Genomic DNA, 72,089 nt, shown 5'->3' with positions numbered 1-72,089 from the left:
ACCGTAACCTAACCCTAACCCTAACCCTAAACCTCACCCTAAAACTCACAATAACCCTAACCCTAACTATATTAATATGCCTAACCCTCACCCTACACCTAACCCCAACACTAATCCTCACCCTATCCCTAACCCTAACTCTAACCGTCACCCTAACTTCACCCTCACAGTAACCCTGATGCTACAAATAAACCTCAACCTCACCCTAAACCTTGCCCTTACCCTTACCCTCACCTTAAACCTACAGTCACCCTCACCCTAGCCCTCACCCTAACCCTTACCCTCACACTAACCCTAACCCTCACCCTAACCCTAAACCTAACTCTCAACCTAACCCTCACCCTAACCCTAACCCTTTCCCTAACGCTAACCATAACATTAACCCTCACCCTCATACTAAACAACACTCTAACACTACCCCTCACCCTAACCCTAACCCTAACCCTCACCCTAACCTTACCCCTCAACCTAACCATCACCATCCCCTAATCCTCACCCTAAATCTAACCCTAACCCTTACCTAAACGAAAACCTCACCCTCACCTTCACCCTCAACTTAACCCTCACTATAACCTTTAACCTCACCCTAAACCTAACTCTAAACTTCAACCTAAACCTAACCCTCAACATAACCCTAAACCTACCCCTCACCCTAACTCTCACCCTAACCCTCACCGTCACCCTAACCCTCAGACTTACCCGAAAGCTAAACCTTACCCTAACCCTAAACCTCACCCTAAACATCACCCTAACCCTAACCTTCACCCTCACCCTCACCCTCACAATAAACATCACCCTAACACTACCCCTCAGCCTAACCCTAACACTCTACCTAACCCTAAACCTCACCCTGACCATCACCCTAACCCTTAGCCGAACCCTAATCCTCAACCGAAAACTAACCCTCACCCTAACCCTAACCCTCACACTAACCCTAACCCGAAACCAACCCTCACCCTCACCCTCACAATACCCCTAACCCTAACCCTAATCTTAACACTAACCCTCACCCTCACCCTCACCTTAACCCTAACCCTAAGCCTAAACCACAGCTTCACTCTCACACTTACCCTCACACTCAACCTAAACCTCACCCAACCCCTACCCCTAGCATTCTCCCTAACACTCATCCTAACCCTAACCCCAACCCTAACCCTACCCCTAACCCTCACCCTCACAGTAACCATAAACCTAACGTTAGCCTTCACCCTAACCCTAATCCTCACCCACACCCTAACACTCAACCTCACCTGAACCCTCACCCTCACCCAAAACCTCATCCTCACCCTAACCCTCACAGTCACCCTAACACTCACCCTAACCCTAACCCTCAACCACACCCTATACTTAACTGGAACCTGAACCCGAAACCTCACGTGAACACTCACCCTCACCCTAAACCTCACCTCACAATAAACATCAACCTCACCCTAACTCTCACCCTAACACTAACCCTAAACCTCACCCTAACCCTTAACCTCAACCTAACCCTAACCCTCACCCTGACCCTCACCCTTCCCCTAACCCTAACCCTCACCCTAAAACTACCCTAACACTAAAGCTCACCTTAAACCTAACCCTCACACTAAACCTAACCCTAACACACAACCTCACCCTCAACCTCACCCTTACCCTAATCCTAACCCTAACCCTAATTCTAATGATAAACCTAAACCTCAACATCACACTAACACTAACCCTGACCCGAAATCGAATCCTAACCCTAACCCGAACCCGAACCCGTACCCTCACCCTAATACTCACCCTCACACTAACCCTAAACCTAACCCTCACCCTCACCCTCTCCCTCACCCTAACACTCACCCTAACCCTAACCCCCCACCATAAACCTAAACTTAACCCTCAACCTCACCCTAACCCTAACTCTAACCATAACCCTCACACTAACACTCACACAAATCCTAACCCTCTCTCTCACCCTAATCTTCACCCTAATATTTACCCTCAACTAACCTTAACACTAAACCTCACACTAAACCTAACCCTTTCCCTAACTCTAACCCTAAACCAAACCCTAATCCTAAACCTAACCCTCACACTTATCCTCACCCTAAGCCTCACCCTCACAGTGAACCTCACCCTAAACATAACCCTCAAACTAAACATCAACCTTACCCTAACCCTCAACCTAAACCTAAAACTAACACTCACCCAAAATCATAACCCTCATCCTAGCCCTAACCCTCACCCTCATCTTCACACTAGCCCTCATCCTAACCCTAATCCTAACAATAACCCTAAAGCTAACCCTAAGACTCACCCTAACCCTAAACAAAACTGTAAACCTCACCCTCTTCCTCACCCTCACCCTAACCTTCAACCTCAACCTACCCCTCACCCTAACCCTCACACTAAGCCTAACTCTCAACCTAAACCTAACCCTAACCCTCATACCTAAACCTAATAACCCTCACCCTCACCCAAACCCTCTACCTCAGAATAACCCTAAATTTAAACCTAATCCTAAACCTAACCCTAACCCTAACCCTAACCCTCAATTTAACCCTCACCCTCACCCTCAGCTTAACTCTAAACCTCATCGTCACATTAATCCTCACCCTAACCCTAACCCTTAACCTCATCCTAACCCTAACCCTAACCCTAACCCTAACGCTAACCCTCACTCTCAACCTAACCCTAACTCTAACAATAACCCTAACCCTCACCATATCCCTAACCCTCACCCTCACCCAAACCCTAACCATAACCATAACCCTCAACCTCAACCTCACCCTCAACCTTACCCTCAACCTAACCGTCACCCTAACCCTCACCCTCACCCTAAACATCACCCAAAACCTAATCCTCACCCTAACCCAAGCCCTATCCCTAACCCTAACTCTCACCCTAACCCTCACCCTAACCCCAACGATAGACCTAACACTCACACTCAAACTAACCCTCACCCTAACACTTATCCTAACACTAAACCTAACTCTAAACCTAACCCATAACCTCACACTAACCCTAACCCTCACCCTAACCCTAAAACTAGCGTTCACACTAACCCTCACGCTAACTCTAACCCAAAACCTTTACCTAACGGTAACCCTAATATTAGCCCTCAACCTTATACTAAACATCAAACTAACGCTAACTCTCACCCAAAACCTAAAGCTAACCCTCACCCTAACACTACCCCTCAACCTAACCCTCACCCTCCCCTAATCCTAACCCTAACTCTAACCATAACCCTTACCTATATGAAGCCCTCAATCTCACCCTCAACCTAACCATCACCCTCAACCCAGCCCTTACCCTAATCCTAACCCTACCCTTAACCCTCACCCTAAACCTAACCCTAACACTCACCCTCACCCCAAACCTCACCGTCACCCTAACACTCAACCTAATCCAAACTCTCACCCACACCCTAACCCTCACACTCACCCGAAGCATAAAACTTACCCTAACCCTAAACATCACCCTAACCCTAACCCTCACCCAAAACCTCACCTTCACTCTAACACTCACCCTCACCCTAAACTTCACCCTCAAAATAAACATCACCCTAACCCTACCCCTCAGCCTAACCCTAACCCTCTACCTAAACCTAACCCTCACCCTGACCCTCACCCTATCCCTAACCCTAACCCTACCTCTCACACTCACCCTAACCCTTACCCTAACCCTAACCCTCAACCTAAACCTAACCTAACCCTTACCCTCACCATAACCCTAAAACTAAACCTAACACTAACGCGAACCCCAACCCTCACCTTCACCCTAATCCTCACACTAACCCTTACCCTCAACATAACCCTAACCCTAACCCAACCCTAATCCTCACCGTAAACCTAACCCTCGCCCAAACCTAACTCTCACCATCACCCAAACCCTCATCCTCACCCTAACAATCACACTAACTGTAACCCTAAATCTTATCATAAACTTAACCCTCACCCTCACCGTCATCCTAAGCCTAAACCTAACCCTCAGCCTCACCCTAAACCTAACCCTCACTCTAACGCTCACCCTATCCCTATCGCTAAACCAACAGCTCACCCTCACCCTAACCCTCACCCTATCCCTTATCTTCACCCTAAGCCTCACCCTAACACTAACACTAACCCTCATATTAACCCTAATCCTCACTCTATACCTCACCCTAACCCTAACCTAACCCAAAACTTAACCCTCACCCTCACCCTCAGCCCAACACTCACCCTCACCATAAACATCACCCTAACCCTAACCCTCATCCTAAACCGAACCCGAACCATTACCCTAAAACTAACCTTAACGTCACCCTATCACTAAAACTAACCCTAAACCTCACCCTCACGCTAACCCTCACCATAACCCTTATCCTCACACTAAACCTAACCATAACCCTAACCCTAACCATCACACTAACACTAATCCTCACCCTATTCTTAACCCTAACCCTAACCCTCACCCTATCCCTCACCCTCACCCTAACTATAATGCTAACCCTTACTCTCAAACTCACCCTAACCCTCACCCTAAACCTTACCCTCAACTTCACTCTAAATCTCACCCTAACACTCACACTCACTCTAACCCACAAACTAACCCTAACCCTAAGCCTAATGTTCACCCTAACCCTCACCCTCACCATAACCCTAAACCTAACCCTAACCCTTACCCTAACCGTAACCCTCACCCTCACCCTAACCATCACAATAACCATTACCCTCACACTAACCCTAGCCATAACCCTAACCCTAACCCTAACCCTCACCCTAACTCTCACCCTCACACTAAACATCACCCTAAACCTAAACCTCACACTAAACCTAACCCTAACCTTCACCCTAAACCTAACCCTCACAGTAACCCTAACATTCACACTAACACTAACCTTAAACCTCACCCTCAACCTTACCCTAACTCTAACCCTCATCCTAACACTCACCCTCACCCTCACATTCACCCTCACCCTAAGCCTAACCCTAACCCTCATCCTAACACTCACCCTCACTCTCACCCTCACCATAACCCTAACACTAACCCTAACCCAGACCCTCACCCTAATCCTCAACCTAACCCTAACCCTAAAGCTTACCTATCCAAAAACTTCACCCTCACCCTCTCCCTCACCCTAACCCTTACCCTCACCCTATCCCACACCTAACAATAAACCTCAAACTAACCCTAACACTAAACCTCACCCTCAACCTAATCCTAACCCTAAACTTAACCCTAACACTCATCCTAACCCTAACCGTAAACCTAATTCTAACCCTAAACCTAACCCTCACTCTAACCCTTACAGTCAGCCTAACCCTAACCTTATCCCTCACACTAAACCTAAGGCTCACCCTAACCCTAACATACCCCTCAGCCTAACCCTCACCCTAAACCCAACCCTAAACCAAATCCTCATCCTATCCTTAACCTCAACCCAAACCCTCACAGTAACCTTCAACATCATCCTAACCCTCACTCATATCCTTACTCTCACCCGAACCCTAAAGCTCACCCTCAGCCTAACCATCATCCTAACAATTACCCACACCCTAACACTCACCTTAAACCGAACCATAAATCTAACCTTCAACATAACCCTCAACCTAACCCCAAACTTCACCGTCACCCTAATATTCACCCTAAACTTTACCCTGCCCTAGCACTTACCCTAACCCTCACACTAATCCTAACACTAAATCTCAGCCTAACCCTTATCCTAACACTAAACCTAACCTTAACACTCAACCTAAACCTAAACCTAACCCTAACCCTAACACTAACCCTCATCCTAACCCTAACCCTTACCCTCACCATCCACATCACCCTCAGCCTAACACTAATCCTAACCCTAATCCTAACACACACCCTCACCCTCACCCTAACTCTAAACCTAAACCTAACCCTAACACTCACCATCACCCTCACCCTAAACCTGACCATATCCCTAACCCTCACCCTAACCCCAAGCCTGACCCTATACCTCACCCTAACCCTAACCCTAACCCTCACCCTAACACTCACCGTAACCCTCACCCCATCCCTAAAACTAACCCTCACCATCATACTCACACTAAACCTCAGCCTAATCCTTAGGTTCACCAGAACCCTAACCCTAATCCTAACCCTAATCCTCACCATAACCCTAACCCTCATGCACACCCTAACCCTCAATCGAACCTGTACCCGAACCCTCACCCTAACACTCACCCTAACTCTAACCTTAACCCTAATCTGAAAACTAACCCTCACCTTCAAACTCACCCTAACTCTAACCCTAACCCTAAACCTAACCCTCACTCTCACCCTCACCTTAATCCTCACACTCACCCTAAAACTCACCCTACCCTAACCCTACCCCTCTCCATTACTCTCAACCTAACCCTAAACCTAACCCTAATCTTCACCCTCACCCTGACCCTCAAACTCAGCCTAACTTAACCCTAACAATATTCCTATTCCTAACACTTACCCTCACATTCAACCTAAAACTCACCCTAACCCTAACACTCACCCACACCCTAAACTTACCCTAACCTCACCCTAACTTTACCCTTACTCTCACCCTAAATGTAACCTCAGCTTAACCCTCACTCTCAGCCTAATCCTCACCCTAACCCTAACCCTTACCTAAATGAAAAACTCATCCTCACCCTCACCCTAACACTAACCCTAACAATAACCCTAACTCTAACCCTAACCCTAACCCTAAAACTCACCCTAAAACTAACCCTAAACCTCACCCTCACCCTTACCCTCATCTAACCCTCACACTAATCATAACCTTAACACTCAGCCTAAACCTCATCCTAACCCTAACCCTAAACCTCACCCTAACCCTAACTCTCACCTTCACTTTCACCCTCACCCTCATACTAACCCTAATTCTAACCCTAACCCTCACTCTCACCCTAACCCTCACCCTAAAAGTTACCCACATCTTAAACCTCACCCTAACCCTAACCCTAAACCTAACCCTCACCCTAACCCTCACCTAACCCTAACCATAACCCTAAACCTAACACTCACACTAACCCTAACCCTCACACTCTCCCTAAACCTCACCCTAAACATTACCTTCTATCTAACCCAAACCCTAACCCTAAACCTAACACTCACACTAACCTTAACCCTAACCCTCAGCCTAACGCTTTTCCTAACCCCAAACCTAACCCTAACCCTCACACTCACCCTAAACCTAACCCAAACCCTCACGGTAACCCTAACCATCAACCTCATCCCAACCCTCATCCTAACACTTACCCTCAACCTAACCCTATTGCTAACCCTCACCCTAACCCTAAACCTCAACCTAAACCTAAACCTGACCCTGACTCTCATCCTAGGCCTAACCCTAAACCAAACCCTTACCCTAACCCTAACCCTCACCCTAAACCTAAACCTCACCATAACAGTAACCGTCACACTAACCCTAACACTAACCCTCACCATCAACCTTACCCTAACAATATCCCTCATCCTAACTCTAACGGTAAAACTAATGCTAACCCAAAGCCTCACCCTAAACCTATCCCGACACCTCACCCTAACGCTCACCCTAACCCTAAGACTCAACCAAACCCTAACACTCACCCTCACCCTCACCCTCACCCTCACCCGAACACTCACCCTTAACCTAACCCTCACCCTCACAATAAACATGACCCTAACCCTAATAATCACCCTAGCACTAACCCTAACCCTCAAACAAAACATAAGCCTAACACACATCCTCACGCTCTACCTCACCCTTACCCTAACCCTAACACTCACCCTAACCCTAACTCTAAACCTAAGGTTAACAATAAAACTCAACCTCAGGCTAACCCTCACCCTAACCCTTACCCTCAACCTAAACCTAACCCTAACCCTCATAGTAAACAAAACCCTCAATTTAACCCTAACCCTAAACCTCACAGTAAACCTAACCCTCACCGTAAACCTAACCCTACCACTCAGCCTAACCCTCAACCTAAACCTAACCCTAACCCTAATCCTCACCCTATCCATAAACTTAACCCTAACCCTAACCCTCACCCACACCCTAAACCTAATGCTCACCCTAACCCTTACCCTCACCCTCACCCTAATATTAACCCTAACCCTCACCCTAACACTTACCCACACCCTAATCCTCACCCTAACCCTAACCCTAAACCTAAACCTCACCCTAAGCCTAACCATAACCGTAAACCTAACCCTCATCCTAACCCTCATCCTAACCCTCACCCTAACCCTCACCCTAACACTAACACTAACCCTAAACTTTACCCTCAACCTAACCCAAACCCTAACCCTAAATGTAACACTCATACTAACCCTAAGCCTAACCCTCAGCCTAATCCTTATCCTAACCCTAAAACTAACCCTAACCCTAACCCTCACACTCACCCTAACCCTAACCATAACCCTAAACCTCACCCTAACCCTCACCCTAACCGTCAGCATAACCCTCGTCCTATCCCTAACCCTAACCCTAACTCTCACCCTCACCCTAACCCTAAAACTTAACCTCACCCTAACCCTAACCCTAACCCTCACCCTAAACCTAACCCTCACCCTCACCCTAACCCTCATCTAAAAACTTACCCTCAACCTAACCCTATCCCTTACACTAAACCTAACCCTAACTCTCACCCAAACACTCACCCTCACCCTAACCCTCACCCTCACACTAAATATCACCCTAACCCCTCAACCTAACACTAACCCCAACCCTCACCCTAACCCTAACCTCACCGTAATCCTAACCCTCACAATAAACCTAACCCTAAACCTCACACTCACCCTAACCCTAACCCTAACACTAATCCACACCCTCACCTTATCCTCACTCTAACCCTAACCATAACCCATACCTAAACGAAAACCTCACCCTCACCCTCTCCCTCACCCTAACCCTCACGCTCACCCTAGTCCTCAACCTAACTCTAACCCTCACCCTAACCCTAATCCTAACCCTCATGGTCACCCTCACCCTAACAGGAAACCTAACACTAACCCTCATCCTAAAACTAACCATAACCCTAATTCTAACCCTAAAACTTACACTCACCCTAACCCTAACCTTAACCCTTACGGTCACCCTAACCCTAACCCTAATCCTCACACTAAACCTAACACTCAATCTACCCTATACCTACCCCTCACCCTAATCCTCACCCTAACACTAAACCTCACACTAAACCTAACCCTCACCCTAACCCTAACCCTCAAACTAACCCTAAACATAACACTCATCCTCACCCTCACCCTCACAATACCCCGAACCTTAACCCTAATCCTAACACTGACTCTCAACCTCACCCTCACCCTCAGGCTAACCCCAACCATAAGCCTAACCCTCACCCTCACTCTCACCCTAACCCTCACACTCACCCTAAATGGCACCCTAACCCTAACCCTGCCCCTCTCCCTAACCCTCACCCTCACCCTCACCTTAACCATAACACCAATCCTAACCCACACCCTCAACCTAATCCTCAACCTAACCCTAACCCCGAACCTTACCTAACCAAAACCTCACCCTCACCCTCAACCTCACCCTTATCCTCACCCTAGCCCACACTTAACACTAAACCTCAAACTAACCCTAACCCTAAACCTCACCCTCACCCTAATCCTAACCTTAAACTTAACCCTAACACTCATCCTAACCCTACCCTAAACCTAATGCTAACCCTAAACCTCACACTCACCCTAACCCTCACTCTAACCCTTACTGTCACCCTAACCCTTACCTTAACCCTCACACTAAGCCTAAGCCTCACCCTAACCCTAAACCTACCCCTCACCTTAACACTCACCCTAAACCTAAACCTAACCCAAATCCTCATCCTATCCTTAACCTTAACCCAAACCCTCACCCTAACCCTCACCCTCATCCTAACCTCATCCTTACCCTCACCCGAACCCTAAAGCTCACCCTCAACCTAAACATTACCCTAACACTTACCCACACCCTAACACTCACCTTAACCCGAACCATATACCTAACCTTCAACCTAAACCTCAACCTAACCCTAACCTCACCGTCACCCTAATATTCATCCTAAACTTTACCCTCACCCTAACACTTACCCTAACCCTAAACCTAACCCTCACACTAACCCTAACCCTAAACCTCAGCCAAACCCTTGTCCTAACCCTAAACCTAACCCTAACACTCAACCTAAACCTAAACCTAACCCTAACCCTAACACTAACCCTCATCCTAACCCTAACCCTTACCCTCACCCTCCACATCACCATCAGCCTAACCCTAATCCTAACACTCACCCTCAACCTCACCCTAACTCTAAACCTAAACCTAACCCTAACACTCACCATCACCCTCACCCTAAATCTAACTGTATCCCTAACCCTCACCCTAACACCAAGCCTCACCCTATACCTCACCCTCACCCTAACCCTAACCCTAACACTCACCGTAACCTTCACCTTATCCCTAAAACTATCCCTCACCATCATCCTCACACTAAACCTCAGCCTAATCCTTAAGTTCACCAGAACCTTGACCTTAAACCAAACCCTAATCCTCACCATAACCCTAACCCTCATGCACACCCAAATCCTCACCCTCACCCTCACCCGAAACCTCACCCTAACACCCACCCTAACTCTAACCTTAACCCTAATCCTAAAACTAACCCTCACCTTAAAACTCACCCTAACTCTAACCCTAACCCTAAAGCTAACCCTCACTCTCACCCTCACCTTAATCCTCACACTCACCCTAAAACTAAACCTAACCCTAACCCTACCGCTCTCCATAACTCTCAACCTAACCCTAACCTTAACCCTAACCTTCACCCTCACCCTGAACTCCACCTCAGCCTAACCTTTATTCTAATCCTATTCCTATTCCTAACACTTACCCTCACATTCAACCTAAAACTCACCCTAACCCTAACCCTCACCCACACCCTAATCCTCAACCTCACACTAAACATCACCCTAACCCTAACCCTCACCCAAACCCTATCCCCAACCCTCACCCTAACCCTAACCTCACCGTAATCCTAACCCTCACACTATCCCTAACCCTAACCCTCACACTCACCCTAACCCTAACCCTAACACTAATCCACACCCTCACCTTATCCTCACTCTAACCCTAACCATAACCCTTACCTAAACGAAAACCTCACCCTCACCCTCTCCCTCACCCTAACCCTCACGCTCACCCTAGCCCTCAACCTAATGCTAACCCTCACCCTAACCCTAATCCTAACCCTCATGGTCACCCTCACCCTAACAGAAAACCTAACCCTAACCCTCATCCTAAAACTAACCATTACCCTAATTCTAACCCTAAAACTTACACTCACCTTAACCCTCACCCTAACCCTTACCGTCACCCTAACCCTAACCCTAATCCTCACACTAAACCTAACACTCAACCTACCCTATACCTACCCCTCAGCCTAACCCTCACCCTAAACCTAACCCTAAACATAATCCTCACCCTATCCCTAAACTTAACCCTAACCCTCGCACTCACCCTAAACCTACCCCTGACCCTAAACCTCACCCTAATCCTCACGCTAACCCTAAACCTCACATTAAACCTAACCCTAACCCTCAAACTAACCCTAACCCTAACATTCACTCTAACCCTCACCCTCACAATACCCCTTACCTTAACCCTAATCCTAACATTGACCCTCACACTCACTCTCAGGCTAACCCTAACCATAAGCCTCACCCTCACCCTCACTCTAACCCTAACCCTCACACTCACCCTAAACCGCACCCTCCCCCTACCCCTCTCCCTAGCCTTCACCCTAACCCAAACCCTAACCCTAACACCAACCCTAACCCTACCCCTAACCCTCACCCTCACACTAACCCTAAACCTAAAGTTAACCCTCACCCTAACCCTAATCCTCACCCACACCTTAAACCTCAACCTCACCTGAACCCTCACCCTCACCCGAAATCTCATCCTCACCCTAATCCTCAACCTAAACATCACCCAAAAACTAACCATCACCCTAACCCTAACCCTAATCCTAACCCTCACCCTAACCCTCACCCTAACCGTTATCCTCACCCTACCCCTAACCCTAACACTAACCATAACTGTCACACTAGCCGTAAATCTTACACTATCCCTAACCCTAAATATAACCTTCACCCTCACCCTAAACTTCACCCTCACCCTAAATATTACCCTAACTCTAAACCTCACCCTAACCCTATAGGTGAACCTAAACCTCACCCTCCCCTAACCCTCACACTAACCCTGATCCTCACACTAACCCTAACCCTCACCATCACTTTCACCCTCACCGTCAGCCTAACAATAACACTAAACCTAATCCTATCCCTAACCTTAAATCTCACCCTAAACCTAACCCTATCCATCACCCTCAACCTCACCCTCACCCCCACCCTCAACCTAACACTCACCCTAACACCCTCACACTAACCCACAACCTCACCTTAAAAATCACCCTAACACTAACCCTCACCCTAACCTTAACCCTAACCATCACCCTCAACCTCAACCTCACCCCCACCCTCAACCTAACCCTCACCCTCACCCTCACCCACACACTATCCCACAAACTCACCTTAAACATCACCCTAACACTAACCCTCACCCTAACCCTAACCCTAAGCCTCATCCTCACACTAACCCTAACCCTAACCCTAATCTTCACTCTAACCCTATCACGACACCTCAACCTAACTCTCACCCGAATCCTAACACTAACCCTAACCCTAACCCTAAACCTAACCCTCACCCTCACCGTAACCCTCACCATCACCCTAACACTCACCCTAACCCTAAGCCTCAACCACACCCTAACCTTCACACTCACCCGAAACCTCACCCTCACGTGAACACTCACCCTCAACCTAAACCTCACCCTCACAATAAACATCAACCTAACCCTAACTGTCACCCTAACCCTAACCCTAACCCTCACCCTAACCCTAACCCTCAACCTAACCCTAACCCTCACCCTGACCCTCACCCTACGCCTAAACCTAACCCTCACCGTAAACCTACCCTAACACTAAACCTCAACTTAAATCGAACCCTCACCCTAACACTAACCCCCACACTAAACCTAACCCTAACACTCACACTCACTCTCAACCTCACCTTTCCCCTAACCCTAACTCTAACCCTAATCTTAATGCTAAAGCTAAACCTCCAGATCACTCTAATCCTAACGCTGACCCTCACCCTAACCCTAACCCTCACCCGAACCCGAACCCGAAACCGAACCCAAATCCTAACCCGAACCCTCACACTAACACTAAACCTAACCCTCACCCTCACCCTCTCCCTCACCCTAACCCTCACCCTAAACCTAACCCCCCACCATAACCCTAACCCTAACCCTCAACCTCACCCTAACCCTAACTCTAACCCTAACCCTAACCTTAAAACTAACACTAACACTCAAGCAAATCCTAACCCTCTCTCTCATCCTAAACTTCACCCTAATATTTACCCTCACCCAAACCTTAATCCTAATCCTCACACTAAACCTAACCCTCACCCTAATTCTAACCCTAAACCTAACCCTAATCCTAAAACTAACCCTCACACTCACCCTCACCCTAAGCCTAACCCTCACCCTCAACATCACCCTAACACTCACCCTCAAACTAAACATCACACTAACCCTAACCCTCACCCTAAACCTAACCCTAACCCTCATCCAAATCCCTAACCCTCATGCTACCCATAACCCTAAACCTCATCTTCACCCTAGCCCTCATCCTAACCCTAATCCTAACAATAACCCTAACCCTAACCCAAAAACTCGCCCTAACCCTAATCAAAACGCTAACACTCACCCTCTTCCTCACCCTCACCCTAACCTTCACCCTCACCCTAACACTCACTCTAACCCTCAGCCTCAACCTAACCCTAACCCTCACCCCTAAACCTAACCCTAACCCTCACCCTCAAACTCACTCTCACCCTAACCCTCACCCTCACCATAAACATCACCCAAACCCTAACCCTCACCTTAACCCAAACCGTAACCCTAACCCTAACCATCACCCTAATCCTCACGCTAACCCCAACGATAAACCTAACACTCACACGCAACCTAACCCTCACCCTAACACTTATCCTCACACTAACCCTAACTCTAACCCTAACCCTTACCCTCAAACTAACCCTAACCCTCACCCTAACCCTAATCTAACCCTTTCCATAACGCGAAACCAAATAGTAATCCTCACCCTCTTACTAAACATCAAACTAACCATAACCCTCACCCTAAACCTAACGCTAACCGTCACCCAAACCCTATCCCTCAACCTAACCCTCACCCTCCACTAATCCTCACCCTCACTCTAACCCTAACCCTTACCTAAACGAAGCCTCACCCTCAACCTCACCCTCAAACTAACCCTCACACTCACCCTAGCCCTCACCCTAATCCTAACCCTACCCCTCACCCTACCCCTCACCGTAACCCTAATCCTCACCCTAAACCTAACCCTAACCCTCACCGTCACCCCAAACCTCATCGTCACCCTAACACTCAACCTAATCCAAACCCTCACCCACACCCGAACCATCACATTCATCCGAAGCCTAAAACTTACCCTAACCCTATACCTCACACTAAACATCACCCTAACCCTAACCCTCACCCGAACCCTCACACTCACCCTAACTCTCACCCTCACCCTAACCTTCACGCTCACAATAACCATCACCCAAACCCTACCCCTGAGCCTAATCCTAACCCTCTACCTAAAGCTAACCCTCACCCCGACCCTCACCCTAACCCTAAAACTTACCCTCACCCTTACCCTAACCCTTACCCTAACCCTAACCTTCACCCTAAACCTAACCCTATCACTTACCAACACCATAACCCTAAACCTAACCCTAACCCTAACGCTAACCCTAACCCTAATCCTCACCATAAACATAACCCTCGCCCACACCCTAACACTCACCATCAACCGAACCCTCATCCTCACCCTAACACTCACAGGAAAGCTAACCCTAACGCTTATCATAAACTGAACCCTCACCCTCACCCTCACCCTAAGCCTAACCCTAACCCTAACCCTAAACCTCACCCTCAGCCTAAACCTAACCCTCACCCTAACGCTCACCCTATCGCTAACGCTAAACCTACACCTCACACTAACCCTCACCCTAACACTAACACTAACCCTCACATTAACCCTAATCCTCACACTATACCTCACCCTAACCCTAACCCTAACAGAAAACCTAACCCTCACACTCACCCTCACCCCAACACTCACCCTCACCATAAACATCACACTAACCTTAACCCTCATCCTAAACCAAACCCTGACCCTAACCCTAAACCTAACCCTAAACCTCACCCTAATGTCACCCTATCACTATCGCTGACCCTACACCTCATCCTCACCCTAACCCTCACAATAACCCTTATCCTCACACTAACCCTAACCATAACCATAAACCTAACCCTCACACTAAACCTAACCCTCACCCAAACCCTAACCCTACCCTTCAGCCTAACCCTCACCCTAAACCTAACCCTAACCCAAATCCTCATCCTATCCTTAACCTTAACCCAAACCCTCACCCTATCTCTCACCTTCACCCTAATCCTCACCCTTATCCTTACCCTCAGCTGAACCCTAACCCTCACCCTCAACCTAACCCTCACCCTAACACTTACCCACACGCTAACACTCACCCTAAAACGAACCATAACCCTAAACTTCACACTAAACCTCAACCTCAACCTAACCCTAAACTTCACCGTCTCACTAATATTCACCCTAAACTTTACCCTCACCCTAACACTTACCCTAACCCTAAACCTAACCCTCACACTAACCCTAACCCTAATCCTCAGCCTAACCCTTATCCTAAACCTAAACCTAACCCTAACACTCAATCTAAACTTAAACCTAACCCTAACCCTAACACTAACCCTCATCCTAACCCTAAACCTCACCCTCACCGTCCACATCACCCTCAGCCTAAACTTAATCGTAACCCTAATCCTAACACTCACCTTCACCCTCACCCTAACTCTAACCCTAAACCTAACCCTAACAGTCACAATCACCCTCACCCTAACCTTAACCGTATCCTTAACCCTAACCCTTACCCTAACCCTAACACTTACCGTAACCCTCACCCTACCCCTAACACTAACCCGACCCCTCATCCTCACACTAAACCTCAATCTAGTCCTTAAGCTCACCAGAACCCCAACCCTAATCCTAACCCTAATCCTCACCATAGCCATAACCCTCATGCACACCCTAACCCTCACCTGAACCCTCACCCTCACCCTCACCCTAACACTCACCCTAACCCTAACCTTCAACCTAACCCTAACTCTCCCCCTCACACACACCATCAGCCTAAACCTCACCATAAACCTAACCTTAACCCACACCCTATAACCCTCACCCTCAACCTCACCCTCGCCCTAACATTTATCCTCCCCCTTTCCTATTAACCCTAATCCTAATGCTCACACTAACCCTAGCCCTCACCCTAAAACTAACCCTCAACCTAACAGTAACCCTCACTCTTACCCTCACACTAACCCTAACCCTAACTCTAACCCTCGCCATCAAACTCACCCTAAGCCTAACACTAACCCTCACCCCAAATCTCACACTCACCCTACCCCTACCCCTCTCCCTAACCCTCACCCTAACCCTACGCTAACATTCACCCTAACACTTATCCTCACCCTAACACTAACCCTAACCTTCAAACTCACCCTGACCCTCACCCTCAAACTAACCCTAACCCTAACCCTATTCCGAATCCTAATCCTCACCCTCACCCTCACCCTAACACTAACCTTAACACTGACCATTACCCTCACAATAGGGATAACCCTTACCCTAATCCTAACCATAACCATAACGTTAACCGTCACCCTGACCCTCACCTGCAACCCAACACTAACGCTAACCCTATTCCTAATCCTAACCCTCACCCTCACCCTCACCCTAAAATTATCCCTAACCCTAACCCTCAACCTCACCCTCACCCTAACCATCACCCTCACCCTAAACATCAACCTAACCATAACACTCACCCTATCCGTAACCCTAACCCTCGCCCTAAACCTAACCTCAGTGTAACCATCACCCTCAACCTAATCCTCACCCTAAACATAACCCTAAACCTTACCCTCAACCTCCCCTTCCCCCTCAGCTTTACCCTAACCCTAATCCCAATCCTAACCCTAACACTCAACCCCACCCTCACCCTAATCCTAACCCTAACCCTAACGCTAACCCTCACCCACACCCTCCCACTCACCCTAACGCTAACCCTAACAATAATCCTAACCCTGACCCTTAAATAAATATTAAAACTCAAACAAACCGTAATCCTACCCCTAAACATCTCCCTCACCCTCACCCTCATTCTAACCCTCACCCTCACCATCACAATTACCATCACACTAACCCTCACACTAACCCTAACACTCACCATAACCCTAACCCTCTCCTTCACTTTCACCCTCACCCTCAGCCTAACCCTAACCCTAACTGTAATCCTAACCCTAAACCTCACCCTCAAACTAATCCTCACCCTAACACTTATCCTCACACTAACCCTAACTCTAACCCTAACCCTTACCCTCACAAAAACCTTAACCCTCACCCTAACCCTAAACTTACCCGTCACCCTAACCCTAACCCTAACCCTAAACCTTTCCCACACGCTAACCCTAACAGCAACACTGACCCTCATACTAAACATCACTCTAATGCTAACACCCTAATCATAAACCTAACCCTCACCCAAAACCTACCCCTCAACCTAACCCTCACCTTCCCCTAACCCTCACACTAAGCCTAACCCTCAACTTATCCCTAATCCTCACCCTCAATTTCACCCTCACCCTCAGCCTAAACCTAACCCTAAACCTAATCCTAACCTAACCCTCACCCTCAACCTAACCCTCACACGCACCCTCAGCCTAACCCTCAGCCTCACACTCACCCTCACACTAACCCTCAACCTCACCTTAAACATCACCCTAACCCTAACCCTAACCCTAAACCTAACGCTAACACTAACCCTCACCCTCACCCTAACCCTCAACCTAACCCTTATACTCACACTAACCCTAAGCCTAACCCTAATCCTAACCCTAACCCTATCCCGACACCTCAACCTAACTCTCACCCTAACCCTAACCCTAACACTAACCCTCACTGTCATCCTAACCCTCACCCTCACCCTAACCCTCACCGTCACCCTAACTCTCACTGTAACCCTAATTCTCAACCACAACCTAACTTTCACCCTCACCCTCACCTTCACCTTCACCCGAACACTCACCCTCACCCTAAACCTCACCCTCACAATAAACATCACGCAACAATATCCCTACACCTCACCGTAACTCTCACCCTAACCCTAACCCTAAGCCCAACCCTAAATCTCACCATAACCCTAACCTTAAATCTAAACCTCATTCTCACCCTAACCCTCACCCTCACCTCACCCTCACCCTAACCCTAACCCTAAACCTAACCCTCACCCTAACCCACATTCTAACCCTCACCCTCACCCTAACTCTAATGCAAAACCTACCTCTCACCCTCAACCTAACCCTCACCCTAAACCTCACCAGAACCCTTAACCTCACCATAACCCTAACCCTAAATCTAAACCTAATCCTCAACTTAACCCTAACCCTCGCCCACACCCAAATCCTCATCATCACCCGAAACCTCATCCTCACCCTACCACTCACACTAACCCTAAACCTAATCCTAATCCTAAACCTATCCCTCACCTTCACCCTCACCCTCAACCTAACCCTAACCCTAAACCTAAACCTCACAATCATCCTCACCCTCAACCTAACACTCACCCTCACCATAAACATCACCCTAACCCTAACCCTCACCCTCACCCTAATACGTATCCTCACCCTAACACTAACCCTAACCTTCACCCTCACCTTGACCCTCACCCTCAACCTAACCCTAACCCTAACCCTATTCCTAATCCTAACCTTCACCCTCACCCTAACCTTAAATCTACCCTAAGCCTAACCCTCACGCTCACCCTCACACTAATCCTAACCCTAACCCTAACACTAACCCTCACCCTTAACCTCCCCTTCCCCCTCAACCTTACCCTAACCCTAATCCTAACCCTAACACTCAACCCCACCCTCACCCTAACCCTAACCGTAACCCTAATGCTAACCCTTGTCCACACCCTCTTCGTAACCATAACTGTAACCCTAACAATAACCTTAACTCTAACCCTAACCCTAACCCTAAAACTCACCCTAAACCTAATCCTAACCCTAACCCTCACCCTCACGCTCACCCTTGTTCTAAACCTCACCCACACATGACCTAACACTCACACTAAACCTAACCCTCACCCTAAGCCTAACCCTAACCCTAAACCTTACACTCACTTTCACCCTCTCCCTCAGCCTAACCCTAACCCTAACCCTACTCCTAACCCTAACCATCCCCTTCCCCCCAAAACTAACCCTAACCCTCACCCTAACCCTAACCCTAACCCTCACCCTCAACCTCACCATCACCCTCACACTAACCCTCAACCACACCCTAAACATGACCCTAAACCTAACTCTCACCCTAAACCTAACCCTAACCGAAACCCTAAACCTAACCCTCAACCTAACCCTAACGCTAACCCTAACCCTCACCCTCACCCTTACCTTCACCATAACCCATATCCTCACACTAACTCTAACCCTAACCCTATCCCTAACCCTCAACCTAACCCTAAACCGCACCCTAACCCTATCCTGACACCTCACCCTAACTCTCACCCTAACCCAAACCCTAAACCCAACCCTCACCCTAACCCTAACCCTGCACCTAACCCTCACACTCACCCTAACACTAAACCTCACCCTCAAACTCCCCTTCCCCCTCAGCCTTACCCTAACCCTAACCCCAATCCTAACCCTAACCCTCTGCACCACCCTCACCCTAACCCTCACCATCACCCTAACAATAAGCCTAACCCTAACCCTAACCCTAACCCTAAAACTCAACCTAACCCTCATCCTAACCCTAAACATCACCCTCAACCTCACACTCATTCTAACCCTCACCCTCACCCTGACCCTCATCATTACACTAAACCTAACACTAACCCTAACCCTCACACTAACCCTAATTCTCACCCTCAATTTCACCATCACCATCAGCCTAAACCTAACCATAAACCTAATCCTAACCCTAAAACTAACCATCAACCTAATCCTCAACCTAACACTTATCCTCACACTAATCATAACTCTAACCCTAACCCTTACACTCACACTAACCTTTACGCTCACCCTAACCCTAAACCTACCCGTCACTCTAAACCTCACCCTAATCCTAACCCTAACCTTTTCCCTAACGCTAACCCTAACAGTAACCCTCATCCTCATACTAAACATCATTCTAACGCTAACACTCACCCTAAACATAACCCTAACCCTCACCCTAACCCTTCCCCTCAACCCAACCCTCACCCTCCCCTAACCCTCATACTAACCCTAACCCTCACCCTAACCCTAACCATAACCCTAATCCTAAACCTAACCCTAAACCTCATCCTAACCCTAAACCTAACCCTCACTCTCAACCTCACCCTCACCCGCACCCTCAACCTAAGCCTCACTCTCACACTCACACTCACACTAACCCTCAACCTCACTTTAAAAATCACCCTAACCCTCACCCTCACCCTAAACCTCACACCCTTTATCCTCACACTAACCCTAACCCTAACCCTAACAATCACCCTAACCCTACCCCAACACCTCAACCTAACTCTCACCCTAATCCTAAACCTAACCCTAACCCTCACCCTAACCTTACCCCTAAACCTAACCCTCACCCTCCCCTAACCCTCACTGTCACCCTAACACTCACTCTAAAGTTAAGTGACAACCACACCCTAAACTTCAGCATCACCGAAAGCCTCACCCTCACCCGAACACTCACCCTCACCCTAACACTCACCCTCACAATAAACATCAGCCTAACCCTAAGTCTCACACTAACACTAACTCTAACCCTCAACCTAACCCTAACCCTCAGCCTAACCCTAAGCCTCACCCTGACCCTCACCCTACCCCTAACTCTAACCCTCAACCTAACCCTTATCCTAACCCTAAACCTCACCCTAAACCTAACCCTCACCATAACACTAACCTTCAGAATAAACCTAACCCTAACACTCACCCTAACCCTCAACCTCACCCTCAATCTAAACCTATCTCTCATCTTAACCCTCACACTAACACTCAGGCTAATCCTATCAGTCACTCTCACTCTAACCCTCACCCTAATATTTACACTCACCCTAACTTTAACCCTAACACCTCAGGCTTACCCTAAACCTCACCCTCAAACTAAACACCACCCTAACCCTAACCCTCACCCTAAACCTAACCCTAACCCTCACCCAAAACCCTAATCCTCATCCTATCCCTAACCCTAACCCTCATCTTCACCCTAGCCCTCATCCTAAACCTAATCCTAACAATCACCCTAACCCTGAGCCTAAAACTCACCCTAACTTTAATCCTAACGCTAACCCTCAACCTCTTCCTCACCCTCACCCTAAACTTCAACCTCAACCTCACCCTCACCCTAACACACACCCTAAACCTAACAATCAACCTAAACATAAACCTAACTCTCACCCCTAAACCTAACCATAACCCTCACCCTCACCCAAACCCTCAGGCTCAACCTAACCCTAACAACTAACCCTAATCCTAAACCTAACCCTAAAACTCACCCTCACCCTAACCCTAACCTTAACCCTCAACCCCACCCTCAGCCTCACGCTAAACCTTATCCTCACCCTAACCCTCACCCTAACCCTTACCCTCATCCTTTCCCTAACCCTAACCCTCACCCTCACCCTAACAATAACCCTAATAACCCTAACCATCACCCTAACCTAACCCTCACCCTCAACCAAACACTAACCCTCACCCAAAACCCTAATCCTCATCCTATCCCTAACCCTAACCCTCATCTTCACCCTAGCCCTCATCCTAAACCTAATCCTAACAATCACCCTAACCCTGAGCCTAAAACTCACCCTAACTTTAATCCTAAGGCTAACCCTCAACCTCTTCCTCACCCTCACCCTAAACTTCAACCTCAACCTCACCCTCACCCTAACACACACCCTAACCCTAACAATCAACCTAAACATAAACCTAACTTTCACCCCTAAACCTAACCATAACCCTCACCCTCACCCAAACCCTCAAGCTCAACCTAACCCTAACAACTAACCCTAATCCTAAACCTAACCCTAAAACTCACCCTCACCCTAACCCTAACCTTAACCCTCAACCCCACCCTCAGCCTAACGCTAAAACTTATCCTCACCCTCACCCTCACCCTCAACCTAACCCTCAATCTCACCCTCACCCTAACTCTCATCCTAACCCTACACTAACACTCACGCTAATCCTAACACTCACTACAACTCTAAATCTCACCCTAATATTTACCCTCACACTAACCCTGACACTAAACCTAACCCTCACCCTAACTCTAACCCTTAACTTCACCCTAATCCTACACCTAACCCTAACACTCACCCTCATCCTAAGCCTAACCCTCACCTTCACCCTCACCCTAACACTCACCCTCAAATTAAACATCACCCTAACCCTTACCGTCACCCTAAACCTAACCCTAACCCTCACCCAAAACCCTAATCCTCATCCTATCCCTAACCCTAAACCTCATCTTCACCCTAGACCTCATCCTAACCCTAATCCTAACAATAAACCTAACCGTAACCCTAAAACTCACCATAACCCAAATCCTAACGCTAGCCCTCACCCTCTTCCTCACCCTCACCATAAATTTCAACCTCAACCTCACCCTCACACTAACAATCACACTAACCCTAAAACTCAACCTAAACCTAACCCTAACCCTCACACCTAAACCTAACCCTAAACCTCACCCTCAACCAAACCCTCAACCTCAGCCTAACCCTAACCCTAACCCTAATCCAAAACCTAACCCTAAAACAAAGCCTCACCCCCACCCTCAGCTTTAACCCTAAACCTTATCCTCACCTTAACCTTCACCCTAACCCTCACCCTCATCCTTTCCCTAACCCTAACCCTCACCCTCACCCTAACCCTAACCCTAACATTAACCCTAACCATCACCCTAACATTAACCCTCACCCTCACCCAAACTCTAACACTAATCGTAACCCTCACCCTCACCCTCAACATATCCCTCAACCTCACCCTCACCCTAACCCTCACCCTCACCCTAAACATCACCCTAACCCTAACACTCACCCTAACCCAAACCCTAACCCTATCTCTAACCCGCACCCTAACACTCACCCTAATATTTATGCTCACACTAACCCTAACTCTAACCCTAACCCTTACCCTCACACTAACCCTAACCCTCACCCTAACCCTAAACCTACATCTCACCCTAACCCTCACCCTAACTCTAACCCTTTTTCCCTAACGCTAACCCTAACATTAACTCTCATCCACATACTAAACATCATCCTAACTCTAACCCTAACCCAAACCCTAACCCTAACCCTAACCCTAACATCACCCTAACCCTACAACTCTACCTAAACCTCACCCTCCCCTAATCTTCACCATAACTCTAACCCTAACCCTTACCTAAATGAAACCCTCACCCTCAACTTCACCCTCAACCTAACCCTCACCATAACCCTTACCGTACCCTAAACATAACAGTAACCCTCACCCTAAACCTAACCCTCAACCTCAACCTAAATCTACCCCTCACCCTAACCCTCACCCTAACACTAACACTCACCCTAAACCTAACCCTAAACCTGAACGTCACCCTAACCCTCACCGTCAACCTAACAATCAACGTAACCCAAACGCTCACCCACACCCTAACCCTCAGACTCACCCAAAACCTAAATATTACCTTAAAAATAAACCTCACCCTAAACATCACCCTAACCCTAACCCTCACCGCACCTGAACCCTCACAATAAACATCACCCTAAACCTACCCCTCAGCCTAACCCTAACCCTCTACCTAAAACTAAGCCTCACCCTGACCCTCACCCTAACTCTTAACGTAACCCTAACCCTAACCCTCACACTAACCCTAACCCTAACCCTAACCCTCACCCTCACAATACCCCTAACACTACTCCTAACACTGACCCTCACCCTCACATTCACCCTCAACTTAACCCTAACCCTCACCCTAACCCTCATGCTAAACCTAACGCTAACCCTAACCCTCAACTTCACCGTAAACCTCACCCTAACCCTTTTCTTCACCATAACCCTAACCGTAACCCTAATCCTCACACTAACCCTAACCCTCGCCCACACCCTAACCCTCAAGATCAGACGAATCCTCATCCTCACCCGAACACTCACACTAACTCTAACCCTAACCCTTATCCTAAACATAACCCTCATCCTCAGACTCACCCTAAGCCTAACCCTAACCCTAACCCTAAACCTAACCCTCATCCTCATCCTAACCCTCACCCTAACCCTATCCCTAACCCTAACCCTAACGCTAACTCTGACCTGAACACTCACGGTCACCCTAACCATCACACTAAACATCACCCTATCCCTAACCCTCACCCTAACCCTTACCCTAATCCTAACCCTTTACCCTCACCCTAACACTTACCCTAACCCTAACCCTAACCCTCACACTAACCCTAACTCTAACCCTCAGCCTACCCCTTATCATAAACTTAAACCTAACCCTAAACCTCACTCTAACCCTAACCCTAATGCTAACCCTAAGTCTCACAATAAACCTAAACCCTAAACCTCAGTCTAAACCTCATCCTAACCCTAACCAGAACCCTAACCCTAACCCTAACCCTAACCCTCATCCTAACACTAAACCTCACCCTCAACTTCCCCATCACCCTCAGCATAACCTTAATCGTAACCCTAATCCTAAAGCTCACCCTCACCCTCACACTAACTCTAAACCTAAACCTAACGCTAACACTCACCCTCACCCTCACCCTAACCCTAAACGTATCCCTAAACCTCACCCTGATTGTAACCCTCATGCGATACCTCACCCTCACCTTCACCCTAACCCTAACCCTCAGCCTCACCTCACCTTCACTCTAAACCTCACACTCACCCTTAAACTCACCAAACCCTAACCCTACCCCTCTCCCTAACAGTTCCCCTAAACCTCACCCTCACACTAACCCTAAACCTAACGCGAACCCTCACCCTAACCCTAATCCTCACCCAGACCCTAACACTCACCCTCATCTGAACCCTCACACTCACCTGAAACCTCATACTCACCATAACCCTCACCCTCACCCTAAATATCACCCAAACGCTAACCCTCACCCAAAACCTAACCATAACCCTAAACCTCACCCTCACCCAAACCCTCACCCTAACCCTAACCCTAAGCCTAACCCTCAACCTAACACTTCCCCTAAGCCTCACCCTCACACTCACCCTAAACCTAACGCTAACCCTCACACCAATCCAAATCCTCACCCACACCCTAACACTCACCCTCACTCGAACACTAACCCTCACCCGTACCCTAATTCTCACCCTAACCCTAACCCTTATGTAAACATAATCCTCACCCTCAAACTCACACTATCCCTAACCCTCACCCTAAACCTAACCCTCAACCTCACCCTCACCCTAATCCGAACCCTAACACTAACCATAACCTTCAAACTCACTGTAACCCTTACCCTAACCCTTACCCTCATCCTCACCCTAACCCTCACCCTAACCCTCACCCCAACCCTAACCCTAACCCTCACACTAAGCCTAACACTCACCCTAACCCTAATCCTCACCCTCACCATCACTCTAACCTTTACCCTAAAACTTGCACTTTTCCTAACCCTAACCGTAACCCTAACCCTAAACCAAACCCTCACACTAAGCCTAACCCTCACCCTAACCCCAACCCTACTCCAGAGCCTATACCTCACCCTAACCCTAACCCTAATCCTGACCCTATCCCTAACCTTAACTCTAACCCTCACACTAAACCTAACCCTCACCCTAACCCTAACCCTACCCCTCAGCCTAACCCTCAACCTAACACTAACCCTAAACCTAATCTTCACCGTATCCATAACCCTAACCCTAAGACTCGCACTCACCATAGCCCTCACCTTAACTAAACTCTATCCCTATCCCTAACCCTGAATCTCACACTCAACTTAACCCTCACCCTAACCCTTACCTAATCCTAACCCTAACCCTTACCCTAACCCTAAAACTCACACTACACTAACCCTCACACTAACCCTAAACCTAATCCACAGCCTAACCCTCATCCTAACCCTAACCCTAAACCTAACCCTCACCCTCAACCTAACCCTAACCCTCACCCTCACCCTAACCCTAACCCTCACCCTCACCTTCACACTCACCCTTAGCGAAACCCGAAACCTAACCCTAATCCTAAACCTAACCCTCACCCACAGCCTCACCCTAACTCTAACATTAACCCTAACCCTAAACTTCACACTCCCCCTGACCCTCACCCGAAACCTCATCATCACCCTAACGCTCACACTCACCCTAACCCTAACCCTAACCCTAACCCTCACCCTAACCCTAACCCTCACCCTCACCATCACACTCACCCTAACCTTCACCCTCACCCTCACCCTAACCCTAAACCTAAAGTAACCCTCACACTAACCCTAACCATAACCTTCCACCTCACTCGAAACTTCACCCTCACCAAAAACATCACCCTAACCCACACCCTCAGCCTAATACTCATTCTAACCTAACCCTAACCCTTACTTAAACTAAACCCTCATCCTCACCCTAAACCTCACCCTCACCCTAGACCTTACCCTAACCCTAACCCTAATCGTAACTCTCACCCTCACCCTAACCCTAACCCTAACACTCACCCTAACCCTAAGCTTCACCCTCACCCTCAACCTAATCCTAACCTTAACACTAACCCTAACCCTCACCCTCACCCTACCCCTCACTCTAACCCTAACCCTAACACTAACCCTCACCCTAATCCTAACCCTCATCCTAAACCTAAACTTCACCATCACCCTCACCCTAAAGCTAACCCTAACACTAACCTAAATCCTCACCCTCACCCTAACCCTCTCCTACCTTTATCCTCACCGTATCCCTAACCGTAACCCTAATGCTAACTCTCACACGAACCCTAACCTTCACCCTAACCCTAACCCTAACCGAAACCCTCAGCCTAGCCTCACTCTAACCCTAACCCTTACCCTCACCGTAACCCTAACCATAAACCTAACCCTCACACTAACCCTAACACTCACCCAACCCCTAACATACATCCTCACACAAACCTTCACCCTATCAATAACCCTACTCCACAGCCTAAACCTCACCCTAACCCTAACCCTAATCCTTACCCTTTCCCTAACCCTAACACTAACCCTCACACTAAAACTCAGCCTAAACCTCAACCTAACCCTCACCCTCACCCTAAACTTCAGCAATCCCTTACCGTCACCATAACCCTATAACTCACTCTCACCCTAACCCTCACCCTAACCCTTACACTCACCCTAACCCTCACCCTAACCCAAACCCTAACACTAACCGTAAATTTGAACATAACCCTCACCCTAACCTTATCCTTATCACACTCTAACCCTAACCTTAACCCTCATGCTAACCCTCACACAAACCATAACCTTAAACTGAAGACTCTCCCTGAAACTAAACCTCACCTTAACCCTAACGCTAACCCTAACCCTAACCCTCACCCTATCCCTAACCCTAACCTTAACCCTCACCCTAACTCTAACTCTAACCCTCACCCTCACCATAACTCTAACCCTAACCCTCAGCCTAACCCTCACCCTAATGCTCACCCTCACCCTAAACATCACCTTAACCCGAACCCTCCGACTAACCCTAACCCTAACCCTCTCCCTAACCCTCAACCTTACACTTATCCTCACCCTACACCTAACCCTATCCCTTACCTAAACGAAACCCTCACCCTCACCCTTATCCTCACCCTAACCTTCACCCTAACACTAATCCTCACCCTATCCCTAACCCAAACCAGAATCCTCACCCTAACCCTCACCCTCACCCAAACCATAATGCTAACCGAAACCCTCAACCTCACCCTAACCTTCACCCAGCCCTTAGCTTCAACATAATCGTATCCCTCACCCTAACCCTAACCTTCACCCTAACTCTCATGCTCACCCTAATAGTAACCCTAATTCTAACCCTCACCCTAACCCTAAACCTCACCCTAACCCTCACCCTAAGCCTAACCGTCAACCACACCATAATCCTAAACCTCAACTTAACGCTGACCCTCACCCTCAAACTAAACATCACTCTAACCCGAACAATCACCCTAACCCTAACCCTCACCCTCAGGGTAACCCTAACCCTCACCCTCACTCTAAGACTAAACATAACCCCAACCCTAATTCGAATCTTAAACCTCACCCTCAGCCTCAACCTAAACCTAAACCTAACCCGAACCGTCATCCTCACTGTCACCCTCACCCTCACCCTAACCCTAACCATAACCCTCCTCCTAATCCTAAAATTTACCCTAATCCTAATCCTAACCCTCACCCTAATCCTAATCCTAACCCTAAGCCTCACCCTAAACCTCACCCTCACCCTAACCCTCACCCTAACACTTATCCTAACCCTAACCCTAATCTTAACCCTAACCCTCACACTAACCCTAACCGTCACCATATCCTTAACATTACCACTCACCCTACCCTCACCCTAACCCTAACTCTAACCCTCAACCTATACCAAACCCTAACACTCACCCTCACCCTAACCCTCACCCACACCCTAACCCTCAACCTCACCCGAAACCTAACCCTCACCCTAACACTCACCCTCACCCTAAACGTCATCCTAAACCTAACCCTCACCCTAACTCTAACACTAACCTCCACTTTAACCCTAAGCCTCACATTAACACTCACCCTCAACCTAATCTACATCCTAACAATAACCCTAAACCTTCCTTAACCGAAACCCTCACCCTCAAACTCACCCTAATCCTAACCCTCACACTAGCACTGACCCTAAACCTAAACCTAACCCTCACCCTCACCCTCACCCTCACCCTAAGCCTAACCCTATACCTAACCCTAATCCTAAACCTAACCCTCACCCTCACCCTAACCCTAACCATAACCCTAATTCTAACCCTCACCCTCACCTTCACCCTAAACCTAATCCTAACCCTAACAATTACCCTAAACCTAACCCTAACACTAATCCTAACCCTAACCCACACCCTAATCCTAATCCTAACCCTAAAATTCACCATAATCCTAATCCTAATCCTAACACTCACCCTTAACTTCACCTTCACCATAACTGTCACCCTCCCCCTCCCCCTACCCCTAAACCTCACACTAACCCTAAGCCTCACCATAACCCTGACCCTAACCCTGACCCTAACCCTAACAGTCACCATCACCCTCAACCTCACCCTAAACCTAAAGCTCACTCTAATTCTAAACATAACCTTAACCCTCACCCTAAACCTCACCCTCACCCTAACCATCACCCAAATCTTTATCCTCACAATTACCCTAACCCTAATCCTAAACCTAAGCCTCACACTAAACCCAACCCTCACCCTCACACTCACCATCACCCTCACACTCACTAAACTTAACTCTTACCCACACCCTATAAGCCCCACTCTCCCCCGACCCCTCACCCTCATGTGAACCCTCACCCTATCCCTAACCCTCACTCTAAACCTAACCCTAAGCCTAACCCTAACCCTTACCTAACTGAAACCCTCACCATCACCCTCACACTCACTGTAACTTGCACCCTCACCGTAGCCCTCACCCTAAACCTAAACCTCACACTAACCCTAAAACTAACCCTCACCCTAACCCTAAGCCTAACCCTAACCCTCACCCTTAACCTCACCCTAACCCTAAGCCTAAGCCTAACCCTAACCCTTACCTAACCCTCACCCTCACCCTAACCCTAACACTTACCCTAAACCTCAACCTCACCCTAACCCTTACCCTCAACGTCACCGTAACATCAACCCTAACCCTAACCCTCAATCTAATCCTAACCCTAACCCTAAACCTAAACTTCATCCTCAACCTAACCCTCACCCTAACCCTTACCCTCACCATAACGCTAACCCTAACACTAACCCTCAAACTAACCCTCACCATCACCCTCACCCTAACTCTCAACATCACACAAACCCTCACTCTAACCCTCACTCTAACCCTAACCCTCAAACACACCCTAACTCTCACCCTCACCTGAACCCTCACCCTCACCCTAACCCTCACACTTACACTAACCCTAACCCTAATCCTAAACCTAAACCTCACCCTCATCCTCACCATAACAGTAACCCTAACACTAACTCTCACCCTCACCTTAACCCTCACCATAAACATAAACCTAACCTTCAACCTCACCTTCACCCTAACCCTATCACTAACCCTAACACTCACCCTAACCCTAAACCTTACCCCAACCCTAACCCACACCTTAAAACTAACGGGAAACCTAACCCTCTCCCTCACGTTCACCCTCACTTTAACCCTCACCCTAACCCTTATCTTCACACTAACCCAAACCCTAACACTAATCCTAACCCTCACAGTAACCCTAAACCTCAGCCTAACCGTAATCTTAACCTCACCCTAACTCTCAACCTAATTCTTACCTTCACACTAACGCTAACCCTAACCCTAAACCTCCCCTCAATCTAACCATCACCATCGCTGTAAACCTCACCCTAAGCCTAACCCTCACTCACAAGCTAACCCTAATCGTCATCCTCACCCTGAACATCACCCTAACCATAACCCTCACCCTAAACCTAAGCCTAATCCTCATCTGAAACCTAACACTCACCCTCACACTAACCCTAAGCCTAACCCTAACAATACCCTAATCCTAAACCTATCCCTCACCCTCACTCTCAACCTAAGCCTAACGTTAACCCTAACCCTAATCTTAACACTAACCCTCACCCTAACCCTGAACCTAACCATAAAACTCAACCTCACCCTCATCCTAAACCTTATCCTAAACCCAAACCTAACCCTAACCCACATCCTCACCCTAAACCTCACCCAAACCCTTATCCTCACATTAAGTCTAATCCTAACCCTCACACTTACTCTCAACCTAATATTAACCCTAAATTTTACCCTCACTCTAAAGCTAATTCTTACCGTAACCCTAACCCTCACACTAACCCGCACCCTAAGCCTTACCCTAACAGTAAACCTAACCCTAACCCTCAACCTCAGCCTCACCCTACCCCTCACCCTAACCCTAAACCTCACCCTAACCCTAAACTTAACCCTCAGCCTAAACCTAACCCTCACCCTCACCCTAATCTGCACCCTAACCCTAACACTTACCTGACAGAAACCCTCACCCTCACCCTCAACATCACCCTAACCCTAACCCTCACCCTAACCCTGACCTCACCCTAACCCTAACCCTAATCCTAACCCTAACAGTAAACCTAACCCTCACAATAATCCTAACACTACACTTCAGCCTAAACCTCACCCTAAACCTAACCATAAGCCTAATCCTCAACCTATCCCTAACCCTAAGCCGAAACCTCACCCTAACCTTACCCTCACCATAAACCTAATGCTAAACCTAACCCTCACCTTAACCCGAAACCTCACCCTCACCCTAACCCTCAATCTAAGCCTTACCCTTACCCTAACCCTAACCCTAACCCTCACCCTAATCCTAACCCCAACCCTAACCCTAAACTTCAACCTCACCCTAAACCTCACCCTAACCCTTACCCTCACCCTAACGCTAACCCTAACACAAACCCTCACCCTAACCCTCTCCATCACCCTAACCCTCACCCTAAGTATAAACCTCATCGACACCCTAATTCTAACACTCACGCGAACCCTCACTGTCAACCTAATCCTCACCCTCACCCTAAACATCACCATAACCCTCTTCCTCACCTTCACCCTAACCCTCACCCTAACCCTCAACCTCATCCTAATCCTCACCCTAACACTAACCCTAACCCTTACCTAACCGAAACCCTCTTCCTCAGCCTCACCATAACTCTAAACCTAACCCTAACTCCCATCCTCACCCTCACCCTAACCCTAACCCTATCCCTAACCCTCACCCTAAGCCTAATCCTCACCCAAAACCCTAACCCTAACACTCACCCTCACCCTAACCCTTAACCTAAACCTAACACTCAACCTAACCCTTATTCTAAACCTAACACTAACCCTAACCCTCACCCTGACCCTAAAGCTCACCCTAACCCTTACCTTCACCATATCCCTAACTCTAACCCTAACCTAACCCTCACACTAACCCAAACCCTAACCCTAACCCTAACCCTAACCCTCACCATAACTCTAAACCTATCCCTAAACCTAACCCTCACCCTAACCATTATCCTCACACTAACCCAAACCCTAACACTAACTTAACCCTCACAGTAACCCTAACCCTCAGCCTAACCCTAAACCTAACCTCACCCTAACCCTCACCCTAACCCTTACCCTTACCCTCACCCTAACGCTAACCCTAACCCTAAACATCCCCTCTCCCTAACCCTCACCATCGCCCTAACCCTCACCATAAGCCTAACCCTCAGCCACAACCTAATCCAAATGCTCACCCTCAACCTGAACATCACCCTAAACCTAACCCTCACCCTAAACCTAAGCCTAATCCTCACCTTAAACCTAACCCTCACCCTCACCCTCACACTAATCCTAACCCTAACCCTAACCCTAATCGTAAACCTATCCCTCACCCTCACTCTCACCCTAAGCCTAACATTAACCCTAACTCTAATCCTATACCTACACTCACCCTCACACTCACCATAAGCCTAACCCTAACCCTAACCCTAAACCTAAACCTAACAATAACCTGCACCCTCACCCTCACGCTAACCCTAAACCTAACAATAACCCTCACCCCAAACCTCACCATAACCCTAACCCTAACCCTCACCGTAAACCTACCGCTAACCCTAAACCTCACACTCACACTAACCCTCACCCTAACCCTTATTCTCATACTAACCCTAACCCTAACCCTCACCCTCACCCTCACCCTAACCCTAACACTAAACTTACCCCTCACCCTAAACCACACCCTAAACCTAACCCTCTCCGACACCCTAAATCTCACCCTAACCTAAACCCAAACCCTCACCCTAGCCCTCTCCATCACCCTCAACCTCACCCTAACCCTAAACCTCACCCTAACTCTAACCCTAACACTCCCTAAGCCTAACCCTCACATTAACCCTCACCCTCAACCTAATCCTCACCCTAACAATAACCCTAACCCTTACCTAAGCTAAATCCTCACCCTCACCCTCACCTCAACTCTAAACCGCACCCTCAAACTAGCCCTCACCCTAACCCTAAACCTAACCCTCACACTCACCCTCACCCTCAGCTTTACCATAAACCTAAATCTAATCCTAACACTAACCTTCACCCTCACCCTCACCCTTACCCTAAACCTAACCCTAAAGCTAACCCTCACCCTCACCCTAACCCTCACCGTAACCCTAACACTATCCCTAACCCTCACCCTCACCCTCACCCTAACCCTAAACCCAAGCCTGACCGTCAAACTAACCCTAACCCTCAAACTCACACTCACTGTCAGCCTAAACCTCACCGAAAACCTAACCCTAACCCACACCCTAACCCTCACACTCACCATAACCCTCCCCTTCACCATAGCCGTCACCCTAAACCTAAACCTCACCCTAACCCTAACCCTAACCGTAACCCTCACCTAAACTTCACCCTAACCCTAACCATAACCGTAACCCTAACCCTCACACTAATCCTCACCCTCACCATAACCCTAAAGCTAACCCTAAAAGTAACCCTCAACATAAACCTCAACCTAACCCTTACCCTCAACATGAAACTAAGCCTAACCCTAACCCTAACACTCACTTTAACACTTACCCTAACCCTAACCCCCCCCAACTCTAACCCCAACTCTCATCCTCACCCAAATCCTCACACTAACCCTCACCCTCAACCTCAATGTCACCCTAAACCTTACCCTCAACCTAGTCATCACCCTAAAACTAACCCTAACCCTAATCATAATTTTCAATCTCACCCTCACCTGACCCTAACCCTAACCCTAATCCTAACCCTAAACCTCACCCTTACCCTCACCATAATTGTAATCCTAAACCTAACCCTCACACTAAACCTAACCCCCATTCTTATGCTAACCCTAAACCTAACCCTAACAATAACCCTTAACCTAACCCTAACCCTAATCCTAACACTAACCCTCACCATAACCCTAAACCTAACCCTAAACCTCACCCTAATCCTAGTCCTAACCCTAATCCTCACTGTCACTGTCATCCTCACCCTAAACCTGACCCTCAACCTCACCCTAACCCTAACACTCACACTAAACCTAACCCTCACCCTAACCCTCACCCTCACCCTCACCCTCACCCTCATCCTAAACCTTACCCTAAACCCAATCCTAACTCTAAACCACAACCTCACCCTAAACCTCACCCGAACCCTTATCCTCACACTAAGTCTAATCCTAACCCTCACCGTCACCCTCAACCTAAACCTAACCCTAAACTTAATCCTCAATCTAACCCTAATTCTTACCCTAACCCTAACCCTCACACTAACACTCACCCTAACCCTGATCCTAACAATAACCCTAACCCTAACACTCAACCTCAGCCTCACCCTCACCCTACCCCTCACCCTAACCCTAAACCTCACCCTAACCCTAAACTTAACCCTCAGCCTAAACCTAACCCTCACCCTCACCCTAATCTGCACCCTAACCCTAACACTTACCTAACCGAAACCCTCACCCTCACCTCAACATCACCCTAAACCTAACCCTCACCCTAACCCTGACCTCACCCTAACCCTAACCCTAATCCTAACCCTAACAGTAAACCTAAACCTCACACTAACCCTAACACTACCCTTCAGCCTAAACCTCACCCTAAACCTAACCATAACCCTAATCCTCACCCTATCTCTAACCCTAAGCCGAAACCTCACCTTAACCTTACCCTCACCCTAACCCTAATGCTAAACCTAACCCTCACCTTAAACCTAAACCTCACCCTCATCCTAACCCTCAATCTAAGCCTTACCCTTACCCTAACCCTAACTCTAACCCTGACCATAATCCTAAACGTAACCCTAACCCTAAACTTCACCCTCACCCTAACCCTCACACTAACTCGTACCCTCACCCTAACGCTAACCCTAACACTAACCCTCACCCTAAAACTCACCATCACCCTAACCCTCACCCTAAGCCTAAACCTCACCCACACCCTAACCCTAAGCCTCACGTAAAACCTCACCGTCACCCTAATCCTCACCCTCACCCTAAACATCACCCTAACCCTAAGCCTCACCCTAACCCTCACCCTAGCTCTCAACCTCACACTAATCCTCACCCTAACACTAACCCTAACTCTTACCTAACCGAAACCCTCTTCCTCACCCTTACCCTAACCCTCACACTCACCCTAGCCCTGACCATAACCCTAACCCTAACCCTAACCCTCACCCTCACCCTAACGTTCACCCTCACCCTCAGCCTAAACCTAACCCTTAACCTAACCCCAACCCTCACCCTCACCTTCACCCTCACCCTCAGCCTAAACCTAACCCTTAACCTAACCCCAACCCTCACCCTCACCCTCACTCTCACCCTCAGTGTAACTCTAACCCTAACATTACCTCTCACCCTCACCGTAACCCTATCCCTAACCCTCACCGTAACCCTATCCCTCACCCAAACCCTAACCCTAAACCTCACCCTCACCCTATCCCAAACCCTAATCCTAACCCTCACCCTAATCCTTACCCTAAACCTAACACTAACCCTAACCCTCACCCTCACCCGAAAGCTCACCTTAACCCTTACCTTCACCATATCCGTAACCCTAAACCTAACCCTAAACCAAACCATAACCCTAAACCTAACCCTCACCCAAACGCTCCCCCTAACCCTCACCCTCCCCCGAACCCTCAACATCACCCTAATCCTCACCCTAACACTAACACTCAGCCACACCCTCAACCTCACCCTCACCTGAACCCTCACCCTCACCCTAACCCTCACCCTTAACCTAACCATAACCCTAATCCTAAACCTAACCCTCACCCTCATCTTCACTGTAACATTAACGCTAATACTAACCCTCAACCTCACCCTAACCCTCACCCTCACCCTAAACCTAACCCTCAGCTACACCCTAACTCTCACCCTTAGCTCAACCCTCACGCTCAACCAAACCCTCACCGTTACCCTAACTCTAACCCTAATCCTAAACCTAACCCTGACCCTCATCCTCACCCTAACACTAAAACTAACACTAACCCTCACCCTCACCCTAAGCCTCAACCTAAACCTAAACCTAACCCTTACCCTCACCCTCACCATAACCCTTATCCTCACACTAACCCAAACCCTACAACTAACCCTAACCCTCACACTAACCCTAACCCTCAGCCTAACCCTAAACCTAACCTCACCCTAACCCTCACCATAACCCTTACCCTCTCCCTAACGCTAACCCTAACCATAAACCTTCCCTCACCCTAACACTCACCATCTCCCTAACACTCACCCTAAGCCTAAACCTCACCCACAACCTAACCCAAAATTCACCCTCACCCTGAACATCACCCTCACCCTAACCCTCACCCTAAACCTAAGCCTGACCTCACCCTAAACCTAACCCTCACCCTCACCATCAGCCAACCCTAAACCTAATCCTAAACCTAACCCTCACCCTCACTCTCACCCTAAGCGTAACCCTACACCTAAACCTAATCCTAAACCTAAGCCTCACCCTCACACTCACACTAAGCCTAACCCTAACCATAACCCTAAACCTAAACCTAACCCTCACCCTCACCATCAACCTAAACGGAACCATAACCCTAACCTTCACCTTCACCCTCACCCTTACCCTAACCCTAACAATAACCCTCACCTTAACCCTCACCCTAACCCTTATTCTCATACTAACCCTAACCTGAACCCTCACCCTCACCCTCAACCTAACTCTAACCCTAACCCTACCCCTCACCCTAAACCTCACAAGAACCCTAACCCTATCCCACACCCTAAACCTCACCCTAACATGAAACCTAACTCTCACCCTAGCCCTCAGCCTCACCCTAAACATCATAAACACCCTAACCCTCACCATAATGCTAACCCTAACCCTAACCCTAAACCTAACCCTAACCCTAACCCTAACCCTAAACCTCAACTTAACCCTAACCCTAACCCTAACCCTAACCCTAAACCTCAACTTAACCCTAACCCTAACCCTAATCCTCACCCTCACCCTAACCCTAACCCTCATCCTAACCCTCACCCTCACCCTAACCCTAAAGCTAACACTAAACGTCACCCTGACCCTAACCCTCAACCTAACCCTAAACCTCAACATGACCCTACCACTAACCCTAACCCTAACCCTCACTCTAACCCTTACCCTAACCTTAACCCTCACCCTAACTCTAATCTCAACTCTCACTCTAGCCCTAACCCTCACATTAAACATCAACCTCATCCTCAATATCACCCTAAACTTTACCCTCAAACTAGTGATCACCCTAAACCTAACCCTAACCCTAATCCTAATTTTCAACCTCACCCTCACCTGACCCTAACCCTAACCCTATCCTAACCCTAAACCTCACCCTCACCCTCACCCTAATGGTAACCCTAACCCTAACCTTCACGCTAAACCTAACCCTCAATCTTATGCTAACCCTAACCCTAACCCTAACCCTAACAATAACCCTAAACCTAACCCTAACCCTAATCCTAACACTAACCCTCACCCTAACCCAAAACCTAGCCCTAACTAACCATAATCCTAACCCTAACCCTCACTCTCACCGTCACCCTCACCGTAAACCTGACCCTCATCCTCACTATATCCCTACCCTCACACAAACCCTAACCCTCAACCTAACCCTAAACTTAACCCTCAATCTAACCCTAAATCTTACCCTAACCCTAACCCTCACACTAACCCTCACCCTAACCCTTATCCTAACACTAACCCTAACACTAACCCTCAACCTCACACTCACCCTACCCCTCACTCTAACCCTAAACCTCACCCTAACCCTAAACATAACCCTCAGCCAAAACCTAACCCTCACCCTCACCCTAATCTGCACCCTAAACCTAACACTTCCCTAACCGAAACCCTCACCCTCACCCTCAACATCACTCTAACCGAAACCTTCACCGTTACCCTCAACATCACCCTAATGCTAATCCTCACCCTAACCCTGACCTCACCCTAACCCTAACGCTAATCCTAACCCTAACAGTAAACATAACCCTCACACTAACCCTAACACTACTCCTCAGCCTAAACCTCACCCTAAACCTAACCATAAACTTAATCCTCACCCTATCCCTAACTCTAACTCGAAACCTCACCCTAACCTTACCCTCACCCTAACCCTAAGGCTTAACCTAACCCTCACCTTAACCCTAAACCTCACCCTCACCCTAACCCTCAATCTAAACCTTACCCTTACCCTAATCCTTACCTTAACCCTCACCCTAATCCTAACCCTAACCCGAAACTTCACCCTCAACCTAACCTTCACCCTAATCCTTACCCTCACCCTAAGGCTAACCCTAACACTAACCTTCACCCTAACCCTCACCATCACCCTAACCCTCACCCTAAGCCTAAACCTCACCCACACCCTAACCCTAAACCTCATGTGAACCCTCACCGTCACCCTAATCTTCACCCTCACCATAAACATCATCCTAACCCGAAACTTCACCCTAACACTAACCCTCACCCTAACCCTCAACCTCACCCTAATCCTCACCCTAACACTAACCCTAACCCTTACCTAAACGAAAACCTCTTCCTCACCCTCACCCTAAACGTCACCCTCACCCTAGCCCTGACCATAACCCTATCCCTAACCCTAACACTCATCCTCACCCTCACCCTCAGCCTAAACCTAACCCTTAACCTAACCCTAACCCTCACCCTCACCCTAACTCTCACCCTAACCCTAAGCCTAACCCTCACACTAACCCTCACCCTCAACCTCAATATCACCCTAAAACTTACCCTCACCCTAGTCATCACCCTAAACCTAACCCTAACTCTAATCATAATTTTCAACCTCACCCTCACCTGACCTTAACCCTAACCCTAATCCTAACACTAAACCTCACCCTCACCATCACCCTAACCTTAACCCTAACCCTAACCCTCACGCTAAACCTAACCCTCACTCTTAGGCTAACCCTAACCCTAACCCTAACCCTAAACCTAACAATAAACATAAACCTAACGCTCACCCTAATCGTAACACTAACCCTCACCCTAACCCTCAACCTCACCCTAATCCTCACCCTAACACTAACCCTAACCCTTACCGAACCGAAACCCTCTTCCTCACCCTCACCCTAACCCTCATCCTCATCATAGCCCTGACCATAACCCTAAATCTAACCCTAACGATCACACTCATCCTCAACCTCACCCTCAGCCTAAACCGAACCCTTAACCTAATCCTAACCCTCACCCTCACCATCACTCTCACCCTCACTGTAACTCTAACCCTAACCCTAACTCTCATCCTCACCCTCACCCTATCCCTAACACTACCCCTAACCCTCACCCTAACCCTAACCCTAACCCTTACCCAATCTCTAACCCTAACCCTCTCCCTCACCCTAAAACTAACCCTAACCCTTACCTTCACCATATCTCTAATACTAACCCTAACCCTAATCCTCACACTAACCCAAACCGTAACCATAACCCTAACAGTCAGGCACACCCTAAACCTCACCCTCATCTGAACCCTCACCCTCAACCTAACCCTCAAACTTACCCTAAACTTAACACTAATCCTAAACATAACCCTCACATTTATCCTCACCCTAACACTAACGCTAATACTAACCCTCACCCTCACCCTAACCCTAACTCTCAGCTACACCCTAACTCTTAACCTCACCTGTACCCTCACCCTCACCCTAACCCTCACCTTTACCCTAACCCTAAACGTAATCCTAAACTTAACCCTGACCCTCATCCTCACCCTAACCCTAACACTAACCCTATCCCTAAACCTAACCCTCACCCTAACCCTCACCTTAAACCTAACTGTAAACCTAACCCTCTCCCTCACCCTAAACCTCACCCTAACCCTTATCCTCACACTAACCCAAACCCTAACATCAACCCTAAGCCTCAAAGTAACCCTAACCCTCAGCCTAACTCTAAACATAACCTCACATTAACCCTTACCCTAACCCTTATCCTCACCCTAACGCTAACCCTAACCCTAAACCTCCCCTCACACTAACCCTCACCATCACCCTAAACCTCACCCTAAGCCTAAACCTCACCCACAACCTAAACCTAATCCTCACCCTCACTCTAAACATCGCCCTAACCCTAACCCTCACCCTAAACCTAAGCCTAATCCTCACCTTAAACCTAATCCTCACCCTCTCCCTAAGCCTAACCCTAACCCTAAACCTAATCCTAAACCTAACCCTCACTCTCACTCTAACCCTAAGTCTAACCCTACCCCAAACCTAATCCTAAACCTAACCCTCACCCTCACACTCACCCTAAGCCTAACCCTAACCCTAATCCTAAATCTTACCCTCACCCTCACCCTCACCCTAAACCTAACCCTAACACTAACCTTCACCGTCACCCTCACCCTAACCGTAACCCTAACAATAACCCTCACCAAAACCCTCACCGTAACCCTAAACCAAACCCTCACCATAAACCTAAAGCTAACCCTAAAAATCACTCTGACCCTAACCCTCACCCTAACCATTATTCTCATACTAACCCTAACCCTAAACCTCACCCTGACCCTCACCCTAAACCTAACCCTAACCCTATCCCTCACCCTAAATCTCACCCTAAACCTAATCCTCTCCCACACCCTAAACCTCACCCTAACCTGAAGCTTAACCTCACCCTAGCCCTCACCCTCACCCTAAACAACACCCTAATCCTAACCCTCACCCTAACTCTAACCCTAACACTACCTAATCCTAACCCTCACATTTACCCTCACCCTGAACCTAATCCTCACCCTAACAATAACCCTAAGCCTTACCTAAGTAAAACCCTCACCCTCACCCTCACCCCCACTCTAAACCTCACCCTCACACTAGCCCTCACCCTAACCCTCACACTAACCCTAACCTTCACACTAACCCTAACTGTACCTCTCACCCTAACCCTCATCCTCACCCTCAGCCTATCCCTCACCCTAACCCTAATCCCAACCCTAACTCTCAACCTCACCCTCACCCTAACCATAACCCTAACCCTAATCTTCACACTCACCCTCACCATAATCCTAAGCCTTACCATAACCCTAACCCAAATCGTTACCCTTACCCTCACCCTCACCTTCACACTCACCCTAAACCTCACCCTCACCGTAGCCCTCACCCTAAACCTAAAACTCCCCCTAACCCTAACCCTAAACCTCACTCTTACACTAACCCTAACCCTAACTCTAACAATAACCTAACCCTAACCCTAATCCTAACCCTAACCCTCACCCTAAACCTAACCCTAACCCTAAAACTCACCCTAAAACTAATCCTAACCCTAACCCTCACCCTCACTGTCACAGTCACCCTAACCCTGACCCTCAACCTCACCCTCACCCTAACCCTCACACTAAACCTAACCCTCACTTTAACTCTAACCCTAACCCTCACACTCACTCTCACACGCAGCCTAACCCTTAACCAAACCCTAATCCTAATCCTAAACCTCACCCTCACCATAACCCTAACCCTAAGAATAATGCTCAACATCACCCTCACCCTCACACTTACCATAATCCTCACCCTCAACCTCACCCTCACTCTAACCCTCACCATCACCCTAAACTTCACCCTAACCCTATCCCTCATCCTAACCCCAAACTTAACCCTAAACCTAACCCTCACACTAACCCTCACCCTAACCCTAACCCTAATCCTCAACCTAACCCTAACCCTCACCCTCACCCTCAGCCTGAGCTAAACCCTAACCCTAACCCTAATCCTAAACCTAATCCTCACACCCTCACTCACAGTAACACTAACCATAACCCTAATGCTAACCATCACCCAAACCTCAAACTAACAATAACCCTAAACCTATCAATAACTGAAACACTAACCCTACCCCTAATCCTAACCCTAACCCTCACACTAATCCTAAACCTAACCCTATAACTCACCCTAACCCTAACCGTAACCCTCACCCTAACACTAACCCTCACCCTAAGCCTAACCCTAACCTCACCCTAAACTTCACCCTAACCCTAACCCTCACCCTAACCCTCACCCTAACCCTAAACCTACCCTCAACCTAACCCTCATCCTAACCGTAACCCTAGCCCTCACCGTAGCCCTATCCCTCACCCTCACCCTCATCCTCACCCTCAGCCTAACCCAAACCCTAAACCTAATCTTAAACCTAAACCTCACCCCCTCTCTCACCCTAATCCTAACCATAACCCTAATGCTAAACCTCACAGTCACACTTAACTTAAACCTAACCCTAACCCTAATAATAACTGTAACGTCAACCCTAACCCTAATCCTAACCCTAACCCTCACCCTCAGCCTCAACAAAACTCTAACCATCACCCAAATCGCAACCTAACAATAACCCTAAACCTAACAATAACTGAAACACTAACCCTAACCCTAATCCTAAACTTAAACCTCACCCTCACTCTACCCAAAAACCTAAACCTTATCCCAATCCTCAACCTAACCCTATTGCTAACCCTAAACCTCACCATCACCCTAAAGCTCATTCTAACTCTAAAGCTCACTATAACCCTAAAGCAAACCCTAACCCTAATCCTCACCCTAACCCTAAGCCTCAATGACACCCTAACACTCAACCTCACCCGAACCCGAACCCTCATGTTCACACTCACTCTAACACTAACCCTAAACCTAACCCTACACCTAACCCTCACCCTCAACCTCACCATCACCCTAACCCTAACCCTAACCCTCACCTTCACTCTCACCCTAAATATCACCATAAACCTAACCCTAATCCTCATCCTAACCCTAAGGCTAAACCTAACCCTCTCCCTCACCCTAACCTTCATCCTCACACTAACCTTAAGCCTATACCTAACCCTAACCCTCACACTAACCCTAACCCTCACCCTAACCCTAACCTTACCCCTCACCCTAAACATCACGCTAACCCTAACCCTAAAGCTAACCCTAACCCTAATTCTAACCCTAACCCTAACCCTCACCCTCACCCTAACACTCACCATCACCCTAAAACTCGCCCGAAACCTAACCCTCACCCAGACACAAACCCTCAACCCCACCCTCACCCTCATCCTCACCCGAACCGTCACCCGAACCCTAACCCTCACCCTCAACCTAAATATCACCCTAAACCTAACCCTCACCCTAACTCCAACCCTAACCCTCACCCTAACACTAACCCTCACCCTCAATCTAACCATCATCCTCACCCTAATCCTCACCCTAACACTATCCCTTACCAAACTGAAACCCTCAACCTTACCCTCACCCTCACACTAACCCTAACCCTAATGCTAACCCTAAAACTGACCCTCACTCTAACCATCACCGTAACCCTTACCCTTACCCTAACCCTAACCCTCACCATCACCTTACCCTCACCCTAACCCGTATCTTCGCACTAACATTAACCCTATACATAACCCTAACCCTCACACTATCCCTAACCCTCAAACTAACTCTAACCCTAGCCTCACCCTAAACCTCACCCTAACCCTAACCTTAACCCTAACCCTCACCCTAATCATAAACTGAGCACTAACCCTACCCCTCACCCTTACCCTCACCCTAACCCTAACCCTAACGCTAACCCTCACCCTAATCATAAACTGAACCCTAACCCTCACCCACACCATAACCCTCATCCTCACCCTCACCCTCACCCTCACCCTCTCTCTCACCCTAAACCTAACCCTAACCCTAACCCACACGCTAACCCTCACCCTTACCCGAACCATCATCCTCACCCAAAACCTCACCCTCAACATAAACATCACCCTATCCTTTATACTCATACTAACCCTAATTCTAACCCTAACCCTAACCCTCACACTAACCCTAACCTTTCCCTAACCCTAATCCTACCCCTCACCCTAAACCTCACCCTAAACCTAACCCTAAACCTAACCCTCACCCTCACCCGAACCCTCATCCTCACCCAAACCCTCACCCTCACCTTAACCCTAAGCCTCACCCTAAACATCACCCTAACCCTAACCCTCAAACTAACCCTCACACCCACCCTAATCTTCACCCTAACCCTAAACCTACTCCTTGCCTAACCGAAAATCTAACCCTCACACTCAACGTAAACCTTACCCTCACCATGGCCCTCAACCTAAATCTAAAGCTCACCCTAACCCTAACTCTAAACCTCACCCTCACCCTCACACTAAACCTAAACTTTACTCTCACCCTAACCCTAAAAATAACCCTAAACCTAACCCTAACCCTAATCCTAACCCTAACCCTCAACCTTATCCTAAACCTAACCCTAAAAGTTACCCTAACCCTAATCCTAACCCTATCACTCACCATCACCCTCTCCCTCACCCTAAACCTCACTTTCACCCTCACCCTCACCCTCAGCCTAAACCTAACCCTAACCCTAACCCTAACCCTAACCCTCAACCTCACCCTAATCCTATACCTAAACCTAACCCTCACCATCACCGTCACCCACACCGTCACCTTAACACTCACCTTCAACCTCACCCTCACCCTAAACCTCACCCTCACTTTAAGCAATACTCTCAACATAACCCTCACCCTAAACCTAACCATAACCCTCATCCTAAACCTAACCCTCAACCTAAACCCCACCCTAACCATAACCATAACACTTAACCTCAGCCTAAGGCCCACCCGAACCTGAAAACTCAAACTAACCATAACTATAACCCTAAACCTAACACTCACAATAACCCAAACCCTCAACTTAACCCTAACAGTACCCCTCACCCTAACCCTAAGCCTAAACCTAAACCTAACCCTAAACCTCACCCTCACCCTAACCATTACCCTCACCCTCACCCGAACCCTAACTCACCCTCAACCTAACCTTAACCCTAATCCACAAACTAACCGTCACACTCAGCCGAACCCTCACCCGAACTCGAACTCTCAATCTAACTTCAACCCTCAGCCTCACCCTAAACAGCACCCTAAACCTAACCCTCCCTCAAACCCTAACCCTAACCCTGACCCTAACCCTAACACTCAACCTAAACCTCACCCTCACCCTAATCTTCACCCTAACCCTAACCCTAAAGCTTACCTAACCAAAACCTTCACCCTCACCCTCACCCTCAGTCTCAACCTAACCCTCAACATAATCCTAACCCTAACCCTCACCCTCACCCTCACCCTGACAGTAACCATATCCCTAACCCTAAACCTCACCCTAACCCTCACCCTAACCCTAACATTAAACTAACTCTAACCTAACCCTAACCTTCACACTAACCCTAACCCTCAGCCTAACCCTAAGCCTTACCCTTACCCTAACCCTAACCCTCACACTCACCCTAACCCTCACCCTAAACCTAAACCTAATCCTAACTCTAAACTTCACCCTCACCCGCACTCTCACCCTCCCCCTAACCCTTAACCTAACCTAATCCTAACCCTAACCCTCACCCTCACCCTAACCCTAAACCTAACCCTAACCCTAAACTTTACTCTCAACCTAAACCTAACAATAACCCTAACCCTAACCCTAACTCTAATCCTAAACCCAACCCTCAACCTAACGCTAAACCTAATTCTAAAATTCAAGCTAACCCTAATCCTAACCCTAATACTCACCACCACCCACAACCTCACCCTAAGCCTCACCCTCACCCTCACCCTCACCCTCAACCTAAACCTAACCCTAACCCTAATCCTAACCCTAACCCTCAACCTCACCCTAACCCTAACCCTAAACCTAAACCACACCGTCATTGTCACCCTCACCATCACCTTAACACTCACCCTCAACCACACCCTCACCCTAAGCAGTACTCTCACCCTAACCCTCACCCTAACCCTAACCATAACCCTCATCCTAAACCTAACCCTCTCCCTAATCCTCACCCTAACCCTAACCATAACACTTACCCTCACCCTAACCGTAACCCCCACCCTAACCTTCAACCTCAAACTAACCCTAACTCTAAATCTAACCCTAACCCTCACACAAACACGAACCCTCAACCTAAACCTAACCCTACCCCTCAGCCTAAACCTAAACCTAACCCTAAACCTCACCCTCACCCTAACCCTAACCCACACCCTCAGCCTAACCCTTACCCTCACCCTCACCCTAACCCTCACTTTCACCCTAACCCTCACCCTAACCCTAACCCTAACCCACAAACTAACTGGAAGCCTCAACCGAGCTCTCTCCATCACCCTAACGCTCAATCTCACCCCAACCCTCAGAATCACCCTAAACATCACCGTAACCATAACCCTCACTCTAACCCTAATCCTAACCCTTACCCTAACCCTAACCCTCAACCTCACACTAATCCTCACCCTAACCCTAACCCTAACCCTTACTTAAACGAAACCCTCACCCTCACTATCACCCTAAACCTCACCCTAAACCTAACCCTAACCCTCACCCTCACCCTCACCCTCACAGTAATCCTAACCCTAACCCTAACCCTCACCCTATCCCTCACCCTAACCATAACGCTAACCTAACCCTCACCCTAACCCTCTCCCTAACCCTAATGCTAACCCTAACCTTTACTCTCCCCCTAACCCTCACAGTAACACTTACCCTCAACCTAACCCTAACCCGAACCCTAACCCTCACCATCACCCTAACCCTCATCCTTACCCTAAACCTCAGCCATACCCGATCACTCAACATCACCCAAACACGAACACTCACCCTAAACCTCACCCATACTCTAAACCTCAATCTAACCCTAACACTCACCAAAACCGTAACGCTAACACTAACCCTCACACAAACCCTCACCCTCAACCTAATCCTCACTCTAAAAATATCCCTAACAATTACCTAACCTAAACACTTACCCTCACCCTCACCCTCACCCAAAACCTCACCCTCATCCTAGCACTCACACTAACCCTAAATCTAACCCTAACCCTAAACCTCACCCACACTCTCCCCCTCCCCCTCAGCCTAACCCTAACCCTGACCCTAACTCTCACGCTAACCCTCACCCTCACCCCAACGCTAACCCTAAACCTTACCCTAACACTAAAGGTAACCCTAAACCTAAACATAATCCTATCCCTAACCTTCACGCTATACCTAAACCTAATGCTAAAACTCACCCTAACACCAATTCTAAACCTAACCCTCACCCTAAACCTAACACTCAACCTAACACTAACCCTAACACTCACCCTAACCCTAAACCTCACCCTAACCATAACGGTAACCCTAACCCTCACCCTCAACATAACCCTCATCCTAACCCTTATCCTCACACTAACCCTAATCCTAACCATAACCCTCACACTAACCCTAACCCTCACCCGAACCCTAACCCTACCCCTCAAATAAACCCTTACCCTAACTCTGACCCAAATACTAACCCTCACCATAACCCAAACCTAACATTAAACCTCACACCGACCCTCCCCCGAACCCTCACCCTAACCTGAAACCTCACCCTAAACATCACCCTAAAGCTAACACTCACCCTAACCCTAACCCTAACCCTCACCCTAGCCCTAACCCTCAACCTAATGCTCACCCTAATCTTCACCCTAATCTTCACCATAACCCTAACCCTAACTCTTACATAACCGAAACCCTCACCCTCAACCTCACCCTCACCCTAACCCTCATCCTCACCCTACCCCTCACCCTAACCTTAACTCTCACCCTAAACATAACACTTACTCTCACCTTAACTATAACCCTAACCCTAACCCTCACTCTCACCCACAACCTAAACCTAAACCTAACCCTAACCCTAAAGCTCACACTAACCCTAATCCTCAACCTTTACCTAACTCTAAGCTTAACCTTCACCCTAAACCTCACCCTTAACCTAACCCTAATGATAACCCTAACCCGCACCCTTTCTCTAACCATCACCCTTATCCTTACCCTCACCCTAATCCCAACCCTCATCCTCACCCTAACCCTCACCCTAACCCTTACCCTCACCCTAACAACCACCCAAAACCTAACCCTAAACCTAACCCTAACCCTCACCCTAACCCTCATCCTAACCCTAACCCTAACCCTAACCCTAAACCTCACTCTATCCCTAACCCTCAAACTCACCCTAAACCTCACCGTAACCCTTACCGTCACGCTAACCCTAACACTAACCCTAAGCTTAACACTCACACTAAACCAAACCTCACCCTCAGCCTAACCCTCATCCAAACCCCAACCCTAAACCTAAACCTAAATTGCACCCTAACCCTAAACCTCACCCTAAGCCTCAGCTTCAGCCTAACCTTATCCCTAACCCTAATCCTAACCCTAACCCACAACCTCAGATTCACCCTAACTCTAACCATAACATTAATCTTAAACCTCACCCTCACCCTCACACTAACCCTAACCCAAACTCTCACCCTAACCCTCAGCCTAACCCTAACGCTAACCCTAACCCTCACCCTCACCCTAAACCTCAGCATAACAGTTAAACTAACTAAAATCCTGACCCTAACCTTAAATTTAATATGTACCCTAACGCGAACCCTCACCCAAAACCTAACACTCAATGTGACCGAATCATCAACCGAACCCTTACACTCACGCTAACCCTAACCCTAACACTAATCCTATAACTATCCCTCACCTAACTTTAACCCTAACCCTAACCCTAACCATCACCCTCACCCTAACATTCAGCCTCACCCTAAATATCACCCTAAACCTAACCCTCAACGTATCCTAACCCTAAAAATCACCCTAACCCACACTCTAACCCTCAAACTTACTCTAACCCTAACCCTCATCCTCACCCTCAACCTAACCCTAAACCTAACTCTAATTCTCACCCTAACCCTAACCCTTAACCTAACCCTAAACCTCCCCCTCACCCTAACCCTCACGCTTACCCTAACCCTAACCGTAATGCTCAACCTAAACCTAACCCTAACGCTAAACCTCAACCTAAACCTAAACCTAACCTTCACCATAATCCTAACCCTAACCCTAATCCTCACCCTCACCCAAACCCTAACCCTCACCCTAACACTCACTCTCACCCTAAACATCACCCTCACCTTAACCTTCACCCTAAACCTAACCCTAACACACACCCTAATCCTCACCATAACCCTAACCCTAACCCTAACCCTCAACCTAATTGTAACCATATCCCTAACGCTAACCCTAACCCTCACCCTCACCCTAAACCTCATCCTAACACTTATCCTCACACTAAACCTAACTATAACCCTAACCCTAACGCTCACAATCACCCGAACCCTCACCCTCACCCTAAACCAACCCCTCACCCTAAACCTCACCCTCACCCTCACCCTAACCCTAACCCTCACCCGAAACCTAACCTTAACTCGCACACTCACCCTAACGCTCAGAGTCCCACTAAACCTCACCCTAATCCTAACTCTCACCCACACCCTAACCCTCACTCTCAACTGAACCCTAACACTCACCCTAACAATAAACCTCATTCTCACCCTAAAAAACACCCTAACCCTCACAATAAGCCCTAACCTGACCCACCCCCTAACCCTAACCATCAACCTAACCCTCACCCTCAACCTAATCTTCACCCTAATCCTAAACCTAACCCTTACCTAACCGAAAACCTCACCCTCACCCTCTCCGTAACCCTCACCCTCAGCCTAGCATTCATCATTACCTAGCCCTCACCCAAACCCTAACCCTAACCCTCAACCTCACCCTCACCCTAACCCTCACCCTCACCTTAAACAGTTTCCTAACCCTAACCCTTACCCTAACCATAAACCTAAACCTCACTCCAAACCTAACCCTCACCCTAACCCTAAGGATAACCCTACCCAAACCCTCACCCTAACAATCACCCTAACCTTTAACCATACACTAAACTTAACTCTATTCCTAAACCTAACCCTAACACTAAACCTAACCCTCATCCTAACCCAAACCCTAACCCTCACCCTAATCCTCACCCTAACCCTAAACCTTACCCTGACCCTCACCCTAACCCTAACCCTAATCCTCAACCTCACCCTAACCCTTATCTACACCCTAACCCTCACCATAAACCTAAACATCACCCTAACCCTAACCCGAACCCTATCCCTCAGCCTCACCCTAAACATCACCCTAACCCTAACCTTCACTCTAACAATAACCCTAACCCTCACCCTAACACTTACCCTAAACCTAACCCTCGCCCTCACCCTAATCCTCACCCTCACCCTAACACTAACCCTTACCTAACTGAAAGCCTCATCCTCACCCTCACTCTCACCCTAACCCTCACCCTAACCCTAACCCTAAACCTCAGACTCACTCTCAGCCTAACCCTAACACTAACCCTCACCCTAACCCTCACCCTAAACCTAACCATAAACCTAACACTCACCCTAAACTTCACCCTAACACTCACCCTAACCCTAACCCTGACCCTCACCCTAAAGCTCATCCTAACCGTTATCCTCAACCTAACCCTAATGCTAACACTCACACTAACCCTAACACTCACCATAACCGTAACCCTACCCGTCACCCTACCCCTCACCATAACCCTAACCTTAACCCTGACCCTAAACCTAACCCTAAACCTCACAGTCACCCTAACCCTCGCCATCACCCTAAAGCTCACACTAACCCTAACCCTCACCCACAGCCTAACCCTCAATTTCACCCTCATCCTAACTCTCACCATAAAACTCACCCTCACCCTAAACCTCACCCTCACCATAAATCTCAACCTAACCCTAACCCTCACCAAAATCCTAACCCTAACACTCACCCTTACCCTAACCCTCACACTAACCCTCACCCTCAACCTAATCCTCACCCTAACAACAACCCTAACCCTTAACTAAACGAAACCCTCAACCTCACCCTTAACATAAACCACACACTCTCCCTCACCCTAAACCTAAACCTAACCCTAACCCTAAACCTCACCCTCAACCTCTGACTCCCCGGCAGCCTAACCCTAACCCTAACACTAATCCTAAACCAAACCCTCTCCCCCACCCTCACCCTAAACCTAACCCTAACCTTAACGCTAACACTCACCCTCACCCTCACCCTCACCCTAACCCTAAACCTACCAATAACCCTAATCCTAACCCTAATCCTAAATCTAACCCTGACCCTAACCCTAACTCTCACTCTAACACTAACACTAACACTCACCCTAAACCTCATCCTCACCCTAAACCTCACCCTAACCCTAGGGCTAACCCTAACCCTCATCCTAAACATAACCCTCACCCTATCCCTTATCCTCACACTAACCCTAACCCTAACCCTAAACTTAACCCTCACACTAACCCTCACCCTCACAATCACCCTAACCCTAACCCTAACCCTCACACGAACTCTCACCCTAACCCTAAACCTAATACTAACCTTCACCCTAAACTTAACAATAAGCCTAATCCTCAACCTCAACCTCAAACTCACCCTAACTCTCACCCTCACCCTAAACATCACCGAAACCCTAACTCTCACCCTAAACCTAACCCTAACACTCACCCTCACCCTAACCCTCAAACTAAACCAAAACCTCATCCTAATCGTCATCATAAAACTAACCTTAACCCTTATCTAACAGAAACCCTCAAACTCACACTCACGCTCACCATAAATCTCACCCTCACCCAAGCCCTCACCCTAACCTGAACCCTCACCGTAACCCTAACACGAACCGTCACTCTCACCCTAACCCCAACCGTAACCCTAACCCACACCCTAACACTCACCCTAACCCTAAACCTCACCCTAAACCTAAGCCTCACCCTAACGCTAACCCTAACCCTCAGCATAACCCTAACCCTAAAACTATCCCTCAAAATCACCCTACCACTCACCCTCACCTTCACCCTCATCATAACACTCAACTTAACACTTATCCTCACAATAACCCTAAAACTAACCCTAACTCTAACATTCACCCTCACACTCACCCTAACTCTAACACTAACCCTAATCGTAACAATAACCCTCACCCTCACCCTAACTCTAACACTAACCATAACCCTCACCCTCAACCTCACCCTAACTCTAACCCTAAACTTAAGCCTATTTCTAATCCTCACCCTCACCCTATATCTAACCCTAACCCTAATCCTATACCTCAACCTCACCCTCACTCTAACCATAACCTTAACCATAACCCTCAACCTAACACTCACCCTCACCCTAATCCTCTCCCTAACCCTAACCCTTACCTAAACGAATCCCTCACCCTCACCCTCACTCTCACCCTAACCCTTACCCTAAACCTAACCCTAACCCTCACCCTCACCCTCAGCCTAACCGTAACCCTAAACCTAACCCTAACCCTCACCCTAACCCTCATAATAACCCTAAATCTAACCCAAACCCTAACTCTCAATGTAACCCTCACCCTAAACCTAACGCTAATCCTAACCCTTACCCTCACCCTAATTCTCAACCTAACCCTTACCCTCATTTTAACCCTCATGCTGACCCTTACACTAACCCTAATTCTCACGCTAAATCTAACCCTAAACCTCACAGTCACCCTATCCCTCACGGACACCCTAACACTCACCCTAAACTTAACCCTCACCCACACCCTAACGCTCAACCTCACCCGAACCCTAACGCTCACCCTAAAACTCACACTCTCCCTTAACCTCACCCTAAGCCTAACCCTCACCAAACCGGTAACCCTAACACTCACCCTAACCCGAACCCTCACACTAACCCTCACACTCAACCTAATCCTCACCCTGACAATAAACATAACCCTTACCTAATAGAAACCCTCAACCTCACCCTCACCCTTAACCTCACTTTAGCCCTCAGCCTAACCCTAACACTAATCCTAAACCTACCCCTCACCCCCACCCTCACACTAACCCTAACGCTAACCCTACCCTCACCCTCACCCTAACCCTAACCTTAACCCATACAATAACCCTAACCCTAACCCTAAAACTCACACTAAACCACACCCTCACCCTAAACACCACCCTAACAACAACGCTCACCCTGAACCTCACCCTAACCCTCAACCTCAACCTAACCCTCAACCTAAACCTCACCCTCACCTAATCCTCATCATAACCCTAACCCTAAACCTTAACTAACCGAAACACTCACATTCACACTCACCCTCACCCTAACCAACACCCTCACTCTAGCCTTCATCCTAACCTTATCTCTCACCCTAACTCTAACACTAACCCTCACCCTCACCCTAATTCTAAACCTAACCCTAACCCTCACACTAACCCTCACTGTAACCCTAACCCCAAACATAACACTCACCCTAAGCCTCATCCTAACCCTAACCCTCACCTTAACCCTTATACTAACAGTAACCCTAACCCTAACCCTAACCCTCAACCTCTCCCTAAACCTCACCTTAACCCTTATACTCACAGTAAACTTAACCCTAACCCTAACCCTAACATTCACCCGTATCCTCACCCTAACCCTAACCCTAACCCTAATGCTAACACTTAACCTCACCCACACTCTCACCCTAACTCTAATCCTAACCCTCACCCTCACCCTAATTCTAACCCTAACCCTAATCCAAATTCTAACCCTCAGTCTCACCCTCACATTAACTCTAACCCTAACCCTAATCCTCACCCTCACTGTCACACTAAACCTAAACCTCACCTTAACCCGCACCCTAACCCTAACCCTCACCTCAACCCTAACGCCAACCATAAACCTCACCCTCACCTTAAATCTCACCCTAACCCTTAAAATTACCCTAAACCTAACCCTAAACCTAAACCTAATCCTCGCCCTAACCCTAACTCTCACCCCAAACACAAAACTCAACCTTACCCAAAACCTCACCCTCACCCTTACACTCACCCTAACCCTAATCCTAAACCTAATCCTAAACCTAACCCACACCCTAACCATCACCCTCACACTAACCATCACCATCACCCTAAATATCACCCTAAACCTAACCCTGAACTAACCCTAACACTCACCCTAACACTAACCCTCACCATAACCCTCACCGTAACCGGAACGCTAAATCTAACCCTAATACTCACCATCATCCTAACACTCAGCCGAAACCTAACCCTCACCCACACTCTAACCCTCACCCTCACACGAACACTCACACTCACCCGAACCCTCAACCTCACCCTAACCCTAACACTAACACTTACCCTAACCCTAAACCTAACCCTAAACCTAACCTTAACACTCACCCTCACCCTAACCCTAACCCTAATTTGAACACTGAACCTCACCCTCACTCTCACCCTAACTCTAATCTTAACCCTAACCCTCACCCTCACCCTAACTCTAACCATAACCCTAATCAAAATTCTAACCCTTCTCTCACCCTCACCCTAACTCTAAACCTAACACTCACCCTAACTTTCACCCTCACCCTCACCCTAACCCTAACTGTCACCCTAACCTGCACCCTAACCCTAACCCTCACCCTAACCCTAACACCAACCATAACCCTCAACTTCACAATAAACCTCACCCTATCCCTTAAACTCACAATAACCCTAACCCTAACCCTAACCATAATCCTCACCCTAACACTAACTCTCACCCACAACCTAAAACTCAATCTCAACTTAAAAATCACCATAACCCTAACACTCACCCTAACCCTAACCCTCAACGTAAACCTCACCCTAACCCTAATGCTAACCCTAACCCTAACCCTCACCATCCCCCTAACACTCAGCCAAAACCTAACCCTCACCCACATTCTAACCCTCACCCTCACCTGAAAACTCACACTCACCCGAACCCTCAACCTCACCTTAACCCTAACCCTAACACTGACCCAAACTCTAAACCTAACCCTAACCCTAACACTCACCCTAACCCTAACCCTAACCCTCACACTCAACTTAACACTCACTGTCACCCTAACACTTAACCGTAACCTATTCCTCACCCACACCCTGACCTTCACCCTCTCACGAACACTCACACTCACCCAAACCCTCACCTTCACCCTAACCCTCATCCTCACCCTAAACATCACCCTAACCTTAACACTCACCCTAACCCCAACCCTAACAATAACCCTAACCCTGACCCTCAACCTAACCCTGACCCTCACCTTAATTCTCTACCTAACCTTAAGCCTAACACTTACCTTATCAAAACCCTCACCCTCACCCTCACACTAACCCTCACCCTCACCCTAGCCCTTACCCTAACCCTCACCCTAAACCTAACCATAACCCTAACCCTGAACCTAAACCTAACCCTAACGCTCAACCTCAACCTAAACTTCACCCTAACCCTAACACTCACCCTAACACTCACCCTAATCCTAATGCAAACCCCAACCCTAACGCTAACCCTAACCTTCACCATCATCCTAACCCTCACCCTAACCCTTATCCTCACACTAACCCTAATCCTAAACCTAACCCTAATCCTCACACTAACCCTAAACCTCACCCTAACCCTAACCCTACCCCTCACACTAACCCTAACCCTAACACTCAACCTAATCCTAACCCTCACCCTAACCCTCACCCTAACCCTAAACCTAATCCAAAACCTCAACCGAACCCGAACCCTCACCTTAACCCTCAACCTCACCCTAAACATCACCTTAACACTAACCCTCGCCGTAATACGAACCCTCAACCTCACCCTTAACCTAACCCTCAACCTAATACTCACCCTCACACTAATCCTCACCATAACACAAACCCTAAACTTTACCTAACCGAAAAACTCAGCCTCATCCTCACGTTCATCCTAGCCCTCACCTTAACCTTAACCCTAACCCTAACCCTAACACTAACTCTCACCCTCACTCTAAACATAATCCTAACCCTAACGCTCAAACTAACCCTCACCATAACCATAAATCTAACCCTAACCATCACCCTAATCCTAACACTACCCCTCAGCCTAATCCTAACCCTAACCCTAACCCTCACCCTAATCCTAACCCTAACACTCACCCTAAAGCTAACTCTCACCCTAACGCTCCACCCTAACCCTAATGCTAACCCTAACCCTCACCCTCACCCTAACTCTCCACCTAACACTTATCCTCACAATAAACCTAAACCTAACCCTCACACTAACCCTAATCCTCACCCTATCCCAAACCCTAACCCTAACCCTCACCCTAACCCTCACACTCACCCTAACCTTAATGCTAACTCTAACACACAAACTCACCCTAACCCTCACCCTGACCATTACCATCACCCTAACCCTAAACCTAAGCCTCCCCCATCCCTAACTCTAAACCTCACCCTCACCCTAACCCTAACGCTAACCCAAAACCTCAACCACACCAAAAACCTCACCCTAATACTTACCCTCACCATAACCCTAACCCTATCCCTAATCCTCACCCTAAACCTAACCGTCACCCACACCCTAAAATTCATCCTCACCCGAATCCTTACCCTCACCCTACCAATCAACTTACTCTAAACCTAATCCTAAACCTAACCCTCAACATCAAACTCACCCGCCCCCAAACCCTAACCCTAAGCCTAACCCTCACCCTCATCCTCACTGTAACACTCAACTCACCCTAAACATCACTCTAAACCTAACCCTAACACTCACCCTCACACTAAACAGTACCCTAACCCTAACTCTCACCCTCAACCTAAACCTAATCCTCTCCCTAAACCTAACCCTAACCCTCACCATCACCCTAAACTTCACCCTAAATTTTAACCTCACACTAACCCTAACTCTAACCCAAACTATCACACTAACCCTAACCCTCACCCTAAACCTAAATCTACCCCTCACCCTAAGCCTCACCCTAACCCTAACTCTAAACCTAACCCTCACCCTAAACCTCATCCTTATCCTCACCCTCAAACTAGCCATCAACCTAACCCTAACCCTCAACCTAACCCTAACCCTAACCCTCACCCTCATCTTCAACCTAACACTAACCCTAACAGTAAACCTCATCCTAACCCTGACCCTAACCCTAACACTAAGCCACACCCTAAACCTCACCCTCACCCTCACACTCACCCTCACACGAAAACTCACCCGAACCCTAACACTCAGCCTTACCCTAAACTTCAACCTAACCCTCACACTCACCCTAACTCTAAATCTAAACCTAACCCTAAACCTCACCCTCCCGCTCTGCTTCCGCCTCAGCCTAACCATAACCCAAATCCTAACCTACCCAAATCCTAAACCTACCCCTCACCCCCACCATCACCCTAAACCTAACCCTAACCCTAACGCAAACCCTCACCCTAACCCTAACAATAACCCTACTCTAAATCTAACCTTAATCCTAACCCTAACACTTACCCTAACCATAAGCCTAACCCTAAAACTCACTGTAACCCTAATCCTAACCCTAACCCTCGCCCTAACACTAACCCTCACTCTAACCCTCACCCTAAACCTCACCTTAAACCTAACCCTAACCCTAACCATCAACTTAAACATAACCCTAACGCTGACCCTCAACCTAAACTCACCGTAACCCTAACACTCACCCTATCCTTCACCCTAACGCAACCCTAACGCTAACCCTAACATTCACCCTCAACCTAACCCTCACCCTAACCCTTATCCTCACACTAACCCTAATCCTAAACCTAACCCTAACCCTAAACCTAATCCTAACCCTCACCCTAACCCTAACCCTAACCCTAAACCTAATCCTCACCTGAACCCTCACCCTCACCCTCACCTTAAACTTCAACCTCATGCTAAACATCAACCTAACACTAACCCTCACCCTAAACCTAACCCTCACCCTCACCCGTAACCTAAACCTCAACCTAACCCTCACCCTCACCCTAATCCTCACCATAACCATAACCCTAAACCTTACCTAACAGAAACACTCACCCTCACACTCCCCTTAAACCTCATGCTCACCCTATCCTACACCGTAAACTTAACCCTCAACCTAACCCTAACCTTAACCCTCACCCTCACCCTAAACGTAACCCTAACCCTAACCCTCACACTAACCCTCACCCTAACCCTAACCCTAACCCTATCCCTAAGCCTCACACTATCCCTCACCCTAAAATTCACAGATATCCTAGCCCTCACTCTAACCCCAAAAATAACCCTAAACCTCACCCTCAGCCTCACCCGCACCCTCTCCCTCAGACTAACCCTAACCCTAATCCTAATCCTAACACAAACTCTCAACCTCACCCTCACACTAACCATAACCCTAAACCTAACCCTAACCCTCATCCTTACCAACACCCTCACCCCAAAACTAACACTAAACCTCACCCTAACCCTCACCCACACCCTAACCCTAAAATTAACCCTCACCCTCACCCTCACCCTTAAACTCACCCTAACTCTAACCCTCAACCTAACCCTCAACCTAAACCTAACACTTACCCTAACCCTATACCTAACCCTGACACTCACCCTAAACCAAACACTAACCCTCATCCTAACACTGAACCTTACCCTAACCCTAACCCTAAACTTAAACATCACCCTAACCCTAACCCTAACCTTCACCCTCACAGTCAGCCTATCCCTAACACTTACCCTAACCCTCACCCTAAACCTAAACCTTACACTAACACTAACCTTAACCCTTACCCTCACCCTAACAATAACCCTAATCCTAACACTCACCCTAATGCTCACGGTCAACCTAACCCTCACCCTAACCCTAACCCTCACACTGACCCTAACCCAACCCTCACCCTCACCCTAACCCTAACCCTAACCCTAATCCTAAACCTCACCATAAACCTAACACTCACCCTCACACTCACTCTCACCCTAACCCTCACCCTCAACCTAGCCCTCACCATAACCCTAATCCTAACCCTAACCCTAAAGCTCACCCTCACCCTCACCCTCACCCTCAGCCTAAACCTAACCCTAATCCTAAACCTAACCCTAACTCTACCCCTCACCCTAACTCTCACCCTAACCATAACTCTAAACCTAACCCTCACCCTAACCCTCACCCTCACCCTAGCCCTCAACCTAAACCTAACCCTCAAACTAACCCTTATCCTAACCCACACAATAGCCTTCAACCTAACCCTAAACATCACCGTAACCATCACCCTAACCCTAACCCTAAGCCACACCATAAACCTCACGCGAACCCGAACCCGAACCCTCACCCAAACCCTCATCTGATCCCTAACACTCAGCCTCACAATAAACCTCAACCTAACCATAACCCTCACTCTAACCCTAACCCTAACCCTCACCCTAACCCTAACACTCAACCTAACCCTCACCCTCAACCTAGCCCTCAACGTAAATCTAAACCTAACCCTGACCCTAAACCTCACCCTCACCCTCTGCCTGCCCCTCAGCCTAACCATAACCCTAATTCTAAACCTAACCATTACCCCCACCATGACCCTAAACCTAACCCTAAACCTAACGCCAACCCTTACCCTCACCCTCACCCAAACCCTAACCCTAACAATAACCCTAACTCTATATCTAACCTTAATACTAACCCTAACCCTTACCCTAAACATAACCCTAACCCTAAAACTCACCATAACCCTAATCTTAAAACGAACCCTCACCCTAACACTAACACTCACCCCAACTCTCAACCTAACCCTAACCGTAATCCTAAAGATCAACCTACACCTAACCCTAAAGCTCACCCTCAACCTAAACCTCACCCTAACCTTAACACTCAGCCTAATACTCACCCTAACCCTAATGCTAACCCTAAACTTCACCCTCAACCTAACCCTCACTGTAACTCTTATCCTCACACTAACCCTAATCCTAAATCTAACCCTAACCCTAACCCTCACCCTAACCCTCATCCTATCCCTGATGCTAACCTTCACCCTCACCATAACCCTAACCTTAACCCTGACCCTCACCCTAACCCTTACCCTCACCTTCACCAGAACATACACCCTCATCCTCACCCTCACCCTCACCCTAAATTTCACCCTAACCCTAACTCTAAACCTAATATTAACCCTCACCCTAACCCTAACCCTTACCCTCAACCTAACCCTCAACCGAAACCTGACCCTAAACCTCACCCTCAACCTAACCTTCACCCTAACCCTAACCCTCAACCTAACCCTAATGCTAACAGTAAACCTAACGCTAAACGTAACCATCACCCTCAACCTAACCCTCAACCTAACCCTTATCCTCACACTAACCCTAAACCTAACCCTAACCTAACCCTCACACTAATCCTAACCCTCACCCTAACCCTAACCCTACCCCTCACACTAATCCTCACGCTAACCCTAACCCTCAAGCTAACCCTCACTCTCACCCTAATCCTCACCATAACCCTAACCCTAATCCTTACCTAAACAAAACCCTCACCCTCACCCTAACCCTCACCCTCACCCAAAACCTAACACTCAACCTCAACCTAGCCCTCAACCTAGCCCTCACCCTAACCCTAACAGTCACCCTAACCCTAACTCTAACCCTCACCCACACCCTAACCCTATCCCTCACCCTAACTCTAACCCTCAACCTAACCCTAACCCTCATCCTAGTCCTCACCATAACCCTAAATCTAATCCTTACCTAACAGGAACCCTCACCGTCACCCTCAAACTCACCCTAACACTAACCCTCACCCTCACCCTCACCCTCACCCTCAGCCTAAATATAACCCTAAGACTAATCCAAATCCTAAAACTCACCCTCACCCTCAACCTAACTCTAAACCTAACATTAAACAAAACCCTCGCCCTAAATGTAAACCTATCCCTCACCCTCACCCTAACCCTTACCCTCACCCTAACCTTAACCCAAACCCTCAGCCTAACCCTCATCCTAACCCTAAGCCTAACCCTAACCCTCAGCCTAACCTTAATCCTAACCCTAACCCTAACCCTCACCCAAACACTAAACATCACCCTCACCCTCAACCTCACCATCACCCTCACCCCAACCCTCCCCCTCCCCCTCACCCTAAACGTAACCCTCACCCTCACCCTCACCATCACCCTCAACTTAACCCTCACCCTCAAATCACCCTAATCCTAACCCTAACCCTAAACCTCTCCTGAAACCATACTCTGACCATCAACTTCAACCTCACCCTAAGACTAAACCTACACCTTAGGGTAATCCTAAACCTAACCATCACCCTCACCCTCACCCTAAACCTAAACCTCACCCTAAGCCTAACCATAACCCTAACACTCACCTTCACACTAACCCTCATCATCACCCTAACACTAACCCTAACCCTTACCCTCAACCTAACCCTAACCCTAACCTTCACACTAATCCTAAACCTCACCCTAACCTTAATCGTAACGCTCACACTAATCCTCACCATAAGCCTAACACTAACAATCACCCTAAACTTAACGCTAACCCTCACAGTCACCCTAAACCTCACCGTCACCCTAAACCTCACCCTAAACCTAACCCTCTCCTACAGCCTAACGCTGAATATCACCCTCACCCTAACCCTCACCCTAAACCTCACTCTCACCCTAAACCTCAACCTAAACCTAACCCTCACCAAAACCCTAAGCCTAACACTCAACCTAACCCTAACCTTCACCCTCAACCTAATACTCACCCTAATATTATCCCTAACCCTTACCTAACCGAAACTCTCACCCCCACCCTAAACCTTAATCTCACCCTCACACTCACCCTAACCCTAACCCTAACCCTAAACCTCACCCTCAACTTCACCCACCACCTCAGCCTAACCCTAAACCTAACACCAATCCTAAACCTACCCCTCAACCCAACCCTCACCCTAAACATAACCATAACCTTAACGCTAACCCTCACCCTCACCCTCACCCTAACCCTAAGCCTAACCCTAACAGTAACCCTAAACCTAACCCGAACCTTAAGCCTTACCCTAACCCTCACCCTAACCCTAACCCTCAGCTTAAAGCTAAAACTAACCCCCACTCTAAACCTCACCCTAACGCTAATGGTAATCCTAAACCTCACCCTCAACCTAAACTTCACCCTAACCCTTATCCTCACACTAACCCTGACGGTAACGGTAACTCTGACCCTCACACTAACCCTAACCCTCAAACTAACTCTAACCATAACCCTCACACTAACCCTCACCCTAAACCTAAACCTAATCCTAACCCTCATCCTAACCCTAACCCTAACTCTAACACTCACCCTCACACTCACCCATACCCTAACCCCCACCCTCACCCTAAACATCACCCAAACCCCAACCCTCACCCTAAACCTAAATCTGACCCTCACCCTAACCCTTAAGCTCACCCTGACACTAACCCTTTCCCTCACCCTAACACTAACCCTAACCCTCACACTCACCCTAAACCTCATCCTAACACTTATCCTCACACTAAACCTAACCCTAACCCTCAAACTAACCCTAACCCCCAACCTAACCCTAAACCTACCCCTCAACTTAAGCCTCACCCTAAACCTAACCATAACTCTAACCCTCACCGTAAAACTAAGCCTAACCCCAAACCTCACCCTCACCCCAGCCCTCACCGTCACCCTAACAATCACCCGAACCCGAAGCCAAACCCACACCCTAACCCTAACCCTATCCTGAACCTCACCCTCACCCTCAGCCTAGCCCTAACCTACCCCTAACCCTCACCCTAACCCTAACCCTAACCCACGCCCTCACCCTCATCCTCACCCTAACACTAACCCTATCCCTTAAACTCACACTAACCCTAACCCTAACGCTAATTCTAAACCTAACCCTCACTCCAGCCTAACCATCAACCTAAAGCAAACCCTCACCCTAATCCTTAACTTAACACTAACTCACATTAAACCTAACCCTCACCCTAACCCTAACCCTCCCCCTCAGCCTAAACCTCATCCTAACACTAACCCTAAACCTAATCCTCACCCTAACCCTAACGCTAACACTAACCCTCACCCTAACCCTCACCTTAACCCTTACCCAAACCCTAATAATCACCCTATCACTCATCCTAACCCTAACCCTAACCCTAACCCTCAACATCACCCTAACCCTCAAACTAACCCTCACCCTAACCCTAACCCTAGAGGGAGGGTTACCTCACCCTAATCCTAACCCTCATCCTCACTCTCACACTACGCCTAACCCTAACCTTAAACCTAATCCTAAATCTAAACCCAACACTCACCCTAACACTCACCCTAACACCCTCACAATAACACTAATGCTAACCCTCACACTAACCCTCACCCTCACCCTACCCCTCACCGTCACCCTAACTCTCACCGTAACCCTAACCCTCAGGCACACGCTAAACCTCACCCGAACCCGAACCCTAAACCTCACCCTAAGCCTCACCCTAATCCTAACTATAACCCTTAACTTCAACCTTACTCTATCCCTCACTCTAACCCTTATCCTCACACTAACCCTAACCCTCACACGGACCCTAACTCTCACCCTTACCCAACCCTACCCCTCACCCTAACCCTCACCCTAACACTAACCCTAAAACTCACACTAACCCTACCCTTCACCCTAACCTTAAACCTGACCCTAAACCTCACCCTAACCCTAACGACAACCCTAACCCTCGCCCTAAACCTAACCCTCACCCTAACCCTTATCCTCACACTAACCCTAACCCCACACTAACCCTAACACTCACCCTAAACCTAACCCTTACCCTCAACCTCAACATAAACATAACCATAACCTTAAACCTCACACTAAACGCCACCCTCACCCTCACCCTAACCGTTATCCTCACACTAACACTAAGCCACAACTTAACCCTAACCCTCACCATAACCCTAACCCTAACCCTAAACCTAACCCTCACCCTCACACTAACCCTAACTCTCACCCTATCCCAAACGCTAAACCTATCCCGCACCCTCACCCTAAACCTCACCCTAACCCTTACCCTCACCATAACCCTAAACCTAATCCTAATCCTCACACTAACCCTAGCAATAACCCTCACCCTAACACTCACCATAAACCCACCGCTCACCCCAAACCTATCCCTCATTGTCACCTTAAACCTCACCCTAACCCTAACCTTAACGCACACCCTAACCCTAAACATAGTCCTAACCATAACCCTCAGCCTCACCCTAAACCTCACCCTAACCCTTATTTTCACACTAACCCTAAACCTTACCCTAAACCTCACATTAACCCTAACCCTCACCCTAACCCTAACCCTACCCCTCAACCTAACCCTAAACCTAACCCTAACACTCACCCTAAAGCAAACCCTCAAAATAACCCTCAACCTCAACCTAATCCTAACCCTAACACTAACCCTAACACTTACCTAGCTGAAAACCTCACCCTCACACTTAACCTCAACCTAAACCTCACCCTCATCCTAGCCCTCACCCTAAACCTTACCCTCACCCTAATCCTAACCCTAACACTCACCCTCACCCTCTCACTAACCCTAACCCTAACACTCAAGCTAACCCTACACTAACCCTAATGCTACACCTAACCCTCACCCTCAAATAACCATCACCCTAACCCTTGCCCTCACCCTAACCCTTAACCAAACCCTAGCACCCATACTAAACCTAAACTCACCCTAAACCTAAAACTACACCTCAGCCTTAACCTCACTCTAATCCTAACCCTAAAGCTAATCCTCCCCCTATCCCTAACCCTAATACTAACACTCACACAAACCCTCACCTTATCCCTTACCCAAAACCTGATCCTCAACCTATCACTAATCCTAACCTTAACCCTAACACTCAACCTCGCCCAAACCCTAAACCACACCCTAACCCTTATCCTAAACCTCAACCTAACCCTAACCCTTACCGTAACCCTCACCCTAACCCTAATGCTAACCCTAACCCTCACCCTAAACTTCACCCTAACCCTTATCCTCACACTAACAATAACCCTAACCCTCACACTAACCCTAATGCAGACCCTAACCCTAACCCTACCCCTCAAACTAACCCACACACTAACCCTAAGCCTAACCCTCACCCTAAACCTAACCCTAACCCTCATCCTCACCTTCAACCTCACCGTTACCCTAACACTCAACCGAAACTGAACGCTCACCCACACCCTAACCCTCACCCTAAACCGAACCCTTATTCTCACCCGAAACCTCAGCCTCACCCTAACCCTAACTGTAACCCTAACCATAACCCTAACCCTAACCCTAACCCTAACCCTCAAACTAACCCTCAAACTCACCCTAATCCTCCACCTAAACCAAACCCTAACCCTTACCAAACTGAAACCCTCACCTTCACCCTCACCCTCACCTTCAACCTAACCCTCACCATTACCCTAGCTTTCAGCCTAACCCTAACCCTCACCCTCACCCTAACCCTAACCCTCACCCTGACCCACACCGTAACATTAACCCTAACCCTAACACCCTAACACTCACCCTAAGCCTAACACTAACCCTAATGTTACACCTAAACCTCACTCTCACCCTAACCATCATCCTAACCCTCACCCTCACCCTAAAACTTACCCTGACCCTAACAATCACACTAAGCCTAACCCTCACCCTAATCCTAACCCTACACCAAAACCTAACCCACACACTAACCCTAAACCTAAACCTTAACCTAAGCCTAAACCTAACCCTCCCCTTCACCTTAACCCTCGCCGTCACCCTAACACTCAACCGACCCTGAACGCTCATCCACACCCTAACCCTCACCCTCACCCTCAACCTTATCCTCACCCTCACCCTAAACCTAACACTCACCCTCACCCCCAACATTATACCAACCCTAACCCTAACCCTAATGCTAACCCTAATATTAACCCTAATCTTCACCCTCACCCTAAACATCACCCTAACACTTACCCTCTCCCTAAACCTTACCCTATCCCTAACCCTCACACTACACCTAAGCCTCACCCTTACCGTCACATTCACCCTAAGACTAATCCCAACCCTAATCCTAAATCTAATCCTCACCGTCACCCTAACACTAACCCTAACCCTAACCCTCACCCTCACCCTAACCCTAACCCTAAACTTCACCCTAACCCTCACCCCAACCCTAACACTAACCCTAACACTCACCATCACACTACCCATCACCCTAACCCTTACCATCACACTAACCCTAACCCTATCGCTAACCGTAACCCTCACACTATCCCTAACGCTCACCCTAAACCTAACATTACCCCTCACCCTAACACTCACCCTAACACTCACACTAACCCTCACCCTAAACCTAACACTAAACCTCACCCTAGCCTGAACCCTAAAACTCACGTTAAAATTCACCTTCACCATAAAGATCACCTTAACCCTAACAATCAGCCTAACTCTAACACTAAACCTCACCCTAACTCTAACCCTAACCATAACCCTCACCCTCACTCTAACCCTCACCATAACCCTCACCCTAACACTAATGCTATCCCTACCCGTCACCCTAAACCGCATCCTAACCATTACCATCACCATATCCCTAACAGTAACCATAACCCTAATCCTCAACCTAACCCTAACCCTCACCCTCACCCTAAAACTCACCCTCACCATAACCCTAACCGTAACCCTAATCCTAAACCTAACCCTCATGTTCACCCTCACCCTAACCCTAACCCTAAACCTCACCCTAACCCTCACTCTCAACCTAACGCTCACCCACACCCTAAATATCACCCTAAACCTAACCCTCACCCTAACCCAAACCATAACCCTCATCCTAACTCTAAACCTGACCCTATCCCTTACCCTAACCCTAAGCCTTAACCGTAACCTTAACCTTCACCCTACCCCTCACCTAAACACTTACCCAAACCCTAATACTCAACATATCACTAATCCTAACCCAAATCTTAACCCTAACCTTCACCCTCACCCTAACCCTCTCCCTAACCCTTACCCTCACACTAATGCTAACCCTCACGCTAACCCTCACCATAATCCTAACCCTCACCCTCACCCTAAGCCTAACCTTAACCCTAACCCTAATCCTAAATCTAGCCCTCACTGTCACCCTAACCTTAAACCTAAGCCTAAGCCTCACCTGCACCCTAACCCTCACCCTAACCCTAAACCTAAACCTCACCCTAACCCTAACCTTAACTCTCATCCCAACCCTATCCCTAACCTTCACCCTAAACCTAACCCTCAAACTAACGCTCACCCTCACATTAATCCTCAACCTAACCCTAACCCTAAACCTTACCTAAGTGAAAACCTCACCCTTACCCTCACCCTCATCTAACCCTCACCCTCACCCAAGCCCTCACCCTAATCCTAACCCTCACCCTAACACTAAACCTAACCCTCACCCTCACCATCACCCTCACCGTCACCCTAAACCTAACCCTAAACCTAAACCTAACCCTCACCCTCACCTTACCCTCACAGTTATACTAAACATCACCCTAAACCTTACCCTCACCCTAACCCTTACACTGACCCTAACACACACATTAACCTAACCCTCACCCTAACCCTAAACCTACCCCTCAGCCTAAACCTCACCCTAATCCTAACCCTACACCTCACCCTACCCCTCACCTTAACCCTTACCCAAACCCTAATACTCAACCTATCACTAACCCTAACCCTAATCTTAACCCTAATCCTCACCCTCACCCTAACCCTCATCCTAACCCTTACACTCACTCTAAGGCTAACCCTAAACCTAACACCCAGCCTAATCCTAACCCTCACCCTCATCCTAAGAGTAACCTTAACCCTAACCCTAATCCTAAATCTAACCCTCATATTCACCCTAACACTAACCCTAACCCTAACCCTCACCCTCAACATAACTCTAAACCTAACCCTCACCCTGACACTCACCCTAACCCTAATACTAACCCTAACCCTCACCCTCACCCTAACCCTCACCCTAACCCTTACCCTCACCCTGATGCTAATCCTAACCCTAACCCTCACCCTAATCCTAACCCTCCCATTACCCTAAGCCTAACCCTAACACCAATCCTAAATCTAACCCTCACCGACACACTAACTCTAACCCTAAAACTAACCCTCACCCTCAATCTAACGCTAACCCTAACCCTCACCCTAAACCTCACCCTAACCCTCACCCTAACCCTAACGCTAACCCTAACCCTTACCATCACACTAACCCTCACCCTAACCCTTATATCACACTGAACCTAAACCTATTCCTAACCCTAACCCTCACACTAACACTAATGCTCACCCTAACCCTAACCATACCCCTCACCCTAACCCTTACCCTAACACTCACACTAGCCCTCACCCTAAACCTAAACCTGAACCTCACCAGAACCCGAACCCTAAACTTCACCCTAAACTCACCCTCACCATAAACATCACGCTAACACTAACACTCACCCTTACTCTAACCCTAAGCCTCACCCTAAATATAACCCTAACCAGAACCCTCACACTCACTCTCACCCTCAACCTAAACCTCACCCTCACCCTTACACTCACCCTCACCCTAAACATCACCCTAACCCTAACCCTCACTGTAACCCTAACCCTAAACCTAATCCTAAACCTAACACTCACCCTAACCCTCAACTTAACCCGAACGATAACTCTAAACGTCTCCCTCACCCAAACCCACACCCTAACCTTTATCCTCACACTAACCCTAACACTCACACTAACCCTAAACCTCACCCTATCCCTAACCCTAACCCTATGCCACACCTTAAACCTCACCCTTACCCTAAAACTAATGATAACCCTAACCCTCACCTTCATCCTAAACCTCACCATAACATTTACCCTCATCCTAACCCTAAGACTCAACCTCAAAATAAACCTCACCCTAACCCTTACCCTCACGTTAACCAGCACTCTAAGCCTAACCCTAACCCTCACCCTTACCCTCACCCTAACCCTAACCCTAACCCTCATCCTCACCCTAACCCTAAACTCACCCTCACCCTCATCCTCAACCTCAGCCTAAGCCTAAGTCTAACCCTAACCATAATCCTAAACCTAACCCTCGCCCTCAGGCTCACCCTAACCATAACCCTAACCAACACCCTCACCCTCACCCTAAGCCTAACTCTATCCCTAACACTCACCCTAAATCTAACCATAAGTCTAACCCTAAATCTAACCCTCAACCTCACCCTAAGCCTAACCCGAACCCTAATCCTCATCCTAACCCTAACCCTAACTCTAACACTATCCCTAACCCTCACCCTCCACATAAACCTCATCCTAACCCTTACCCTCACCATAACCATAACACTAAACCTAAACCTAATCATCACCCTAACATTAACCCTCACCCACACCCTAACACTCACCCTCACACTCACCCTAACACACAGCCAAACCCTAACCCTAACCCTAATCCTAAACCTAATCCTCACGCTGACACTCACCCTAAACCTAACCCTAAACCTAACCCTAACACTCACCCTCTCCCTAAACCTCACCCTCGCCCTAAACATCACCCTAAACCTAACGCTCACCATAACCTTAACCGTAACCTTCGCCCTAACCCTAAGACTCAGCCTAACCCTACACATCACCCTAGCCCTAACCCTCAACCTAACACTAACCCTAAACCTCACCAAAAATCAAACACTCAAACTATGCCTCACCCTCAGCCTAATCCTCAACCTAACCCTAACCCTAACCCTTACCTAACTAAAACCCTAACCCTCAACCTCATCATCACTCTGAGCGTAACTCTCACCCTCACCCTAGCTCTCACCGTAAACCTAACCCTCACCCTCACCATCACCGTAACCCTAAACCTAAACCTCACCCTAACCCTAGCCCTAACCCTAATGCTTACCCTCACCCTCACTCTAACCCTAACCCTCACCCAAACCCTTACCCTCACCTAACACTTACCCTCAACCTAACCCTCACCCTAAACCTCACCTTAACCATTACACAAGCACTAGTACTTACCATATCACTAATCCTAACCCTAGAACTAACTCTAATCCTAACCCTCACCCTAAACCTTACCCTCACCATAATGCTAACCCTCACCCTAGCTCTCACTGTAAACCTAACCCTCACCCTCACCATCACCGTAACCCTAACCCTAAACCTAAACCTCACCCTAACCCTAGCCCTAACCCTAATGCTTACCCTCACCCTCACCCTAACCTTAACCCTCACCCAAACCCTTACCCTCACCCTAACACTTACCCTCACCCTAACCCTCACCCTAAACCTCACCTTAACCATTACACAAGCACTAATACTTACCATATCACTAATCCTAACCCTAGAACTAACTCTAATCCTAACTCCCACCCTAAACCTTACTCTCACCATAATGCTAACCCTAAGCCTAACCTGCACCTTAATCCTAACCCTCACCCTCACCTGCACCGTCACCCTAAGCCTAACCATAACATAAATCGAAACCTCACCCTCACCATAACCCTAACCCTAACCCTCACCCAAAAATTAACCCCAACTCTAACGCTAACCCTAACCCACACCCTCACCCTAACCATAACGCTAACCCTAACCCTCACCCTCACACTAACCCTCAACCTCACCCTCACCATAACTCTAACCGAACCCTAATACTAACCCTCACCCTCACCCTCATCATCACCCTAACACTAAACATTATACAAACCCTCACCCTCAACCTCACCCCAAACCTAACCCTCACCTTGACACTCAGCGTAAACCTAATGCTAACCCTAACCCTCACCCTCACACTAAACCTCACCCTAACCCTTATCCTCCCACTAACCCTAACCCTCACACTAACCCTAACCCTCATTCTAACCCTAACCCTAAGCCTCACCCTAACTCTAAACCTAAACCTTATACTAATCCTCACCCTCCACCTAACCCTAACCCTCACCCTCACCCTAGCTCTCACCCTAACACTGACCCTAAACCTAACCCTAAACCTAAACCTTATCCTAATCCTCACCCTAACCCTAAACTTCACCCTCACCCTCACCCTCACCCTGAGTGTAACGCTAAACCTAACCCTAATCCTAACACTCACTGTCACCCTCACCCTAAACGTAACCTTACCCAAACTCTAAAACTCACACTCACCCTCACCATAACACTAACACTAAACCTCACCCTAAGTCTAACCCTGACCCTAACCCTAACCCTCACCCTCACCCTAATCCTAACCATAACACTAACCCTAACCCTAAACCTCACCTTACCCACATCCTAACCCTTACCCTCACACTAAAGCTAACCCTAACCCTAACCTTCACCCTCACCCTAACCCTCATTGTCACCCTAACCCTCACCCTAAGCCTAACCCTCAACCAAACCCTAACCCTCACCCTAAGCCTAACCCTAACCCTATCCCTAATCCTAAACCTAACACTCACCCTAACCCCAAACCTCACCCTAACCCTAACCCTCACCCTAACCCTAACCCTCACCGTCACAATAACACTCACCCGAACGCGAACCCTCACCCAGACCCTAACCCTCACCCTCCCCCAAACCCTCACCATCACCCTAAACATCACCCTACCCCTAACGCTCACCATAAACCTAAACCTAACCCTCACCCTTAACCTAATCCTCACCGTCATCCTAAAACTCACACGAATCCGAACCCTCACCCACACCCTTACCCTCACCCTCATCCTAACCCTCAAAATAAACCTCAACCTAACCCTAACCCTAACCCTAACCCTTACCTAACTGAAAACCTAACCCTCACCCTCACCCTCAATCTAACCCTCAACCTCACCATAGCCCTCACCCTGACCCTAAAACTCACCCTAACCCCAAACCTCACCCTCACACTCAACCTCACCCTTACCCTAAACCTAACCCTAATGCTAAAGCTAATCCTCACCCTCACCCTAATCATCACCCTAAACTTTACCCTCACCCTAAACATTACCCTAACCCTAACAATCACTGTAAACCTAACCCTAAACCTAAACCTACCCCTCAGCCTAAACCTCAACCTAACCCTAATCCTAA

Source organism: Dipodomys merriami, unplaced genomic scaffold (assembly GCF_024711535.1).
Source record: "Dipodomys merriami isolate MVZ:Mamm:240054 unplaced genomic scaffold, mDipMer1.0.p SCAF_83, whole genome shotgun sequence".
Taxonomy (NCBI): Eukaryota; Metazoa; Chordata; class Mammalia; order Rodentia; family Heteromyidae; genus Dipodomys; species Dipodomys merriami.
The sequence above is the reverse complement of the archived record's forward strand: the minus strand, read 5'-3'. Positions refer to the sequence as shown.